At 47.5% G+C, this 72,089-nt stretch overlaps 1 protein-coding gene across 1 annotated transcript; it reads right to left on the bottom strand.

Annotated features, from left to right (window-relative positions):
* Nucleotides 1-29,350: 29,350 nt before the first annotated feature.
* Nucleotides 29,351-70,370, bottom strand: LOC311310180 (piwi-like protein 1; the record flags this gene model as incomplete). Its single annotated transcript, XM_084439604.1, has 19 exons — nucleotides 29,351-29,390; nucleotides 29,878-30,064; nucleotides 30,460-30,567; nucleotides 31,713-31,938; nucleotides 47,654-47,801; nucleotides 47,890-48,015; nucleotides 48,338-48,491; nucleotides 48,641-48,711; nucleotides 48,855-48,958; nucleotides 49,516-49,716; nucleotides 49,985-50,057; nucleotides 50,602-50,789; nucleotides 51,091-51,205; nucleotides 51,575-51,578; nucleotides 52,010-52,135; nucleotides 52,534-52,624; nucleotides 58,525-58,691; nucleotides 69,750-69,975; nucleotides 70,287-70,370. 19 exons carry the CDS (start codon nucleotides 70,368-70,370, stop codon nucleotides 29,351-29,353), a joined length of 2,439 nt encoding a protein of 812 aa, XP_084295730.1.
* Between the last annotated feature and the right edge of the window lie 1,719 nt (nucleotides 70,371-72,089).

Below are 72,089 nucleotides of genomic sequence, written 5' to 3'. Positions count from 1 at the left end.
AAAAAAACTCAGAGAAGTTTTATGGCACGTTGCTGAAACTCTACCTGCCCTACCGCTCAGATGCACAGCTGAAGTGTCATGGATTCCAGTCGTATGAATCATTTTATGCCGGTGCTTCTGTGCAACTCCCGGGAACACAGTATACTGAGCGGGTGTGTGTAATTGTCAACAGAAACAGGTGTGAGTATGATAAACACAACACTGCCATTGAGAAAGCCATTGAGGACTTTGAACAACAAGGACCCATTGAGGATGCATGGACAACACTGGCACCTGAAACAGAGTTGGTCAGACTGGAGTGCATTTCAGAACGTGAAGAAGTAAACCCTGATGAACACAACGAACAAGATGATGTCCCTGAATACACGGCTTCCAGCGTGGAAAGAGGAGGTACTGTACCCTTAATTGAGGGACCACAGATAAGCCCTGCAGTTGTGCGCAAGATGTACCAAAGCCTAAATCAGACCCAAGCATCCATTTTCTACACGGTCAGAGACTGGTGCATGAAACGCGTGTATGGTGAGACTCCCGGTCAGTTCTTCTACTTTGTCACCGGTGGCGCTGGTACTGGCAAATCACATCTTATTAAGTGTATCTACACAGACGCCACAAAGATACTGAGCAAACTCCCCCGTGTCTGTGAGGAAAGTGACATGTCAATGCCCACTGTTCTATTGTCTGCATTCACCGGCACTGCTGCCTTCAACATATCAGGCAAAACGCTTCATTCTATCCTCAAACTTCCCAGAAGCCCAAAGCCTCCATACCAAGGGCTCGGAAACACTTTAGATGAAGTGAGGGCAACGCTGTCAAACGCTGAGATACTTGTCATCGATGAAGTATCAATGGTCTCCAAACCCCTCTTCGCTTATGTGAACTGGAGGCTGCAACAGATAAAAGGAAGCAAGAAACCTTTTGGTGGTATGTCAGTTCTAGCTGTCGGAGACTTCTATCAACTGCCACTGCTTGGGAACGCTAAACCTCTGTGTGTGTTTGAGGAGCACGTGCTTGATTTTTGGCAAGACCGTTTCCAAATGATCACGCTCACAGAGATCATGCGACAGAGAGAGGACATTGCCTTTGCTGAGCTGCTAAACAGGATCAGAGTGAAACAGAAAGGAGAGGCCTTATCTCAAGCAGACATATCTTTGCTGGTCCAGGCTGTGAGTGACCCAGTGAGTTTGCCTATTGAAGTGCTGCATATATTCTCTACCAACAAAGAGGTGGACAAGCACAACACAAACACAATGTCTGTCCTCCATTCTGATTTTGTCAATGTTGATGCAGATGACTACAAGAAGGATCCTTGCACAGGACGGATGGAGAGAGTTAGTATACCGTTTGAAGGGCGCAAGGGAGATCTAGCAGACAGATTGCAAGTGGCCGAGGGTGCTCGTGTGATGCTCACCAAAAACATTGATGTGGAGGATGGACTGGTAAATGGCTCCTCTGGCAATGTCGCCAGAATAGTTACCCACGTTCAGGATGGCAGGACGGTTGTACACATGCTGGGACTTCAGCTTGACAATGTGAGTGCAGGACAGAGACACCGAAACAAGATACCCAACGGGCCTGACAATGTTGTGTACATTGAGAGATTAGAGGAGCCCTTGAGCAGAAAAGGAGTATTTCGCCGCCAATTCCCCATGAAACTGGCCTTCGCATGCACTACTCACAAGGTCCAAGGCATGACAACAGTGTCCGCAGTGGTTTCATTGAAGAGAGTTTTTGAGCCGGGGATGGCGTATGTGGCACTGAGTAGAACTACCTCACTTCATGGATTGCACATCACCGACTTTGATGAAAATAAAATATATGCTATTCCCGAAATCACCACGTCCCTGAGAGACATGAGGAAAGTCACATTAGACAATGCAATGCCGCTCTTCAGAAATGCTCAGACAGTAAACATGACTCCCACACTTTCAGTAATTCATCACAACACGGAGGGACTGTTGTCACATATTGATGATATCAAGACTCATCATGAGTTGTGCCTTGCAGATATTTTGTGTTTCACAGAGACCCACCTGTCAGGCTCCCTGGTTGCAGATAATCCCTAGTTGGAAGGCTACAGCATGTTTAAACGCAACAGGCATGTGTCATACACAAACAACCCTCATCTAGCACAAAGAAGCGGTGGTGGAGTGGCCATATATGTGAGAAACAACCTTCAGGTACGACCCATGCAGTACTTTCAGAACGTGACGGACCTAGAGTTTTTCGTTGTCAAGGTCGAAGCCCCAGTGAATGCATTGATTGCTGCCATTAACAGACCTCCGCTCTACAGTCTTGCACAATTCCTACCAAACCTGTGCAACCTCCTGGACTCATTGGAGATACTAGATCACCATCCCAGCATCATCTGTGGAGACTTCAACGAGGATCTGATGCCCAACAACAAGAGCAAGCCCATCTTTGCGCTCCTTCAGTCACGAGGATACACAAAACTGATCAGAACTGCCACCACTGAGAAAAACACCTCCTCGATCACATTTTCATCTCTCGACCACAGCACTGTCTCCAATCTGGTGTAATTCAGACCTACTACAGCTATCACAACCCTGTGTACTGCGTATTAACCTCCCACATCTCGTAAGTATTACTGTATGAAAGGCTAGTTTCCTCTCTTGAATTTAACTGGTTGAGTAGGTGAAGATACGATGTAATTAGTGCAGTTCCGGTCGCGGGGATGGTGATCCCTACAATCAAAAATAAAGCTTGTATTACAAATATATCTGGATATGCATTTACATGATTAGAATTACTATAATAACACAAGAAATATTACTAAATGAATATCACATACTGTAAGATATGGTACAAAGTAAGAATGTAACCTAGCTCAGCAATGTAGCTCAGAAAACAGAAGCTAAGTAGCTAATTCAGGTAACTGGCAGTAACTAAATTCCACAGATACAGTGCTGCTACCAATACAAAGAATCACAGTGTACAGACATTAACATGGTGAATGATATACTCACATATTACATTTACGCACAACTTGTGAAACAACGAAGGTCCATCGTCAGCTGTCGGCAAACATACTGAGACCAGCTAGAACTAGACGAAACATAACAAACGACATCTAACTCAAAGGTGTACGTCTCCCCCTAGCGGCTAAAAGAGAATACTCTTTTACTCTACATATCACTTAATTTAACAAAAATAAGCCCGACTTGTGAAGCAAGACCTTTTTGAAGCCACATTATTCAAGCAAACATTTGTGGAACCTTTTTGTATTACAGCATAGTTTAGATTAAATTATTTAAGTATTATATTAAAGATTTTACCTGTAGATTAAAGTTTAGATAAGTAGTGTAAGAAAGTATAGATTGAAAGAGCATAGTTTAACAGAACAGTTTGACAGAGCAAAAGTTTAATTTACCATAAATGTACAATACTCTCAATGTAACCAAAGTAGGTGGGTCCTCCGTTGCTGCCCCAGCCTCACAGAGAGTGAAGGAGTTAGAGGCTGGGAGGGTGGGAGGGACGGACGGAGGATCCCACCTCACAGCAGAGGGTGACTTTGAAAGAGGGGGTCCAGACACCCACCTCAGCACAGAGGGGGGCTGCCAAGCCTGTCCCCAACTGCCATGCAAGGTGGAACTAGCCCAGGACAAGTCCCAGTCTGTACCTACAGCCCTCAGACGACCAGTCAAGTTGTTTCAAGGTATGGTGTCAAAATAGAAAATGGTGTTTTATATCATCACATTTTTGTATGTTCTTAGTTGTTGTCCTTGGGATGCACTCTGGAATAATGTGTCTTGTTGCAGGTGGAGTTCATTGATGAGAGCCGACCAGAGGTCGATGCCCAGGTGGAACACAGAGAGAGTGTTGGTGTCTAAGAGGCGCCCTACCTCCATCAGTGCAGCCTGCATCCCCAAGCCTTCCCCAGAGCCCCCTGCAGAGAAGGCCCCTGCAAGAGCCCCCTGTAAAAGGATCCACAACACCACTGCGCTTCTGCCTACCAGCCAGTCTCTTCTACTGCTCTCCTGCTGCAGAGAGGTTACCACACCAGGACCCCATGCTACCCCTCCTCAATCATGGACTCTTGTGACTTGATTCTTGATATATGAACATTGACAAAACAACGAGATTGGAAGCAAAAGGTTACCACACCCCTGCTGCACCTCCTTATATGAACTTTACAAAACATTTAAAACCAACAGTATAATCAGTCTCTGATGCCTAATCAGTTCCTGCATAAGGCGAGTATGGAAGGCTGGTTAGCCAATGACGGGTAAGATCCCACGTACAAACTTTTGGGACAACCTAAGGCAGGCACAGTCACGATTACTCAGCCTAAAAGTGAAACTGGTATCCTGCAATAGGCGAGTATGGAAGGTTGGTTAGCCAATGACGGGTAAGATCCCACGTACAAACTTTTGGGACAACCTAAGGCAGGCACAGTCACGATTACTCAGCCTCAGGATAACCTAAAGCAGGATCACAATTACTCTAGACTGGTGAGACCATCATGATATCACAAGCTTCCAATCAACAACCAATCAGTAAAATGCGATAAATAAAGCCTGAAAAATAAAGCCTGTGGCATTGAACTGTGAACCTGACCTTGTGTAGTATGTGCTGGGGATTGCAATAACTGATGTCTGCTGATATTTATCGATGTTAACAAAAGGAGTGACATTAACAAATCAGAACTTAAATGTAGGCTACATATTCTTGAGCTAGCTGTGACTGCTAAAAAGATGTTGGTGGCTTCAAAAATCTATTCAATATCCTGTTATAGGCATCATAGTTCTGAAATTAACTTGGGCTTATCAGCACCTTCATTAGCCTATGAATTCTAACCCTATTTGTACTGTAACACTAGTTGAATTTTGTAATCCTTCTACTTAGTACCAGTAGTACTAACTGTGGTAGGCTATTTATAGTAGTTTATAATCGTTTTTTAATATTTAGTTATATTTATTATTATTGGTAGTGCTAACAGTTATATTTGTAGTTATAATAGTAATAGCAATAGAGTTTATAGTAGTTATATTTACAATAGTTAGTAGTTATAATAGTACTGGCAGTAGATGTTACATACCCTAACTCTAACAATAAGATTACCGTTAACCCTAATACTACTGTTAACCCTTACACCACTGCAGTGATGATCTGTTAATGTAGGCTAATCCTCTCAACAGGCATCCTTTATATAACAGTAGTAGCACTCACCTCAACTTCCATACCAACACCACAACTACTGTCGTTCCTTATATTCAAATACTTATTCATAATGGCATTCAGGCTGTAAACTAATATTGATACCTTTTATAACTATTTTGAGCTATTGAGCTTATTAAAACTGTACACGTCATGAGTAGGCTTGTAGGCCATTAGTAGTAGTTTAGAGTAGTTTAAAAAATAAATATATATGTATAGTTATATTTAGTATTATTGGTAGTGCTAACAGTTATGACAGAAGATATTAGATATAAGATATTAGTTTGTTAATTATTATTTCAATACTGACAATTCTAAGGTGACAACTTGTGACATTAACATACCAACTAGTAACATTTACATGTTAGCTAACTAGCGGCATTAGCCACCAAAACCACTTTTAACACTTTTAACGCTAAAGTTAGTTAACCTTGCTAGCGAACTGTTTAGCTAGCTAACTTTGCTGTATGCAAAAAATAACTTTCAACATCAGTTGGAACCCCTTTTAGTTGAATAACTCTGCGTGCTTACCTAGTTAACGTTAGCCAACTACAATATGCATAAATGATTCGCTTTGGTTAAAGTTTAAAATGAGTCCACTGGCGCCCATGTTAGCTAAAATAAACCTCAACCGTCACGTGCTGAGGATTCGCCTCAGGATTTGCCTCGTGCTCGAGGTTGAGAAATGTTACATTTGTGAGAATACAAATTTAGAGCGGCCTATATTGATAACATATTATATGTTATATATATATGTTAATATAATACTTAGTTACAGAGACTTCATTTACATCAAATATTACTGTAACGTTAAGTATAAAGTTCATGACTTTTGGCTAAAGTTAGCTATTTCGACACTAATGGCAATTTGACGGTTAGCTAGTAGCTAACCTATTGCTGATAACTTTTTCAAAGTTAAGTTTTTCAGCCACCTGTGTGAATCCTAGAGCTAGATTTAACTTTACACTACTTGTCAAATTGTTTTGGCATTATCATTCTCTTTCCTATAACATTATCTTTAGTTAGTTAGCTACTTACATTCGACTCAAGTTTTTATAACCGATGAACAGCAGTGATGTGAATGAAGTTCTGCCGGTGGAGATTCAGCAGCCTGATGTTAATAGGTCTTGTCACCTCCATATATCATTCCGCAGCGGCACACTTGAGATAGTACCACCTTTTTTCCTCCACGGCCACGAGATAGTGTTATATGAAGAATATCCAATTATTAAGAAAGAGAAAATGAAGAAAGATGCATATTATACACAAAACAACTAATTTTAATGAAATTTGCTTTTGGAAGTGACCTCGTATGCGAGGCAAAGATTGCAAAGACAGCTACAGTATTTATCAAATGCCCACTATATGGCAATAAAGGTTTAAAGATAGATCTAATTAGAGGGCTTGTGTGACTCCTCCATGGCATTCCATAATACACCAGAGGACCCACCAGCAAATAAGACGTCCTCTAAGAGGTCATAGGCAAGGGGGACTCAAAAAATGAATTATATACATTCTTCTTATGTTCTTATCATCCAGATCGCCTGGTTTGTCATTAGATAATTGATAATTTTACTTTGCTATAGGCCTACTGTCTAATAATCTAATTCTGTTAAATATGTAACAAAGCACTGGTGATGCTGATGCTGTTGGAGTTTACGACACTCTGAAGTCTCTCCTTGGTGCCACTCTGTTCTGTCTCATCACCATCGTCTGTTTTGATGTAGCAAAGATCAATGGAAAATGCCGGTTTTGGCGGGGGGCTGACAGACAGTACTAAACAACTATATTTCTGGATCTGAGCACATAATTAGGGCCCGAGCACTGGCGGTGCGAGGCCCTATTGAAACTCGAAGGATTATTATTATTCTCCTTCTCCTTCTTCTCCCCAAACAAATGCCTTTTTGGCGGCCTAAACATCAATGAAAACGGATGAAACTTTGCAGATACGTCAGTCCTGGTGAAAAATTTGATAATTCATGGGTGACGGAAATGGGCGTGGCAAAACGGCTCAAGAGCGCCCCCTGGAAAATTGAAAATGGCGAGCCCCACCTTTCAGTTTGATGTAGGCGAACGAAATTCTGTGGGCATATGTAGTTTATCAATACACACTAAAATGTCTCTTGGAGCTATACCCAACATGCAACAGGAAGTCCGCCATTTTGCTCTTAATGTGCCATTTTGTCCTTGTTTTTACCATTTCCATGCCTCGTACTTTAACTCCTCCTCCTACAGATTTCATCCCATCAACTTCATATTCGGTCAGCTTCATCTTAAGACCTTTGTGATCAAAAGTTATCACCAAACACCCTTGCCGTGGCGCCCCGCCAAAGATTGACATTTCGCCATAAAACACGAAGTCCTCATAACTCCTCCATACATTATCCAATTTGTCTGATATATCTCACACTTCATGATGGTTCTGTCCTAATCACATCTATGTGTCAGTATTGCGTCATACTTATAGCGCCACCTATTGGTGAAACAGGAAGTCCTCATAACTCCTGCATACATTATCCGATTTTCACCAAATTGCTGATGCTTCATGAAGGTCGCATTCTGAACACATCTATGCGTCGGTATTGAGTCACACTTACAGCGCCACCTACTGGTGAAACAGGAAGTACTCATAACTCCTACATACGTTATCCGATTTACTCCAAATTGCTCAAGTTTGATGAAGGTCGCGTCCTGAACACATCTGTAGGTCAGTATTGAGTCATACTTATAGCGCCGCCTACAGGTCAACCAGGAAGTCATCATAACTCCTACATACATTGTCCGATTTACTCAACACTTCTCACGCTTCATCAAGGTACAGCCCTGAACACATCTATGCATCGGTATTGAGTCACGCTTAGAGCACCAACTACTGGTGACTGGAAGTTTCTCTCAGTACTGGACACCGAAATAGCACAGCCCTTAACGGCACCGCACCCCGACACGCATGGGGTGCGAGGGCCCGCTCAATGCTGCTCGCAGCCCTAGTTTGTTTTGGATGTTCAAAGGAAAAGTGATCAAGAGCTATGTGTGATTTGACCCTATTTATAAGATTATATGGTGGTGTGTTGTGTTTGGATGTTTTCAGTTTATGCTAAGCAGAAAAAGTAGTTTATGTAACAGATAAATGTAATGCATATTTTGGAATAAACAGAGTACACTTGTTCTCTCAATGCCAATATATATTTTTGCTTGATAGGCTACCATCTTGAAGTTGTCCTGACTTCATAGGAGCCACGACCCCTGACAGGATTGCATGAACCTAAAATGTCAATAGGCTAAGTATTGGGCTCTAACCCAATTCGACATCCACCATCATTAAGGAAGCCAGACGTGTCCTAAAAGACTGGAAAGGACCGTTTCCTTTCTCTGTGTTCCTGACCTTGTCAAAAGTTGAATGATTCAGATGTTTAAAAATTGAGGGTTTTGTGACAAAGACCCTGTCATACAGGAGGGCCAGACTGGAGGTCACCATTTCTCTCCCCTCCCTCTTCCCCCTCACCCTCCCCTTCATCCTGTAGAAAATAACCTGGCACCTCAGAGGCCATTTTGAGGAAGATGTGCGCGAGTTATTCATGTCTGAGATCTAAGACTGATTAGAGATTCACACCTAAGAGACCAGGCTGAAAGGAAGTCCTCCAGTAACTGTTTACCTGCCAGGGAGAGGGAGAGAGGGAGGGAGAGGAGAGAGGGAGGGGAGAGAGGGAGGGAGAGGAGAGAGGGAGGGAGAAGAGAGAGGGAGGTAGAGGAGAGAGGGAGGGAGAAGAGAGAGGGAGGGAGAGGAGAGAGGGACCAGTCTGAAAGTAAGTGCCCACAGTGCTCAGCTGGATCATGGTGTTATGATGAGCTGGGTTAGTCTCATGGTCTAGACTAGACTGACCACAGTGCTTAGCTGGCTGGGTTAGTCTCATGGTCTAGACTAGACTGCCCACAGTGCTTAGCTGGCTGGGTTAGTCTCATGGTCTAGACTAGACTGCCCACAGTGCTTAGCTGGCTGGGTTAGTCTCATGGTCCTAGACTGACCACAGCGCTTTGCTGGCTGGGTTGGTCTCATGGTCTAGACTAGACTACCCACAGTGCTTAGCTGACTGGGTTAGTCTCATGGTCTAGACTAGACTGACCACAGTGCTTAGCTGGATCATGGTGTTAGTGAAACGTACACTGCAAAGCTCTATCTGTATCTTATTTTAATGCTTGTTGTTACTGTCTGTGTGAGGACTTAATAAAGCATTTCTTTGTAAACATACCCACACCTTGTATATACAGTATGACAAACCTGAACTAGTCGCTCTCACTGTAGTGTGTTCTGTGCCCATGTATTGTAGTTCGTTTTACTTTGTCTTAATGTTGTTATTGTGATAATTTATCTGTGTTACATTATGGAGAATTTGACTACTGTTTCTATGTCGGGGACTACGGATGGAGTAGTCTAGCCTTGTGCTAAATAGTTTATCCTTAGTTTATCCTTAAATAGTAGTTTAGCCTTGTGCTAAATCCGGCTTTTTGTGTGTTGGCTGTAAGCCGACACACCAAGGAGAGGGAATCCTTTTTGTCCGTGCTTCTTGCGTCTTGCGTCGTGTTGTTGACCTGCAATTCCATTGCTGCTACCACAAGAGGCAGTAGTCTCAGAACATCAAAACCAAAAGACTCCACTAACCCCTACATGCATAGTTTCTCTCTCTATCTGCGTGTGTGCAGGGTGGGGGGGGGGGGGGGTTGGGGGGCATTGGCAGTAATAACAATGTCGGAGAAGACCCTGTGCAAGACCCCACAGTACTGTAAGCCAGCGCACCTAGTATAGCGTTCGTCCGGTCATCACTCCCTCCCTCCCTCCCCTCCGTTACAGCGGACAATGTTGGCCTGCATTTCTCTGTTGGCACCACAAGAGGCAGTAGTCCCAGCACACCAAAATCAAGAAGGACACCAAAATCAACCCGCCGATCTACACTGCACAAGTAGAGTAGTGGTGAGAGCATTGGACTCCCACCCTGGAGACTGGGGTTGAAGACCCGGTGGGGATGACTTTATGGGACTATACCCCAAACCTCCACATGTTCATCCTTTCACTCCAACCTTTACCCCTTGCCTCATAGATCAGATCCTGTCCCAACCCCAACCCATATTCTAACCCCAACCCACACTAGGGACTGGAAGAAGGACACCAAAACCCACCCACCGATCTCCACTGCACAAGTACAGTAGTGGTGAGAGCATTGGACTCCCACCCAGGAGACCGGGGTTCCTGGTGGGGATGACTTTATGTTATCATCAGTGTAACTGCTTTAGCCACTGACCGCTACCATTAATGTTATGGAAGCTGCTGCTAGTTGTTGTGAGCCCATGAGCTAACTGGCTATCCCGCTCTTATTGTGCTGGATTAGCATTGGAAGCATTGGAACTGATGTGTCCAGGTGACAAGACCTATCTTTATTTATCAAACATTACCGTCCTACCAGTCCCGCACAGAAACAAGCCAGCCAACACACATAAGCCAGGCTTGAAAGGCCTGGTTTACACATTGTCGTGTATTGATGTTTTTAATGAATCCATTTCATGTATCTGTGTTCATCAAAATGCATTGTCCCGTCAAAATAAACAAATAAAGTAAAGTAATAACTTATAACTGTGCTCACATCACCGCCTAGAGACGACAAGAACTGCATGTGGTTCGACAGAAAGAATCAGATGCAGTCAAGAGTTTAAATGTAAATAAAAATCAGAACACTGTCAAATCCAACGCAGACATTTTAATGAAATAATAAAAATGTATAAATGAAAAGCCCTTAATATGGGTGGTGGATCCAGCCTCCTGCTCGTTCTTCTCCAGGTCCATCTGAATCCCCTGTCCACTCCTTGAAGATCACTCAGCTGCTTCAATGACACACAATATCCAAGGCCTGCATAGGCTACAATCAAACCACCATGGAAACACAAGGTAAACAAAATTGATTTAGATCGCTCTGATAATTCCACTTAGTAGTGGAGGTCAGAAATGTTATACATACATTTTTTTTCTATTTCAAAATTATTTAATTTTACTCACAAAAAATCCTCCATAATGTCCCTCATGAGAAGGAGCTGGGTACCTTCGCTGGACTGAGGCAGGATGGTATCAATGGCTGTGTCCTTCACCTTCTCCTCCTTCATATCCATGAGAAGCTTCAGCTTCACTAGCCAGCACTTGCCTAGCATAACATGTCAAGTATACTGTACAGTAGTATACAGTAGTGCAGAGTAAGTTCTCTATTGTATAGACAAGGTGTTCAATTGCTCAAGTGTTGTCAGGTGTTGATTCAAGTGATAGTGTACAGTAGTGCAGAATCAGTTGTCTATTGTATAGACGAGGTGTTCAATTGGTTGGTTCGAGTGTTCGAGTGGTGCAGAGTCAGTTGTTTATAGTACTCTGGTTGTACTATACATAGGCCCTCACTCTAATTATAACAATGGCACACATGCCACCCCCTGGACCAACAAGTGAACACGTGACACCTTGCACCTTGTCTATACAATAGACAACCGACTATGCACCACTGTACACTCGAACACTCGAACCAACACCTGACAACACTTGAGCAATTGAACACCTTGTCTATACAATAGACAACAGACTCTGTACTACTGAATGAACAATATTGTGTTGATAGGCCATTCAGCGGGTGCTCACCTGTCTGCTCTGACCACTCTCTTCCTTATCGAGGGGCGAGCAGAGCTGTTCATAGAGGCAGCCAAGCAGCAGGAGGTCACAGCTGCTATCAGAGGGGTCATCGGTGAGCATCCCTGATTGGTTCATAGAGATGAGTGGGTTTCAGAATGTTCAGTGATGGCACATCTGTGTATGTAACCCAGTTGTATCTATCTATCTATCTATCTATCTATCTATCTATCTATCTATCTATCTATCTATCTATCTATCTATCTATCTATCTATCTGTCTGTCTGTCTGTCTGTCTGTCTGTCTAGCTAGCTAGCTATCTCTCTCTCTCTCTCTCTCTCTCACACACACACACACACACACACACACACTAAACACTGCAGGGCTGCACAAGTATAGAAAGCATTACTCACAAATAAATCGGGCAGATAAATCGACAGAATCAGTTAGAGTTCACCATTCAAATCATCACCTCTGGCATATACACCGAAAGGAACTATTTTTATTTCATGGTACAAACTGAAATGAATGAACCCATTACTGAATAAACTCTGTTTCATCAGTGTTGAACAACTATTGATCTGACTGTAGATAAGATTTAGCTTCTGAGATCTATGCCCATTCAAAACTGCCATGACATGGCTTCCCCTCTATTGTACGACCGTATTTCACCATTCAGACCCAATTGAATGGCGGTCAATTGTCCGGTATTCTCTGTGCTTAAAGCGACAGTAATCAACTCTAAGCTGCTCAGAAGCGGATAGCTAGATTCTGTAGGCCGCTAGCTGGTAGCATTGTAAGCCGCCCCTTGGTATCATGGATCCTGGTATGGGGTTGACCGTAGCACTGGATGGGAGCGTATCCTTCCACCCGGAACTACGCCCGTCAAGAACCACTGATCAAAACAACTTCGCAGGCGACACTGCACATCAGGGTGCTGAGAAATAGAGCCGCCAGATGTCAACTTCATACATCAGCTGGTTCTGGAGATAATCATGGACATAGCCCCGAGACAGAGAGAGACACATAGCCCCGAGACAGAGAGAGACACATAGCCCCGAGACAGAGAGAGACACATAGCCCCGAGACAGAGACACAGACACATAGCCCCAAGACAGAGACAGACACATAGCCCCGAGACAGAGAGACAGACACATAGCCCAGAGACGGAGAGACAGACACATAGCCCAGAGACAGAGAGACACATAGCCCAGAGACAGACAGAGAGACAGACATGGTCCGTGCCATTTAAAATAGTCCATTCTACTCAGGGGTCCTTCTACTTTTCAAATCCACAGAATTGAGATGTTGAGGAGCTTCGTTGCTTGTCTGGTCCTTGTTCTATGTGTTAGGATTCTCATAGGTTGCGCTGCACTGTAACTTTTATTCCTGTATTTTATTTTTCCTGCATTTTGTTTTAAATGTCCTTTTTTGCATTTATGAAGTCTCCGACGCAAATTCAGCCGAGGCACGTACGTCACGGCCGGGGGTCAGCAGAGGTTAATCAGTCACGCATGACGCAGCACCAGCTGACTGTAGCTGTCATAGCATTGGTCAGCTCACTAGAGCGCATGTATTTAAGCTGTCAAAACATGTCATTGTTCGCGCTTGCCTTTACTGCTGTCGTACATTGCATGCTCGCTGCTTCCGCGTTCTCTGCTCTGGCGTCCGCTGCCATTCCTGCTATTGCTCGCTGCTCCGCGTCTTGCTCGCGTTCCGTGCTCATATTGTGATTTGGTGCGTTTGCTATCTGCTGCCCGCGGTGTCCTCGCTGCTTCCGCGTTCTCTGCTCTTGCGTTCCTCTCTGCCCGCGTCGTTCGCGGTTCGTTTATAAATGGGAGGTGGCAAATTGCGACTTGCTACTAGGAATAATTAAAATACAACACCGCATGAACTCGCACTTCCTCGTCGCAAATTCGGATATGTTTCTCAGCCCCCAGTTGCTCGAATGCACTGGATATAACTAGGTGACTGTGATATGATGTATATAGCTCGAATGCACACAGGTCGGAGGTAGGTATTTTGCCACTTGCGACTTGCCACCTCCAACCACAAACGAATGCACCATAAATCCTCCCCTCGCGGCTCGTTCGTGGATTCGCTGGCCGCATGACAGGCTATACTGCTCGTTGCTAACTAGCTGGCGTTCGTCAAGGTTCCCGTATTGCACGTCGGGGCGTCATTATGTTGGATTGCTAATACTAGCTCGTGATTCTATTACTGGCTCATGATTCTAATACTAGCTCATGATTCTATTACTGGCTCATGATTCTGATACTAGCTCATGATTCTGATACTAGCTCCTGATTCTAATACTAGCTCATTATTCTGATACTAGCTCGTGATTCTAATACTAGCTCATGATTCTAATACTAGCTCATGATTCTGATACTAGCTCATTATTCTGATACTAGCTCATGATTCTGATACTAGCTCGTGATTCTAATACTAGCTCGTGATTCTGATACTAGCTCATTATTCTGATACTAGCTCATGATTCTGATACTAGCTCATGATTCTGATACTAGCTCATGATTCTGATACTAGCTCATGATTCTGATACTAGCTCATGATTCTGATACTAGCTCATGATTCTAATACTAGCTCATTATTCTGATACTAGCTCATGATTCTGATACTAGCTCTTGATTCTAATACTAGCTCATGATTCTGATACTAGCTCATGGTTCTAATACTAGCTCGTTATTCTGATACTAGCTCATGATTCTGATACTAGCTCATGATTCTAATACTAGCTCATGATTCTAATACTAGCTCTTGATTCTAATACTAGCTCATGATTCTAATACTAGCTCATTATTCTAATACTAGCTCGTGTTTCTCGCGTTCAATCGTTGCAGCCTGAGGGTTCCGGCCGAACTGCTCTCTACTCGCTAGCACCCATGATTGCGAGTGCCTCCACGCAGCTAGCGTTAGCCGTTCGGTGTGGCTAATGCTAGCTGTGTCCCCATCAATCAATCTAAGCTTGTTTGATAGCGCATTTCATGCCCTGAGGCGGCTCAGTGCGCTTTCCTGAGGACGTGGTGGGTATACGTCCCACCCCTACATATTTTGGTAGGGACTTGACGTTCATGATCGCATCGGAATTGCTTCCGGAGATGCAAACCATGTAAAGATAAATGAGGAATAAATTGATGACTGTAAGTAATGAGATGGAACGATAAATATTATGATACTATTAAGGCTGTCTCGCCTGTCTGGTAGGCCTGGCTTGTGTGGCCGATTGCTTCGGCATGTCCAAACCTCGTTCGGGGACAACGACGGCGATGATGCCTTACCAATTATTGCAGTTTATTGGCTTTATAATTAGTTCGGGTCAGTAGCATCGGGCTACTGCATGGTTCTTAGGGCAACGTACTGTAACCTGTGCATTGTCATCAATTGTTTCAAGCCATTATGCTCTGCAATCTGCTGCGTGTGCGCGACTGTCCTGGCTGTTCGGTTTAACGCGGTGCTTATTCTTCCACCATTTACGTTCGTCGCCTGCTCCTCCGCGGTGTTTGGGGGCAGTGTTTACGGGCTTTTATTTCTAAATGTAAAAGGGATGTATGCTGCGCTGGTCACGTTTCAATGTCGGATGTGTCATTTTACGCTGCATTGGGATCCTGCATTGCTCTTCGCATTTAGCCCTCTGCGTTATTTCACAGACTAATCATCTGATTATAATGCTGCGTGCATGACATGATCGGTTTGTCGACTGGACGATGGATAGGGTGTTATGCGCGACGTGCAGTTTCTCTATCGTCGCTAATATTTTGCGGGGCCCCTCAGTGGTCTAGGAAACGCTTCTCTTCTGCATAACGGTGCACCGTGTATTTCTCAACTATGTTCGTTCGTACATTCCGTTCGTCAATAATTCGTGCGCTGTCGCATGGCTGTCCGGGCAGGGGGAAAATCTTTTCCACGCATCCTCGTCCCCGGTTCAACGATCGAATCGCAGACTCGCTTCCCTTTTTGATTTACAGAGTTCTGCAGACTGTGCCCGGCTGCGGGCGGCCCTGTCCGGCCTGGTCTGCCTCTTCAGCAGATGGTTCTGGACCAAGCGATGCCTCGTGCCCTGCTGTATCCGCTGCCCGATGCATGAGAGCTGGTCTGGCCCGGACCGCATTGACCAATGCGACTGCATGGTCTCTTTTCGCTGCGTTCTGCTCCACATTTGATGAATTTCGTGCCCGCTAGCGTTTCGGTTTCTCAGCGTTTATTGTCCATCGTGTTGGATCCTGACGGCTGCAGCCTCGATCGGTCAACGTGTCGTAGCAGGCGTACAAATTCGCATGCGCTGCCTGGACCCCTTCATCGGCATACGAACGCTACCTGGGGCCCGGCGTCCACTACGCTCTGCTCCATATCAATGTAAACGTCATGCCTGTGGATGTTCAATACTATCAGCATTCATAGTTCATTGTGTCGTGTCTAGGCGGCTGCGGCCTCAGTCGGGTAAGAGTATTGTTGCAGGTGTTCATTCCACATGCGATGCCTGGACCCCTCCACCGTTTCTCTGCTGGGGAACCGATCCGTCCAGCTCCTCCTTAATGGCATCACGAAGAGCATCCCCAAGGCATGGATATACGTCTTCCCTTCACTCCTTCGCTCGTTCATCGGTTAATCGCACGGTTGAGGCAGGGGTGTTTTGGTGGTCACTCGTATTTAATGTTAGAAACAGTCATTCTCACAGCTTTCTATGGGTTCCTTAAGGTCGGTGAATATTCTACACGCACATTGTCATTCAACCCCGCGCACGACCTCACTCGGGCAGATGTCACGTTGCACGCGCTCTATTCATCCTGCACCTGAAGCATTCAAAGGCGGACAGAGCTGGTGCCGGCGTGACCGTTTATTTATCAGGCAATAACACCTTGTTTTGTCCTCTGTCCTCCATGAGCTCCTACCTGACGAGCAGACCCCAGGCCGGTGAGGAGGAGCCCCTCTTCATAAGAGAGGCAAAGCCCATGACCGGAGCCTGGTTTGCCGCCAGACTCCGCGCCCTCTGCCAGGCGTGTGGGCTCCCACCGGTCCGGTACACTGCACACTCCCTCCGTATAGGAGCGGCAACCACCGCCGCCGCCATCGCCCCGGTGTCTACCCTGAAGTCCATGGGCCGATGGTCCTCGTCTGCTTATGGACGCTACCTACGGCCCGGAGTCCAGGACATTCTGGATGCCCAGAGAGCTATGAGTGGACTGTGACATTGGGTTGGGGGGTACTGCGTATTCAGGCGGTCATGTGGCTGGTGCACTATTAAATGTCTGGCTCATCAGTCAGAGCGCTCTCCGTCAACCTTCTGCGCATGCGGGCCGCGGAGTTGCTGGTGTGTTCTTGGGGGGTAGTTTGCAGGTATTCCACCAGCGTCGGCCGGTGGATGCCAGAGTAGCCGCAAGCTTGTCTCTGTGGCTTTCCGTGGCGGCGCCATGGAAGCAGAGACACGAGGCTGTATCTCCCGCGGAACCCACGGGCGTCGGCCCGTGGGGACCAGGGACTATAATGTACAGCAGTCCTCCTGTGGCACTCTTTGACGGTCTTAGTGGGCTGAGTTACCTCCGAGCGTCTTCCCGATCGCGGCCCACTCTGATCGTCATTGAGGCAGGATGCCGTTCCCCCTTCATGGCTCTCTGGGCCAAGGGCTTGGCCCAGAGGGGGGGAACACCAGATTGCCTCCCCCTGCTAACGCGCTCCACGCCGGTGGAAGGCAGGGGGCCCCCCGGACAGAGCACACCGCCAAAAAATTCATATGCATGTATTATGCCGCTTGTATAATAAATGTTCAAATTTGACAAAAGTGATCTCGTCTGAAATGAAGTCTCCGACGCAAATTCAGCCGAGGCACGTACGTCACGGCCGGGGGTCAGCAGAGGTTAATCAGTCACGCATGACGCAGCACCAGCTGACTGTAGCTGTCATAGCATTGGTCAGCTCACTAGAGCGCATGTATTTAAGCTGTCAAAAAATGTCATTGTTCGCGCTTGCCTTTACTGCTGTCGTACATTGCATGCTCGCCCCACCTCCTCCCCTGCTCCTCCTGCGTATGTCGATGTCCTCTGTTGTCATCGTTTCTCTCTGTCCGGGGTAGTTTGCAGGTATTCCACCAGCGTCGGCCGGTGGATGCCAGAGTAGCCGCAAGCTTGTCTCTGTGGCTTTCCGTGGCGGCGCCATGGAAGCAGAGACACGAGGCTGTATCTCCCGCGGAACCCACGGGCGTCGGCCCGTGGGGACCAGGGACTATAATGTACAGCAGTCCTCCTGTGGCACTCTTTGACGGTCTTAGTGGGCTGAGTTACCTCCGAGCGTCTTCCCGATCGCGGCCCACTCTGATCGTCATTGAGGCAGGATGCCGTTCCCCCTTCATGGCTCTCTGGGCCAAGGGCTTGGCCCAGAGGGGGGGAACACCAGATTGCCTCCCCCTGCTAACGCGCTCCACGCCGGTGGAAGGCAGGGGGCCCCCCGGACAGAGCACACCGCCAAAAAATTCATATGCATGTATTATGCCGCTTGTATAATAAATGTTCAAATTTGACAAAAGTGATCTCGTCTGAAATGACCTTTTATGTGTTGCACTTTGTCTTGATGCTTTTAATGTCTCATGTGAAGCACTTTGAATTGCCTTGTTGCTGAAATGTGCTACACAAATAAACTTGCCTTGCCTAGGTTAGTGTAGAGGTTAGGTGCATTGTGGGTACAGTTATTAGTTATAGTTGTTGTATTTCACAGGATGTTGTTTAAGTAGTTTGATAATGTTAGATAGATTAGACCACTATGTCAACTCACACTTGCGTCCATTGTGTGTGTATTGCTTGTGTATGTGTGATTACAAGTGGCTTGTTAGTCGAAACATTCATTAACCTCCTCACATCTTCTGCATTGATGTTCTCCATTCAGGTTTGAGTGGAGTTTACAATATCATGGACCACTACCAGCATGAACAGATGCGAGCCGTTGAGTACGTCTCCACGATGCACAAAGCCATGAATGGAGTGGAGAACTTTCCTTACTACTCACCCACACACATACTGAAGAACTTAGACGAGGAACACCTGAGAAAGTAAGAAGATGCCGCAGTGACAACAACGAAAATATCAATGAATGTTTAGTTTTCTGCATGTGTGTATATTTGTGTACAGGATATGCTGTTGATGTGTACAGGATATGCTGTATAAAGCGCTGCATTGGTATTTTAAAGTATAAATAAGAGAACTTCCTCTGATGTTCTGGAAAAAAAACATTGTCAAGCAGAACTTTTTAGCTCCGCCCCCGCGACAGTGCAGGAGCGGTCCACGGGCCCCGCCCACACACGGCTGGCCATTCACAGCCATTCATTTTTTGGACCAGGATTACGCAACAACAACCTGACCAATTTTCATTAAACTCAGAGGAGGGGTGCAGTATGAGCCAATTTAGAACCCATTCAATTATGGAAGAGATCCGAATGACGGGATAGGTCCACAAGCCGCCCAAACACGGCCATTCACCTCCATTCGTTTTTTGGACATTCATTATCAATGAGGGGAATTGAAATGGCCATATCTTGACCTGGGAAGGTCACAGAGACAGAGGGTTTGGACTGGCATAAAAATCTCGACCTACTAAATGCAGCAATACCAAACGTGCAGACAGAGCCATGAAAAGCATTCATGAGCAGAGGCCTGTGCTCTCTGAACGTTCTAGTTGAACCTTATAATATATGACAATATTCCTTCTCATATGTGGAAAAACATTGTCAATCAGAACGTTTTGAGTGAACTTGTTTGCTTAATGACAGTGTTCCTCCTCATGTGTGTCCAATCTTACAGAGTGCCGCCATTTTGCTTGCTCCACGGAACCAACGACATCATCGTCCCCGTGGCGTCCTCCATCAGGTTCTCAGAACTGCTCACCTCCCTCCATATTAAGGTGTCGCTCTACCTCCTGTCTAAAATGGACCAGACCGAGATCGTGACCGACCTCATGGCTCCGGACCGCCACTTCTACCACTCTGTGTACAGCAGTATCAAACAGGAGTACAGCAAACTCTCTGGGACCTGCTGAACTTTCACCAACTCTACCACACTCAAACATTCAATATTATTTCATGGCGTACAACACAATTCTTTGTTTACATCCTCTCTTCTCATACAACAAACTTCCACTTGATTTTATCCCAACTGATATTGACTTACATCCGTTTTAATCCAGTTATGATTCCTCTATTGTGCGTTTCCTCATGGGCCATGATTATAAATGACTACGTTGCTGGATGCAGCTGAATGAAATCTGGACTGTAAGAGGCCGTTTGTTTTTTAACCAAGAGGCCTATGGAATCACCTACAGGGCCTGAAATTCAACATTCAACCTTGTTAGTTGATGTGTTGAAGACATAATGCAACACAGTTGTTGGACAGTATTATGTAAGATTTTTTACAGTATTTTAAGGAGACAAAGAACTGGTGGTAGATCTTTCTTTTTTTTATTGGTACAGTATTTGTTGCATGCATTGTGGTCAGCTGATGGCACAGGTTAATAGTTTGTGACATGTTTGCTAATGTACATCCTAATTTATTTGAATCTGCTCCTATAGCCATTTATTAATTCATTGAAAGTAATCAATTGAAATGAATTGAAATGTTTTATTTGCATACATATACCATATTTAAACTGTTATGTAATTGACAAGAAAATATTGCCCCCACTCCTATGAAATCGGTAGTGATTGATCGACCCGTGTACAGTTTGTGCGTGCATGCTTTCGTCCGTCACACATATACCAGAGATCACCACCAGGGGGTGCTGGTCACAGTTCATTTCCCCCATTACCAAGTACTTTCCTCTGTAGGCCTACATAAGGTTGGCGTTTCAGTAAAAGTAGCCTTCTACTTAGGAGCCCGTCTGCTTTCTAAATCCAAAGAATCCGGCTAGAAACGAAACAGCCCCGCCTTGACTGGGCTCATTAGTGTAGCCTACATCTCGCCAGATCAAGATCAGGATGGTCTTACGAGGCAAACCTGCAACTAGGCAAGACAAGGCAAGTTTATTGGTTGTATAGCACATTTCAGCAACAAGGCAATTCAAAGTGCTTTTACATGAGACATCAAAAGCATCATGACAAAGTGCAACACATAAAAGGTCATATAGAATGAAATGCAAAAAAGGACATTTAAAACAAAATGCAGGAAAAAAAAACAGGAATAAAAGTTACAGTGCAGTGTATGGATGAATAATTATTTGATTTAATAAAAAGCAGCAGCAAAAAGAAAAGTCTTCAGTCTTGATTTAAAAGAACTGAGAGTTGCAGCAGACCTGCAGTTTTCTGGAAGTTTGTTCCAGATATGTGGAGCATAAAAACTGATCGCTGCTTCTCCATGTTTTGTTTTAACTCTGGGGACAGAAAGCAGGCCTGTGCCAGATGACCTGAGAGGTCTGGATGGTTCATAGCGTAGCAGCGTTTGTTTAAAAATATGTAGGCTATGGTTATAATTTACATCGATTTCTGTTGCTCTAAATCATATGATTGCCCAATTAAAAGCAGTATGACATTTATTACCCATTTCGGTGCAGTGTTCTTTGAATTGAGATCTCCAACATGAATATGGAAAGAGTTGTGAGGTGCAGGAATGTGTATTATCATTCTTAAGTAAATACTTTTGGATTCATCACAAACAAGAATCACAGGCAGTAATGTAGTTCGCATATCACCACAAAATGAAATGATTTCAACAAGTTGAACAGACATGTTTTGAGGGTAACAGAGTTCTGATAATGTAAAGAGGATTTGACTCAGCCCAAAATTAATTTACACGAAGGCCTACAAGAAAAACATGTAAAAATGAAAAATTGATTTAAAAAAAAAAAGAAGCCCCACACCCACAATAGTAAGAAATATGTTTTCACGTCAACATAATGTGATGTCGCAAGTGCTGTCCCATTCCTTTTTATACCAATTCAAGCCCTTGCAGCCTCTCGCACTCAACCACTTTACCAGGTGACGTCAATAAGTCTGTGAGGGCTCAGGGCTTGAGGGTTTAGGGGGGACATTGGGACTGGACCACAATAGCGTGGAGCAAAGGCAAGACAATTACGTATATGGAAAAACGCGGAAAGAAGATCAACTTTTCGGAGACGGATGTGCATGTGCTTGTTGGTGAGGTCCACGCGAGGAAAAAAAATCATCTTCGGAAGGTATTTGTACTAGACTACCTTTGTCTGATTGCTCCTACAGTTTAGGTAGCCTACTGTACGTTTCGTGCATCCTGTATTTGGCGTAGGCTACACGGACATGCTGTATTATGTGGCTGTGAGGAAAGCAAACATTCCACACATTCTGTGGGAGGCTATGATTGATTTAGGACCAAAAACAGGGAACGATAACACAGATGATCACTTCATAATGTTAGACCACATTAAACATTTTCCCCTCTGGGAAATTAAGACTCTCATCTTAACCACCCGGTAAATCACACTTATGCATTTATTTGGCTGCCAACAGAAAAACATATCAATTGAATATGGCTACACAATGAAATGTTTAATGCATAATCAAGTTCACAGACAAACTCAAAGAAAATGACTGAAATTGTTTCTCCAGACTCTGACGTGGGGTGGGACTCAGAGGAGGGGGAGTCTGCAGTGGTCCTTGACCTGACGGTCGTGCCCCCGCCGGTTGTAGCCTCCACCTCCAGCGCCACGACCTCCAGTGCCTCCACCTCCAGCGCGCCAGCCTCCACCTCCAGTGCCATCTCCAGCGCCTCCGTCTCTGTCTCCACCGCCCACGCCTCCACCTCCGGCTGCCAGCGTCCCTGCCTCAAGGGTCCCTGGGGGCTGGGCTTCCTCTCAGACACTTTGCTGGAGGCTCATGACCCTAGATGTTAGGGTTTTGATGGAGGACCCAAGAGCAGACACGATTGGGGTGAAAGCCCGTAGGCACGTTTATTGAGATCCGGGGAGAGGCAGGCAGTAACGTGGTCCGTAGACAGGCGTGGGTCAGGCGGGGACGTGGTAGTCGTACAGGCGATGGTCAGGCAGGAGCGTGGTAGTCGTACAGGCGATGGTCAGGCAGGAGCGGGGTTGTCGTACAGGCGTGGGTCAGGCAGGAGCAGGGTTGTCGTACAGGCGTGGGTTAGGCAGGAGCGGGGTTGTCGTACAGGCGTGGGTCAGGCAGGAGCGGGGTAGTCGTACAGGCGTGGGTCAGGCAGGAGCGGGGTAATCGTACAGGCGTGGGTCAGGCAGGAGCGGGGTAATCGTACAGGCGTGGGTCAGGCAGGAGCGGGGTAATCGTACAGGCGTGGGTCAGGCAGGAGCAGGGTACTCGTACAGGCGTGGGTCAGGCAGGAACTGGATACTGGGAAGACAGGGAGAACAGGGTAAGGCAAGGTTCAAAAGACAGACGAGGCAGGGAGCTAGAGACGTGTACCCACTAGGTTGGTTGGTCAACGATCTGGCACAGAGGGCTGTGTGGACAGGCTTCTTATCCTGCTGGCGATTGGCTGATCAGGACCAGGTGCGTTGATTGGCTGATCAGGACCAGGTGCGTTGAGGTGTGGAGGAGAGGCAATCAAGGTGACGCACGGCAGGTGTGGATCGGGGGCGTGTCTGGCTTGTGACCGCAGACGTGCCCGCAGTTCCCGCTGCAGGCTCTGGGAGGTGCTGGGGGAAACGGAGTCCGGCACTGGAGAGACAGGGACAGGCTGGGGACCAGCGTCAGAACCGGGGCTCGGGCCGGGGTCAGGGGGCTGAGGAGGTGGACGAGGCTGACGCGGTGGTGCCGTGACATATCAGTCCTCTATGTATAGTGACTAGTCTATCAGTCCTCTATGTACTAGTGACTAGTCTACCAGTCCTCTATGTATAGTGACTAGTCTATCAGTCCTCTATGTACTAGTGACTAGTCTATCAGTCCTCTATGTGTAGTGACTAGTCTATCAGTCCTCTATGTATAGTGACTAGTCTATCAGTCCTCTATTTATAGTGACTAGTCTATCAGTCCTCTATGTGTAGTGACTAGTCTATCAGTCCTCTATGTATAGTGACTAGTCTACCAGTCCTCTATGTATAGTGACTAGTCTATCAGTCCTCTATGTGTAGTGACTAGTCTACCAGTCCTCTATGTGTAGTGACTAGTCTATCAGTCTGTATGGGCACATCCATAAATGCAATGCTTTCTTACTAACTAAACCCAATAATAAACAATTATATATATATATATATATATATATATATATATATATATATATATATATATATAATATATATATATATATATATATATATATATATATATAAATATATATATATACCTGTATACATATACATATATATAATGGCACTCTCCACCGACTAGGGGTGGTCTCAGCCAAAAATGTTGTGCACATAACACACAAGGTTGCACAAAATGCTGTCAAAGCTCTCTTTTATAATTACCTCCATAATTCTGTTTGGTCAAATATTGAAGGGAATTTGCAGTGGAATTTTTACTTGACTACTAATACTATTAATGACCGTCTCTCACTTGCCACAATGAACCCAACACAGTCTGATTCTCCCAGTCCTTCATGCTTTCACCGAGTCTGAAAATGTATTCTGCATTTGCTGGTAGAGGACAGGAGACTGCCTGGAAAATGTGGAAGTCCTCCAGAGGTGAATGGTGCTTTCAATGAACTCCTATGGAGCTGGAAGTGAAGTCAGTGAAGGACCAATGTGTCACTGCTGGAGAGATGACTAGTTCTGATGCGAGACCCGGCCCACAGTAGCACAAATGTGAATGATGCCAGCAAACAGCTCTCCACACAGAAGTCTGGGAGTACATACCTCAAACCCAGGAACCAGGAGAACAGCTCTTCACACTAGAGAACATTCCTCCAAACCAGGTAGCCCTCAAGCAGAACACCAAGAGCACTGTGACATAATTTAACCTTGAAAGAGGTAGATGACTTCCGTCCACACCTGGAAGTAAACCTTATAGTACTGTACTATAGAAACGTCATGCGCAATTGTGATGATGTCTGAGGGTCAGTGTCCTGGTCTCAGTGTTTTTTTGCTGCAAATATTGAATAATCTGCAAGAGGAAAGAGAAAAGAGGAGAGGAAAGACAGGAGTCTGAATCAGTGACAGCGTCATTACAAACAGATTCACATGACCTCATATCCACGGTATTGTTAGTCACTGGTTGTGCTTTTTTCAAGTACTGTAAAGAAAACGGGTGATGCTAAAGGTATAGTGTGTGCCTAATACACAATTCTCTCTTTCTCTCTCTCTCTCTCACCTTTACACTTTCCAGGCACTTTTTTTTTTTATCTCTTGTATACGGGCATAATTCTCCAGTATCTTTAAATTGTCTCTCTTCTCTCTTTCTTCACTTTTCTCTTTCTTCTCTGCCTTCTTCTGCTGCTTTTTCTTTTCCTTCTCTGTCTTCTTTCTATCTTTCTCCTCTCTCCGTTTCAGTTTCTCCTCCTCTTTCATGGCAGGGCTGTACGTTAACTTTTTTAGCTCCTAGCACTGGTGCTACAGAGGTAAAAAATTTGTAGCACAGGCCAAAATCTTTTAGCACAGGCCAAAAGTTTGTAGCACAGGCCAAATTTTTTTTGCACAATTTTAAAATGTCCGTTATCACCTCTAAAAACAATAAGTAATGCATTTCATCACTTATACACACTAGCAAAGGATATTTGGGGTAGTGAGTGACTTTGTGGTTGCCTCAAAGGGTGGGTGAAGGTTGAGAGAAGGTTGTGGGTTCGAATCCCGCTTGTCTCAGGTCCTTTCTGTGTGGAGTTGCATGTTCTCCCTGTGCTTGCGTGGGTTTCCTCCGGGTGCTCCGGTTTCCACCCAACACCAAAGACATGCATGTTAGGATATTCCTGTCAGTGTCCCTGACCAAAGGCACTTGCAAAAACATCTGGAGTTGGTCTGATTGTGAGGAGTTGCGACCCACAGCCATAACATTACATAGTAAAGCTAGTCTGTGGACAACTTAAACCATACGAATGCATACAAAGCACACCCAAACAACCTTGCGTTTTCAGAGAAAAACATTTATTTGCTCCCATTTAAGTGTATATATATCTTTTACATAAATGTGCAAAATGTACATAAAAACCATTAAACACATAAATTGCTTATGAAACTGTGTGAAACATGTCACAGCTCTACAGTGTCTCATGTCTCTGTGTGAGCTCTACAGTGTCTCATGTCTCTGTGTGAGCTCTACAGTGTCTCATGTCTCTGTGTGAGCTCTACAGTGTCTCTGTGTGAGCTCTACAGTGTCTCTGTGTGAGCTCTACAGTGTCTATGTGTGAGCTCTACAGTGTCTCTGTGTGAGCTCTACAGTGTCTCATGTCTCTGTGTGAGCTCTACAGTGTCTCTGTGTGAGCTCTACAGTGTCTCTGTGTGAGCTCTACAGTGTCTCTGTGTGAGCTCTACAGTGTCTCTGTGTGAGCTCTACAGTGTCTCTGTGTGAGCTCTACAGTGTCTCTGTGTGAGCTCTACAGTGTCTCTGTGTGAGCTCTACAGTGTCTCTGTGTGAGCTCTACAGTGTCTCTGTGTGAGCTCTACAGTGTCTCTGTGTGAGCTCTACAGTGTCTCTGTGTGAGCTCAGTGTCTCTGTGTGAGCTCTACAGTGTCTATGTGTGAGCTCTACAGTGTCTCTGTGTGAGCTCTACAGTGTCTATGTGTGAGCTCTACAGTATCTATGTGTGAGCTCTACAGTGTCTCTGTGTGAGCTCAGTGTCTCTGTGTGAGCTCTACAGTGTCTCTGTGTGAGCTCTACAGTGTCTCTGTGTGAGCTCTACAGTGTCTCTGTGTGAGCTCTACAGTGTCTATGTGTGAGCTCTACAGTGTCTCTGTGTGAGCTCAGTGTCTCTGTGTGAGCTCTACAGTGTCTCTGTGTGAGCTCTACAGTGTCTCTGTGTGAGCTCTACAGTGTCTCTGTGTGAGCTCTACAGTGTCTATGTGTGAGCTCTACAGTGTCTCTGTGTGAGCTCAGTGTCTCTGTGTGAGCTCTACAGTGTCTCTGTGTGAGCTCTACAGTGTCTCTGTGTGAGCTCTACAGTGTCTCTGTGTGAAACATGTCACAGCTCTAGAATGTCTGCTGGCCACTGCTTGGATAGTGGCCTCCTGGTCCTCTTAGAAGAGGACAACCATTTTGCTGCTACCTGACTAGGGTTGAATTCCTCCAATGGGCAGCCTTCTGTGCTGATACGGATCAAGTGCTCAGTAGTGGAGACATGGAGGCTGCTGCGGGTTGTGTTCTTGATGCGGTTTTGTGCTGAGAATCCCCGCTCACACTGAGCGGAGGAGATGGGCAGCACAAGCAGGATTTCAGCCAGGTGTAGAAAGTTCTGAAATAAAAGAAGTAACCTTAAATTATTTATTCATGAGAGTAGACTTGACTTTGTACATTTTGAAAATGTTGCCCACACACCGCAAAGTCTGAACGATATGGCTCCTTGGTGAGGAGTGTCTGCCACAGCCCTAGGTAGGACTTGTCAGCAAAGCTGTTCATGATGAGGGGCTTCAGCAGCTCCCATTCCTGATGGACCTTGTCTAACTGACATCCAGCACTTTGTCGATAGAGATACAGGGAGAGACATAGGGAGGGAATAATGGGAACATTTTAGACATAAGAAATATGTGGAAAATGTTTTAATTAATTAATTAAAATAGGCTACATCTAATCCTGGTGTCTATTCTTAATCCATACTAAAATGACTTAAAAATCTGCTCACTTTCTGAGGAGGTTGCCATAATGCTGGAGGAGAGACTCAACCTCTACCCTGCCATAGTCCAGTAGTGCACCCTGACTCTCTGGCCATGCGTCATGGTTGAATATTCTGAAGCAGTTGACTACATCTTCCCCTGACTGTGTCAGAAAGCAGCTGAAGCGTGATCTCATCTCTGTTACTGCAATGTCAACAGCTGCTGCCACGTGTGGGTTACTGAAAACACCGTCAGTCAAAGGAACTTGCCCTTTCAGCTCCATGGCCTGAAAAGCATGGCAACACCAAATAATACCAACAACTGAACTGAAAAATGTATTGAAAATAGTTTCTCTTATCTGCTATAGGGAGCAGAAGTATGACATCACTTTGTAGGCAGAAAATGATCACAAAATGGCTTCCCCATTCAAATATCTCATTGACTTTTGGAAAAATGCTTCAAATAAGGTGTGTGTTTTACTGAGATGCGCGAGAGTGGAGATGTTCTGTTCTAAAAGTTGTATGCTACTCACACAAGTTATTTTGGTGGAGTTTGGAGTGGAAACTCCACTCCAAACTCCACCAAAAGAACTCATGTGAGTAGCAGACAACTTCTAGAACAGAACATCTCCACTCTCGTGCATCTCAGTAAAACACACACCTTATTTGAAGCATTTTTCCAAAAGTGAAGTCAATGAGATATTTGAATGGGGAAATAGAACTACACCACAGCAGCCATTTTGTGATTGTTTTCTGCCTACAAAGTGATGTCATCACTTCTGCTCCCTATTGTAACGCACCTGAAAGGTAACACTCTCTCCCTCAGGCTGTATGCTCAGAAACTTCTCTAACTTCCCTCCTGGCTTCGACCTCAACTTCATCCCTTCCAGTTCAGACACTGTTCTCTGGAGCTCAGCACAAGCCTTGGGTAGGATCAAGTCATTTGCCTGTAGGGTCCTGCTAAGGCTCCCTAGTACTCCAAAAACATCAGCCATGAAATGGCAGAATGCACAGAACTCTGCACGCTCCATCTCACACTTGACCTAAAAATAATTCAGAGATTGCAGCAAATTAAATAACTGGGGAATTTTCATGCTTTTTTCAGTTGTTTATTTGGATTATATGTGTGTAGGCCTTTTTAAAATCACTGTCAGTAGTCGTTTCCTATATATGGGGAATTACAGGCGCAAAACGTAAGAGAAAAGAGTCCAGTGATGTCATTGAGCTCTTTTCTCTTTGAAGTTTTGCAACTGTAATTCCCTATATATAGGAAAAGGCTACACCGACGGTGATTAAAAAAAAACCTGCACACATAATTTAAGCATCTAATCCAAATAAGCACAACTGAAAAAAGCATGAAAGTTCTTCTTTAAAACAATGTGGTTAATAAAGGACTAAGCAACCATTTCTGTTGAAATGTAATTACCTTCTTGGCCCTTCCTTTCACATCAGGAGAGGGAGAGACGACAGACAGGTGGTTCATGTGCTGAAGAGTTGCAGCATACTGGCCGCTGTCCTGTTCACCCGATCCAGCTTGTTTGAGAAGTGCATTCAATGCACGCTCAACATGAGGAATCCAGCGTGTGCCTTTGAATAAATGAAAATGTAATCTTGATTCTGAACAAAGCAGCAACAAACCAAAGAAATTACAACTAATAAACAACATCAACTTAAAGGTGTACAGTCGTGCTTTTTTCAGTTGTGCTTATTTGGATTAGATGCTTAAAGTATGTGTGTAGACCTTTTTAAAATCACTGTCAGTATAGCCGGTTCCATATGTGGAATTGCAGGTGCAAAACATTCAAGGAGAAAATGAGTCCTTTGATGTCATTGGTCTCTTCTCTTTGGTCTATTTGGTACAGTGCAGTGGTGGTTCTAGACCTTTTTGACTGGGGTGGCACAAGGGGGGCACAGAGATATGCCAGGGTGGCACTTCAGATTGTTTTTCACGCTTGTATTTGGGGTTCAGTTCAGGCTGGGGTGGATTAAACCATTTTGTACATTTTGCTAAGGGGTGTGTAGGCTCAACTATGACTTATCTCAACCTAGCCCTTCACTACTCACTGAGAGATTAATAATCACCTTTGACACTTGAAGGATTGCTGATGTTGACTCCCAGCATTTCGCCCACTGCCTGGAGCTCCCTCTGTGATTTGGGGCTAAAGTGGTAGGTTTTCCACAGTAGGTGTAGGAGATCATAAACTTTAGCTACCATGGGCTCCTTCTTTTGGACAGTCAGCATGGCCAATTCCAATCTAAAATTAATGACATCGTGAAATTAGATTTGATTATAAAAATCTAAATTAACTCCTTTCTTGATTTTATGTATATTAGATCAAATTCAGTGTATTTCTAAACAGCATTAAAAATATTTACCGATGAGGCATGCAGTGGAAGGGAATGACATGCTCCCCGATCTCTTCTTTCAGCAGGGCAATGACACCTCCACGATGACCCATATTGACCGCTGCTCCATCTGCTCCGAAGCCCACTAGCTTCTTCATCCACCCAGTCTCCTCCGGTCCCAGCTTCTCAAAAGCAGTCTTGGTGCCTTGTAGTACTCCTTGAATGAGATGGATGAACATGTATCAGAAATAACATAACTTGCATTCAGTGTCCAAAATTAACTTTTTGCACAGCCAAATGGCTAGTGTGTGTTCAAATGCTATGCAATAGATAACTATTGTTGTTGCTGTATTCTTTTTGGGGGATGGTGAGCAGAAAATCTAACAGCTAGAATGTCACACCTGACACAGCACATGCGCGCACACACACACACACACTCCCACCCATTACATTACAGCCCCCCCCCCCCCCCCCCCACACACACACACACACACATACATACAGGCAAGCACACACACTTGCTTTTGTCTGGCGACTGGCGCTAATTCTGGACCCTTAGCCTTATTGTCGCCGTCTCATAATAAAAAATATATATATAGTGGGGCTACTCACCTACTGCATGGCCGTGTTCTAGCTCCTGCTGTCCGACCAGCATATTGGCTGGTTTTCCGTTTTGGATGAGACGCACGTACACCATCTCACACTCCTTGTTAGAGGCATCTGTGTCACCGTCGATCATGACAGAGACATAGTGGTTTTGTTTGATTTCCTCAGCCAGGTTGGACTTCATTTGTTCTGCTATGGTCTGAACCATCTCTCCACAACGAACATGGTTGTCATAGGATGGCGTGATATCTGCTCCATTCTTTTTGCATAGTGAAATTAAAGGCCTAAACTTTGTAAAAGGAAGTTCTTCTTTTGCGATGCAATAAGCAACATTCATCTTCATCTTTACTTCACGGAGAGCAGCCTCGTCTGCTCTGGTGAGCCCAGCATTGAGTAGTTTAGAGACAGTACCAGCCCGGTTCGGTTTTTGTTTAGCATTGAATGCATCTCTGGCCAAAAGATGACGGTGAGAAGTGTTGTGTTTGCTAACGTTATCTCGTTTAAAAATGTTATTGCCTACAACATAAGGACTGTTGTCGCTCTTTTTCGAAGTTTCCTTACAGTACGAACAAAACAATAGCCCTTTCGCTTCGTCGAAGATTAGCCAAGGGAAGTCTTTTTTCCACTCTGGGTTGTACTTGTATGTTTTCTCTTTAGTGGTAACGTCTTTTTCTGTTTCAGCTGGAACAGTTATGATGCTGGGTTCTTCTCTTCCATCCCTTTCTTCCTGGCGAGCTCGTTTGCCATCTTTCTCGAGCGGCAGAAAAAAGCGCTTCATCTTTGAGCCTAGCTCACCTGCTCAACTTAAAGCGTTCCTTAAGCGGAAGTTGTGAAATGGACCCACTGCATTGTGGGAAATGGTGTTTGGTGAACAGGCAATTCTATGGTGAGGGAAGGACAAAAGGACTACAACTGAAAAACAAATGGCAACAAAACAGCCGGTAGCACGTGTGCTAGTATGCAAAATAAGTCATAGCACTGCCCATTTTTCCACTAGCACGTGCGACATATATGTCGCACTGTACAGCCCTGCATGGCCTTCCTCTCCTCCTCCTCTTCTATCCTTGCTTTCCGCTCCTCCTCAGCTTGCCTCCGATACTCCTCTGCAGCTGACTTCTTCCACTGCTCTCTCTTCACCTTCTCTTCCTGTTTTTACTTTTCCTTCTCTGCCTTCTTTCTGGCTTTCTCCTCCTGTCTCATCTTATTGGTTTCTGTCATCTTTTTCCGTGCGCTAAAGATGCTACCAGATACCTTCTCACCCTCATGCCTGTCAGAGGGGGCCTGGTGGTCTTGGGCCTCCTCATCTCCATCCCACTCAAAGAGGCCCCGGGTAGACCCGACATCCTGGCTTTGAGATGAGGCCTCCTGGTCATCCTGGGACTCATATTCATCTGAAATGTATTCAAAGATGGACTCCTCATCTGTATCCAAGTCAAAGAGGGCCTGTTCTACCTGGCTGTTGTTAGACAAGGCCTCCTGGTGTTGCTGGGCCAGAGAGTCAGAGAGGGCTTTCTCCACCTTCTCTTCCTCTTTTCCTTCTCTGTCTTCTTTCTATCTTCCTCCTCTATCTGTTTCTCCTCCTCTTTCCTGCCCTCCCTCTCCTCCTCTTCGTTCTGTTGTTGGGCCTTGTCTACCTGGATGTTATTAGATGAGGCCTTCTGGTGTTCCTGGTCCTCTTCAACTGAAACTTTATCCCAGGAATCAACTGAATCGAGGTCAGAGGAGGCCTTGTCCTCTTCATTTGATTCTACATCCCAGGGATCAAGTGTATAGCGTATCTGTACTCTGCAGCCAGTCTGCAGGTCAGCTCGCTTGGGGCCATGGACCCAAGTAGGGTGCCGGCCCAAGCAATTAATCGTTGATAATCCATCTCGGTGGGGAGCTGGCCGTTGCGCCATTGCCCACTTAACCTTCTCTTTCTGTTCTCTCTTTTCCCTCTCCACCTTCTCTTTCTGGGCCTCCTCGTCTTCATGTTCATCGCAGTCAGATTGACCGCGCTCCGGGGGCGATACGGGCCCGTTCCACAAGAGGGCGACCATCCCTGCGGAGCCTGTGAGCGTTGTACGTTGGGGGCGTTGCCGTTCCTGTGGCAGCCGAACTGAAACTTTATCCCAGGAATCAACTGAATCGAGGTCAGAGGAGGCCTTGTCCTCTTCATTTGATTCTACATCCCAGGGATCAAGTGTATCGCTGTTAGGGAGGGCCTTGTGTCTACCTGGATGTTATTAGATGGGGCCTTTTGGAGTGATTGGGCCTCCTCGTCTGAATCAGAGAGGGCTTTCTCCACCTTCTCTTCCTCTTTTCTCTTTTCCCTCTCTGTCTTCTCTCTATCTTCCTCCTCTTTCAGTTTCTCCTCCTCTTTCCTGGCCTCCCTCTCCTCCTCCTCTTGGTATTGGGGCCTCCTCCTCTTCCTCCCTCCTCCTCCCCTCATCCTCCTCCCTCAACTCCCTCCTCAACTCGGCCATCTCCTTTCTCCACGCCTGGCTCGCGCGGGCGCCCCCCGTCGGCGGCCTGGACCGACGCCCGGCGGCCCTCCGAACGGACCCCCGTGCGTACGGGTTTTACCGCGCTCCGGGGGCGATACGGGCCCGTTCCACAAGAGGGCGACCATCCCTGCGGAGCCTGTGAGCGTTGTACGTTGGGGGCGTTGCGGTTCCTGTGGCAGCCGAACTGAAACTTTATCCCAGGAATCAACTGAATCGAGGTCAGAGGAGGCCTTGTCCTCTTCATTTGATTCTACATCCCAGGGATCAAGTGTATCGCTGTTAGGGAGGGCCTTGTGTCTACCTGGATGTTATTAGATGGGGCCTTTTGGAGTGATTGGGCCTCCTCGTCTGAATCAGAGAGGGCTTTCTCCACCTTCTCTTCCTCTTTACTCTTTTCCCTCTCTGTCTTCTCTCTATCTTCCTCCTCTTTCAGTTTCTCCTCCTCTTTCCTGGCCTCCCTCTCCTCCTCCTCTTGGTATTGGGGCCTCCTCCTCTTCCTCCCTCCTCCTCCGCTCATCCTCCTCCCTCAACTCCCTCCTCAACTCGGCCATCTCCTTTCTCCACGCCTGGCTCGCGCGGGCGCCCCCCGTCGGCGGCCTGGACCGACGCCCGGCGGCCCTCCGAACGGACCCCCGTGCGTACGGGTTTTACGTTGGGGGCGTTGCCGTTCCTGTGGCAGCCGAACTGAAACTTTATCCCAGGAATCAACTGAATCGAGGTCAGAGGAGGCCTTGTCCTCTTCATTTGATTCTACATCCCAGGGATCAAGTGTATCGCTGTTAGGGAGGGCCTTGTGTCTACCTGGATGTTATTAGATGGGGCCTTTTGGAGTGATTGGGCCTCCTCGTCTGAATCAGAGAGGGCTTTCTCCACCTTCTCTTCCTCTTTTCTCTTTTCCCTCTCTGTCTTCTCTCTATCTTCCTCCTCTTTCAGTTTCTCCTCCTCTTTCCTGGCCTCCGGATGTTATTAGATGGGGCCTTTTGGAGTGATTGGGCCTCCTCGTCTGAATCAGAGAGGGCTTTCTCCACCTTCTCTTCCTCTTTTCTCTTTTCCCTCTCTGTCTTCTCTCTATCTTCCTCCTCTTTCAGTTTCTCCTCCTCTTTCCTGGCCTCCCTCTCCTCCTCCTCTTGGTATTGGGGCCTCCTCCTCTTCCTCCCTCCTCCTCCCCTCATCCTCCTCCCTCAACTCCCTCCTCAACTCGGCCATCTCCTTTCTCCACGCCTGGCTCGCGCGGGCGCCCCCCGTCGGCGGCCTGGACCGACGCCCGGCGGCCCTCCGAACGGACCCCCGTGCGTACGGGTTTTACGTTGGGGGCGTTGCCGTTCCTGTGGCAGCCGAACTGAAACTTTATCCCAGGAATCAACTGAATCGAGGTCAGAGGAGGCCTTGTCCTCTTCATTTGATTCTACATCCCAGGGATCAAGTGTATCGCTGTTAGGGAGGGCCTTGTGTCTACCTGGATGTTATTAGATGGGGCCTTTTGGAGTGATTGGGCCTCCTCGTCTGAATCAGAGAGGGCTTTCTCCACCTTCTCTTCCTCTTTTCTCTTTTCCCTCTCTGTCTTCTCTTTATCTTCCTCCTCTTTCAGTTTCTCCTCCTCTTTCCTGGCCTCCCTCTCCTCCTCCTCTTGGTATTGGGGCCTCCTCCTCTTCCTCCCTCCTCCTCCCCTCATCCTCCTCCCTCAACTCCCTCCTCAACTCGGCCATCTCCTTTCTCCACGCCTGGCTCGCGCGGGCGCCCCCCGTCGGCGGCCTGGACCGACGCCCGGCGGCCCTCCGAACGGACCCCCGTGCGTACGGGTTTTACCGCGCTCCGGGGGCGATACGGGCCCGTTCCACAAGAGGGCGACCATCCCTGCGGAGCCTGTGAGCGTTGTACGTTGGGGGCGTTGCCGTTCCTGTGGCAGCCGAACTGAAACTTTATCCCAGGAATCAACTGAATCGAGGTCAGAGGAGGCCTTGTCCTCTTCATTTGATTCTACATCCCAGGGATCAAGTGTATCGCTGTTAGGGAGGGCCTTGTGTCTACCTGGATGTTATTAGATGGGGCCTTTTGGAGTGATTGGGCCTCCTCGTCTGAATCAGAGAGGGCTTTCTCCACCTTCTCTTCCTCTTTTCCCTCTCTGTCTTCTCTCTATCTTCCTCCTCTTTCAGTTTCTCCTCCTCTTTCCTGGCCTCCCTCTCCTCCTCCTCTTGGTATTGGGGCCTCCTCCTCTTCCTCCCTCCTCCTCCCCTCATCCTCCTCCCTCAACTCCCTCCTCAACTCGGCCATCTCCTTTCTCCACGCCTCTCTCTCCTTCACCTGTTAAAAAACTGTGGCGGCTGTACACTTTTCGAGGGCTGTATACTCCACTTCCGTGGGCCACTGGGGCCCGCCAAAAATAGGCGGCCGGTCTCTAAAAAGCCGCCCGGGTCCATGGCTCGCGCGGGCGCCCCCCGTCGGCGGCCTGGACCGACGCCCGGCGGCCCTCCGAACGGACCCCCGTGCGTACGGGTTTTACCGCGCTCCGGGGGCGATACGGGCCCGTTCCACAAGAGGGCGACCATCCCTGCGGAGCCTGTGAGCGTTGTACGTTGGGGGCGTTGCCGTTCCTGTGGCAGCCGAACTGAAACTTTATCCCAGGAATCAACTGAATCGAGGTCAGAGGAGGCCTTGTCCTCTTCATTTGATTCTACATCCCAGGGATCAAGTGTATCGCTGTTAGGGAGGGCCTTGTGTCTACCTGGATGTTATTAGATGGGGCCTTTTGGAGTGATTGGGCCTCCTCGTCTGAATCAGAGAGGGCTTTCTCCACCTTCTCTTCCTCTTTTCTCTTTTCCCTCTCTGTCTTCTCTCTATCTTCCTCCTCTTTCAGTTTCTCCTCCTCTTTCCTGGCCTCCCTCTCCTCCTCCTCTTGGTATTGGGGCCTCCTCCTCTTCCTCCCTCCTCCTCCCCTCATCCTCCTCCCTCAACTCCCTCCTCAACTCGGCCATCTCCTTTCTCCACGCCTGGCTCGCGCGGGCGCCCCCCGTCGGCGGCCTGGACCGACGCCCGGCGGCCCTCCGAACGGACCCCCGTGCGTACGGGTTTTACCGCGCTCCGGGGGCGATACGGGCCCGTTCCACAAGAGGGCGACCATCCCTGCGGAGCCTGTGAGCGTTGTACGTTGGGGGCGTTGCCGTTCCTGTGGCAGCCGAACTGAAACTTTATCCCAGGAATCAACTGAATCGAGGTCAGAGGAGGCCTTGTCCTCTTCATTTGATTCTACATCCCAGGGATCAAGTGTATCGCTGTTAGGGAGGGCCTTGTGTCTACCTGGATGTTATTAGATGGGGCCTTTTGGAGTGATTGGGCCTCCTCGTCTGAATCAGAGAGGGCTTTCTCCACCTTCTCTTCCTCTTTTCCCTCTCTGTCTTCTCTCTATCTTCCTCCTCTTTCAGTTTCTCCTCCTCTTTCCTGGCCTCCCTCTCCTCCTCCTCTTGGTATTGGGGCCTCCTCCTCTTCCTCCCTCCTCCTCCCCTCATCCTCCTCCCTCAACTCCCTCCTCAACTCGGCCATCTCCTTTCTCCACGCCTCTCTCTCCTTCACCTGTTAAAAAACTGTGGCGGCTGTACACTTTTCGAGGGCTGTACACTCCACTTCCGCGGGCCACTGGGGCCCGCCAAAAATAGGCGGCCGGTCTCTAAAAAGCCGCCCGGGTCCATGGCTCGCGCGGGCGCCCCCCGTCGGCGGCCTGGACCGACGCCCGGCGGCCCTCCGAACGGACCCCCGTGCGTACGGGTTTTACCGCGCTCCGGGGGCGATACGGGCCCGTTCCACAAGAGGGCGACCATCCCTGCGGAGCCTGTGAGCGTTGTACGTTGGGGGCGTTGCCGTTCATGTGGCAGCCGAACTGAAACTTTATCCCAGGAATCAACTGAATCGAGGTCAGAGGAGGCCTTGTCCTCTTCATTTGATTCTACATCCCAGGGATCAAGTGTATCGCTGTTAGGGAGGGCCCTGTGTCTGCCTGGATGTTATTAGATGGGGCCTTTTGGAGTGATTGGGCCTCCTCGTCTGAATCAGAGAGGGCTTTCTCCACCTTCTCTTCCTCTTTTCTCTTTTCCCTCTCTGTCTTCTCTCTATCTTCCTCCTCTTTCAGTTTCTCCTCCTCTTTCCTGGCCTCCCTCTCCTCCTCCTCTTGGTATTGGGGCCTCCTCCTCTTCCTCCCTCCTCCTCCCCTCATCCTCCTCCCTCAACTCCCTCCTCAACTCGGCCATCTCCTTTCTCCACGCCTGGCTCGCGCGGGCGCCCCCCGTCGGCGGCCTGGACCGACGCCCGGCGGCCCTCCGAACGGACCCCCGTGCGTACGGGTTTTACCGCGCTCCGGGGGCGATACGGGCCCGTTCCACAAGAGGGCGACCATCCCTGCGGAGCCTGTGAGCGTTGTACGTTGGGGGCGTTGCCGTTCCTGTGGCAGCCGAACTGAAACTTTATCCCAGGAATCAACTGAATCGAGGTCAGAGGAGGCCTTGTCCTCTTCATTTGATTCTACATCCCAGGGATCAAGTGTATCGCTGTTAGGGAGGGCCCTGTGTCTGCCTGGATGTTATTAGATGGGGCCTTTTGGAGTGATTGGGCCTCCTCGTCTGAATCAGAGAGGGCTTTCTCCACCTTCTCTTCCTCTTTTCTCTTTTCCCTCTCTGTCTTCTCTCTATCTTCCTCCTCTTTCAGTTTCTCCTCCTCTTTCCTGGCCTCCCTCTCCTCCTCCTCTTGGTATTGGGGCCTCCTCCTCTTCCTCCCTCCTCCTCCCCTCATCCTCCTCCCTCAACTCCCTCCTCAACTCGGCCATCTCCTTTCTCCACGCCTGGCTCGCGCGGGCGCCCCCCGTCGGCGGCCTGGACCGACGCCCGGCGGCCCTCCGAACGGACCCCCGTGCGTACGGGTTTTACCGCGCTCCGGGGGCGATACGGGCCCGTTCCACAAGAGGGCGACCATCCCTGCGGAGCCTGTGAGCGTTGTACGTTGGGGGCGTTGCCGTTCCTGTGGCAGCCGAACTGAAACTTTATCCCAGGAATCAACTGAATCGAGGTCAGAGGAGGCCTTGTCCTCTTCATTTGATTCTACATCCCAGGGATCAAGTGTATCGCTGTTAGGGAGGGCCTTGTGTCTACCTGGATGTTATTAGATGGGGCCTTTTGGAGTGATTGGGCCTCCTCGTCTGAATCAGAGAGGGCTTTCTCCACCTTCTCTTCCTCTTTTCCCTCTCTGTCTTCTCTCTATCTTCCTCCTCTTTCAGTTTCTCCTCCTCTTTCCTGGCCTCCCTCTCCTCCTCCTCTTGGTATTGGGGCCTCCTCCTCTTCCTCCCTCCTCCTCCCCTCATCCTCCTCCCTCAACTCCCTCCTCAACTCGGCCATCTCCTTTCTCCACGCCTCTCTCTCCTTCACCTGTTAAAAAACTGTGGCGGCTGTACACTTTTCGAGGGCTGTATACTCCACTTCCGTGGGCCACTGGGGCCCGCCAAAAATAGGCGGCCGGTCTCTAAAAAGCCGCCCGGGTCCATGGCTCGCGCGGGCGCCCCCCGTCGGCGGCCTGGACCGACGCCCGGCGGCCCTCCGAACGGACCCCCGTGCGTACGGGTTTTACCGCGCTCCGGGGGCGATACGGGCCCGTTCCACAAGAGGGCGACCATCCCTGCGGAGCCTGTGAGCGTTGTACGTTGGGGGCGTTGCCGTTCCTGTGGCAGCCGAACTGAAACTTTAACCCAGGAATCAACTGAATCGAGGTCAGAGGAGGCCTTGTCCTCTTCATTTGATTCTACATCTCAGGGATCAAGTGTATCGCTGTTAGGGAGGGCCTTGTGTCTACCTGGATGTTATTAGATGGGGCCTTTTGGAGTGATTGGGCCTCCTCGTCTGAATCAGAGAGGGCTTTCTCCACCTTCTCTTCCTCTTTTCTCTTTTCCCTCTCTGTCTTCTCTCTATCTTCCTCCTCTTTCAGTTTCTCCTCCTCTTTCCTGGCCTCCCTCTCCTCCTCCTCTTGGTATTGGGGCCTCCTCCTCTTCCTCCCTCCTCCTCCCCTCATCCTCCTCCCTCAACTCCCTCCTCAACTCGGCCATCTCCTTTCTCCACGCCTGGCTCGCGCGGGCGCCCCCCGTCGGCGGCCTGGACCGACGCCCGGCGGCCCTCCGAACGGACCCCCGTGCGTACGGGTTTTACCGCGCTCCGGGGGCGATACGGGCCCGTTCCACAAGAGGGCGACCATCCCTGCGGAGCCTGTGAGCGTTGTACGTTGGGGGCGTTGCCGTTCCTGTGGCAGCCGAACTGAAACTTTATCCCAGGAATCAACTGAATCGAGGTCAGAGGAGGCCTTGTCCTCTTCATTTGATTCTACATCCCAGGGATCAAGTGTATCGCTGTTAGGGAGGGCCTTGTGTCTACCTGGATGTTATTAGATGGGGCCTTTTGGAGTGATTGGGCCTCCTCGTCTGAATCAGAGAGGGCTTTCTCCACCTTCTCTTCCTCTTTTCCCTCTCTGTCTTCTCTCTATCTTCCTCCTCTTTCAGTTTCTCCTCCTCTTTCCTGGCCTCCCTCTCCTCCTCCTCTTGGTATTGGGGCCTCCTCCTCTTCCTCCCTCCTCCTCCCCTCATCCTCCTCCCTCAACTCCCTCCTCAACTCGGCCATCTCCTTTCTCCACGCCTCTCTCTCCTTCACCTGTTAAAAAACTGTGGCGGCTGTACACTTTTCGAGGGCTGTATACTCCACTTCCGCGGGCCACTGGGGCCCGCCAAAAATAGGCGGCCGGTCTCTAAAAAGCCGCCCGGGTCCATGGCTCGCGCGGGCGCCCCCCGTCGGCGGCCTGGACCGACGCCCGGCGGCCCTCCGAACGGACCCCCGTGCGTACGGGTTTTACCGCGCTCCGGGGGCGATACGGGCCCGTTCCACAAGAGGGCGACCATCCCTGCGGAGCCTGTGAGCGTTGTACGTTGGGGGCGTTGCCGTTCATGTGGCAGCCGAACTGAAACTTTATCCCAGGAATCAACTGAATCGAGGTCAGAGGAGGCCTTGTCCTCTTCATTTGATTCTACATCCCAGGGATCAAGTGTATCGCTGTTAGGGAGGGCCCTGTGTCTGCCTGGATGTTATTAGATGGGGCCTTTTGGAGTGATTGGGCCTCCTCGTCTGAATCAGAGAGGGCTTTCTCCACCTTCTCTTCCTCTTTTCTCTTTTCCCTCTCTGTCTTCTCTCTATCTTCCTCCTCTTTCAGTTTCTCCTCCTCTTTCCTGGCCTCCCTCTCCTCCTCCTCTTGGTATTGGGGCCTCCTCCTCTTCCTCCCTCCTCCTCCCCTCATCCTCCTCCCTCAACTCCCTCCTCAACTCGGCCATCTCCTTTCTCCACGCCTGGCTCGCGCGGGCGCCCCCCGTCGGCGGCCTGGACCGACGCCCGGCGGCCCTCCGAACGGACCCCCGTGCGTACGGGTTTTACCGCGCTCCGGGGGCGATACGGGCCCGTTCCACAAGAGGGCGACCATCCCTGCGGAGCCTGTGAGCGTTGTACGTTGGGGGCGTTGCCGTTCCTGTGGCAGCCGAACTGAAACTTTATCCCAGGAATCAACTGAATCGAGGTCAGAGGAGGCCTTGTCCTCTTCATTTGATTCTACATCCCAGGGATCAAGTGTATCGCTGTTAGGGAGGGCCCTGTGTCTGCCTGGATGTTATTAGATGGGGCCTTTTGGAGTGATTGGGCCTCCTCGTCTGAATCAGAGAGGGCTTTCTCCACCTTCTCTTCCTCTTTTCTCTTTTCCCTCTCTGTCTTCTCTCTATCTTCCTCCTCTTTCAGTTTCTCCTCCTCTTTCCTGGCCTCCCTCTCCTCCTCCTCTTGGTATTGGGGCCTCCTCCTCTTCCTCCCTCCTCCTCCCCTCATCCTCCTCCCTCAACTCCCTCCTCAACTCGGCCATCTCCTTTCTCCACGCCTGGCTCGCGCGGGCGCCCCCCGTCGGCGGCCTGGACCGACGCCCGGCGGCCCTCCGAACGGACCCCCGTGCGTACGGGTTTTACCGCGCTCCGGGGGCGATACGGGCCCGTTCCACAAGAGGGCGACCATCCCTGCGGAGCCTGTGAGCGTTGTACGTTGGGGGCGTTGCCGTTCCTGTGGCAGCCGAACTGAAACTTTATCCCAGGAATCAACTGAATCGAGGTCAGAGGAGGCCTTGTCCTCTTCATTTGATTCTACATCCCAGGGATCAAGTGTATCGCTGTTAGGGAGGGCCTTGTGTCTACCTGGATGTTATTAGATGGGGCCTTTTGGAGTGATTGGGCCTCCTCGTCTGAATCAGAGAGGGCTTTCTCCACCTTCTCTTCCTCTTTTCTCTTTTCCCTCTCTGTCTTCTCTTTATCTTCCTCCTCTTTCAGTTTCTCCTCCTCTTTCCTGGCCTCCCTCTCCTCCTCCTCTTGGTATTGGGGCCTCCTCCTCTTCCTCCCTCCTCCTCCCCTCATCCTCCTCCCTCAACTCCCTCCTCAACTCGGCCATCTCCTTTCTCCACGCCTCTCTCTCCACCTGTTAAAAAACTGTGGCGGCTGTACACTTTTCGAGGGCTGTATACTCCACTTCCGCGGGCCACTGGGGCCCGCCAAAAATAGGCAAAAATAGGCGGCCGGTCTTACAGCCCTGGTCCTGAATGTTTCAGAGGGCAGATGATAACCTCCTTCTAATCAAGGAGCAGGTGTTCATAACTCTGCATCACTACACTGGTGACATTTTGGTTGTACCGTCTGATCACAACACTAAGAGTTCTAATCTAATTTTTTAACCTATCTGTCTACATGTCTGTCTGTCCATCTCTATCTTTCATTGTCTGCCCGTTTTATTATTGTATCTGAGGCTTCACGTTTGGTGATGGGACCTCAGTGGGTGAGAACAGACATGCTGAATAGACATAAAGATCTAGGCATGGGCAGCATCTTTCCATCCATTTAAAAATAAATATGTATTATTTTATGCCATCCTACATTCAGTCTAGCCCTAACCCTAACCTCAGAGTGCAGGAAGTGTCGGCCAGCTGTGTCGTGTGTCTCCATTCTCAGCGTCAGTACATCCAGTTTGATGGTTCACCTGGGCCAGTAGACTAAGCAGAGCCTCGACCCAAACAAGGTGTCCTGAATGGTCTCCCAGGTCCGCCTTGTACAACTGAACTGTCAGCCCAGTGTTTCAGTGTGGTCTACAAGCTATTCAATAAAACCTGGAGAAAATGATCTGTATCTTGTCTTTACACTTACAGCACACATGCTGCACAAATGGTAACCTTAATTGTATGACACTTGTTTTGTCAAATGCACAAGGGTATCTCTGACTTGGCTAGACTGTGGATGTGGTGACTAGTCCAGGCCAGTCAGCATGGTATAAGCTGCATACAGGTGAGCGGAAGCTGAAACGCTTGTTCCTTGGCTAGGCTCAAGGCAGCTTGCCAGCAGGGTCAGGCCTACGCCGGGAGGTCAGTACATTAGAACCCCCTTAGGCGGGCTGTATGTATCCTAGGTTCTCAAACTTATATTTGTGGTATAGAAAGGTAGAACTTGCTTGGTTGATTATGTAAGTGTGTGTGTGTGGGGTGCTGTTGATTTTCCTCCACACAGCTCTCAGCCATATGTTTCCCCTATGTGGATCTGAAAACAGTGATGGGGATTAAATTAGGTTGCTAAGAGAACTGCTAGTCACCAGAAGCATTCAAGAACATAACCCGTGCTGGAATACTAGTGTATGAACAAATCAATACAGGTAGAGCACATCTACTGACAGGCTGGCTGAATGACTAGAAGACTGACTTGGGACCTCCACTGAGGACATCCCAGTCCTGGCTATGGATCAGTAGTGATGCTCCCCTGCCCCTGTAGTCCAGGCATTTTATGACATAACCTTGAACAAATTGCAACAGAAATTATTTCAACTGTTGTAGTGTCATACATATGTTCTTTATAACATATCAGTTAGTCCCCCAAAATCCCAGTGGTGGAAAGTAATGAAAAATGCAGATGGAAGGTATGTGACAAATATACAAATTTTCGCCTATGTAAAAGAAAAAGGTTTATGCATGTTTTCTTGTCTGATGTCCACACAACACTGTCCCCAATCAACCAGAAACTATATAGGATGCATCACAGTGCATATACAGAAATATATTTTTAATTCTATTGGCATTTGGTGAAGAGAAAAGGGGTGAATGTCACACATATTGCAACAGAAAATCTGACGTGTATTAATCAAATAGCTCAAGAGTCTAGAACCCTGGAGAGGACAGTCTACAACCCTGGAGAACAGTCTACAGCCCTGTAGAGAACAGTAGAACCCTGGAGAACAGTCTACAGCCCTGTAGAGAACAGTAGAACCCTGGAGAACAGTCTACAGCCCTGTAGAGAACAGTAGAACCCTGGAGAGGACAGTCTGAGACGTAGAACCGTCCATAGCAGAGCAGCCAGGTGCTAGAGGGTCCACTTCAGATACCTGTGGGAGAAAATCACACGCGCGCGCACACACACACACGATTAGAGGGTCCACTTCAGGACAGAAGAGAACATGAGCAGGATGATAATAATAATAATAATAATAACTTGCATTCATCATCATCTTCATCATCACATGCCGCCTGATGTGAATTGACAGCTGCTACATGCAACAGAACACTCAAGGCCATGTTTCTTGCATGTGCACCTCAGGCTGCTGCAGTCTGTCTTGCAGGTGCATCTGAAGACCTTAAGAAGTTCTTGTGGAGCTGGTGGTAAGTCCGTCTGGACAGGGACAAGCCTCCCATCATTCTCTTTCCACCCCCATTCTGGTGGCAGGAGTTCATCTACAGGTCCCTTCCACTGTTGCACCTGGTAGTACACACGGAGACTCTGGTACTTTGCTGCTGTTGGTGGTAGACTCTGTGGCTGTACATGAGAAGTGCTGGTAGCCACCTTCTCACAAAAGCGCTTGTATCTTAGACTGTCAAGTCCCTCCCCAGGCTTCCCATTGTACAGGCACAGCCAAGCATTCTCTCCTGCTGACACAATCTCTGCTCTAGAAGCTGACTATGAGTCAAACACTGTAGCTTGCTGATAGAACTCGCTGCTGGCTCTGAACTTCTTGAGGGGAGCTCCTTTCCCAATGCCATAAAGGCAGGACGTAGTGTCACACCCAGCTATAGCATGAATGAAGAGAATGTGAGTGCACACACTGGGACCTAGCTGCTGCTTGACGGACTTGATGTTCCAGATGCGTGGCTTCATGCTTTTCTTGGACTCGTTTGAAGAAGAGGTCATGGGAGTTGAGGTTGGGGTGGTACCTGAGGAGGACGAGCAGATCTGTATCTGTATGTATGTCACCAGAATGGGGGTGGAAAGAGAATGATGGGAGGTTTGTCCCTGTCCAGACAGGCTTACCACCAGCTCCACAAGAACTTCTTGAGATCATCAGATGCACCTGCAAGACTGACTGCAGCAGCCTGAGGTGCACATGCAAGAAACATGGCCTTGAGTGTTCTGTTGCATGTAGCAGCTGTAAAGGATCAGGGTGTGCAAATTCACATCAGGCGGCATGTGATGATGAAGATGATGATGAATGCAAGTTATTATTATTATTATTATTATTATTATCATCCTGCTCATGTTCTCTTCTCTCCTGAAGTGGACCCTCTAATCGTGTGTGTGTGTGCGCGCGCACGTGCGTGTGATTTTCTCCCACAGGTATCTGAAGTGGATCCTCTAGCACCTGGCTGCTCTGCTATGGACGGTTCTACGTCTCAGACTGTCCTCTCCAGGGTTCTACTGTTCTCTACAGGGCTGTAGACTGTTCTCCATGGTTGTAGACTGTCCTCTCCAGGGTTCTAGACTCTTGAGATATTTGATTAATACGTATGTCAGATTGTCTGTTGCAATATGTGTGACATTCACCCCTTTTCTCTTCACCAAATGCCAATAGAATTAAAAATATATTTCTGTATATGCACTGTGATGCATCCTATATAGTTTCTGGTTGATTGGGGACAGTGTTGTGGGGACATCAGACAAGAAAACATGCATAAACCTTTTTCTTTTACATAGGCAAAAATTGGAAAATTGGTATACTTTATCTGCATTTTTCATTACTTTCCACCACTGGGATTTTGGGGGACTTTTGATATGTTATAAAGAACATATGTATGACACTAAAACAGTTGAAATAATTTCTGTTGCAATTTTTTCCATATTGACCCCTTTTGTCTCATAAAATGCCTGGACTACTGGGCTAGTGTAGGCCATTGCTAGCCTCTACCCACAAGCCTCCATTACATTGATCATAAGCCTACTAAGAGAATACCAAGGGGAGTCTTGGTAAGGCTTTTATCATCATGATTTATTAAGTCTTTCAAGATACATGATTTGCATTAAAAATATAATCTCTCTCACACACAGTCATGTAATCCAGTAAATCTAACTCCATAAGAAATTGCATTAGGCCTACGTAACTAGCAAGCTAACTATAGCAAACGAAGTCAATGTAGATAGCTAGCTACGTTATCAATTAGCTTAGCTAGCTACGTAACTAGCAAATGTAAATAGCTAGCGAACTAGCTATAGCGTCATTTCCACCACGCCCTTAGAGAAAGGCGATTCGCCAAATAGAAAGTGATTGACAACCGTTTCAGGCGAAATTAGTTTTTGATTGACAAGACGATTGTCAGCCTGTAATTGGCCAAAGTAAAAATTGATTGACAGTTGACCCGCCCCCTCGAAGTCTCCGGCCTGCAGAGATACACACTTGGAGAATTCAGCAGCCTGATGTTAATAGGTCTTGTCAACTCCATATATCATTCCGCAGCGGCACACTTGAGATAGTACCACCTTTTTTCCTCCACGGCCACGAGATAGTGTTATATGAAGAATATCCAATTATTTAGAAAGAGAAAATAAAGAAAGATGCATATTATACACAAAACAAATAATTTTAATGAAATTCGCTTTTGGAAGTGACCTCGTATGCGAGGCAAAGATTGCAGACAGCTACAGTATTTATCAAATGCTCACTAGATGGCGATAAAGGTTTAAGGATAGATCTAATTAGAGGGCTTGTGTGACTCCTCCATGGCGTTCCATAGTACACCAGAGGACCCACCAGCAAATAAGACGTCCTCTAAGAGGTCATAGGCAAGGGGGACTCAAAAAATGAATTATATACATTCTTCTTATGTTCTTATCATCCAGATCGCCTGGTTTGTCATTAGATAATTTATAATTTTACTTTGCTATAGGCCTACTGTCTAATAATCTAATTCTGTTAAATATGTAACAAAGCACCGGTGATGCTGATGCTGTTGGAGTTTACGACACTCTGAAGTCTCTCCTTGGTGAGGGAGGGAGAGGAGAGAGGGAGGGAGAGAAGAGAGGGAGAGAAGAGAGGGAGGGAGAGAGGGACCAGTCTGAAAGTAAGTGCCCACAGTGCTCAGCTGGATCATGGTGTTATGATGAGCTATTAATGTTGTTATTGTGATAATTTATCTGTGTTACATTATGGAGAATTTGACTACTGTTTCTATGTCGAGGACTACGGATGGAGTAGTCTAGCCTTGTGCTAAATAGTTTATCCTTAGTTTATCTTTAAATAGTAGTTGAGCCTTGTGCTAAATCCGTCTTTTTGTGTGTTGGCTGTAAGCCGACACACCAAGGAGAGGGAATCCTTTTTGTCCGTGCCTCTTGCGTCGTGTTGTTGACCTGCAATTCCATTGCTGCTACCACAAGAGGCAGTAGTCCCAGAACATCAAAACCAAAAGACTCCACTGACCCCTACATGCATAGTTTCTCTCCCTATCTGCGTGTGTACGGGGTGTGCAGGGGGGGGGGGGGGTTGGGGGCATTGGCAGTAATAACAATGTCAGAGAAGACCCTGTGCAAGACCCCACGGTATGCTACTGCAGTATAGACAGACAGTCCTCATTACAATAGGAGTAGGACACTTCAAATCCTATAGTAATTCATTTTTGTATAGGATGTGATGCACCAGTCGCTCTACGCCTATGTGGTTTATTTTCAGTGATTAGACTGACTGTTGACTGGCACAGCTTCAGATGGTGATGGAGAAATGAGCTTAATGTATTGATGCTTTTTTGTGCGTGACTGTAAGCCAGCGCACCTAGTATAGCGTTCGTCCGGTCATCACTCCCTCCCTCCCTCCCTCCCTCCCCTCTGTTACAGCGGACAATGTTGGCCTGCATTTCTCTGTTGGCACCACAAGAGGCAGTAGTCCCAGCACACCAAAATCAAGAAGGACACCAAAATCAACCCGCCGATCTACACTGCACAAGTAGAGTAGTGGTGAGAGCATTGGACTCCCACCCTGGAGACTGGGGTTGAAGACCCGGTGGGGATGACTTTATGGGACATTACCCCAAACCTCCACATGTTCATCCTTTCACTCCAACCTTTACCCCTTGCCTCATAGATCAGATCCTGTCCCAACCCCAACCCATATTCTAACCCCAACCCACACTAGGGACTGGAAGAAGGACACCAAAACCCACCCACCGATCTCCACGGCACAAGTAGAGTAGTGGTGAGAGCATTGGACTCCCACCCAGGAGACCGGGGTTCCTGGTGGGGATGACTTTATGTTATCATCAGTGTAACTGCTTTAGCCACTAACCGCTACCATTAATGTTATGGAAGCTGCTGCTAGTTGTTGTGAGCCCATGAGCTAACTGGCTATCCCGCTCTTATTGTGCTGGATTAGCATTAGCACCCGGCCTACCTGCCAGTTGTAGTACATGTGGCAGAGTTTGTAGGTCAGCCACTGCATGTGGTAGGGATTGAGGCCGCTGTTGTCGTACACCACGTTGTAGTGGGTCGGAGAGACGCTGCCCATGCGGACCGCCTGGCTCACGATGAAGAAGTCGTACCTGCGAACGGAGGGTAGTCAGTCTGGAGTCAGACCAGGGCGGACATGTTTGATTGGATTGACCGGAGTGATTAGCGGGGTCGGCGTACCACTCGGGGCGGGTGACCTCGGTGTCCACAACGGTCCCGGGGGAAGGGTTGGCCAGCTTGCCGTCGATACGGGCGAAGAACCTGGAGCTGATACGCTTCTTCACCACCACCACGGTCAGCTTGGGCCTGGGGGCGACAATGGAGGAGAGGACAGGATCAATGGGGGCGCCCCCCGGTGGCTCCTCGGTTAAGGCGCGAACCGCGTTAAGGCTAGTCCTTATCGCAGCGGCCCAGGTTCGAATCCGTCTAGGCCCTTTGCTGCGTATCCTCCCCTCTCTCTCTCCCACTTTCCCCATCACTCTACACTGTCTTATAGCCTATAAAAGCACAAATACCCCCCCAAATATCTTTAAAATATCTTAAAAAGAACAGTATCAATGATGGGAGACGAGCAGGTTGAAATGGCACAGCAGCCAGTGTTACTCTACGCCTCCAAGCTGGCTCTTACGCGTAGTCCTGGCCGATGGACTTGATGGACTCCATGATCTGGGGCACCTCGTAGTTGACCACGCTCTGCAGCATGCCGTCCCCCACGCCGTCACGGTAGATGATGATGCGCGATGGCAGGCAGTTGTTGTACTTCAGCCAGGACTTCAGCGCACCTGGGCGAGAGTGAAGATACGGACCATAAGCGAGGGTGATTACTTCCATCTTATTCATTCAGCCCAAGTCGACTTAGGGACGAGGGTCAGATGGGTGTTGAAAATGGAGCCTGTCCACTGTGGATGGTTTTTATATCGACTGAACTCACCCTTCAGCCGCTCCTTCAGTCCGTCCATGATCTCTTGGCCGCGGTCTTGGAGCACGCACTTGGAGTACCATCTGGAAAACCGCTCTGTTCATTAGCGAGCATCCTATAGCACGGCTAGTGCGGTCACTGAGCTACAGAATGTGCAAGGGGAAAATTGCAAACTGACGAGCAACGTCGCCAAAATGGCGGCTGGGTGGTTAATGTCAGCCCCTACCTGGACATGCCCTGGTTGAGACTGGCCACCAGGGCACCGATGGACCTCTTCCCAGCAGAAGTGTCGTGGTAACAGTCAATACCGATCACCATCAGCTGCTTGAGCTGTGGAGCACGAGAGAGATGCCAGACTGGTACAACTACAACAGTTTATGAGTGGAATCAGGGATGTTAACAGTTAATCGACTATCGATTAATTGGCGCTAAGAATTTACTCGAGTAAGATTTGGTTACTTGATTAATTGCTTGTTAATGGAACAGATTTTTTATTTTTTTTAAACAAACGTTATCAACGGGAGTTGCGTGAAATGTAATCCTGATGGTCTGACTGCACATGAGGGCGCCACGCCACGTAGTCAAGGCTAAATTGGGATGCCGGGAAATTTCAAAGATACAGCGGAAGACGACAAAAGTGAAGCGAGCAAAGTGCAGTCCGGCGTGGGACGTTCTTATCAATGAATCGACTATAGTTTGTTAAGGTTAACAGTTATCGATTAATGAAATTCCTTGAAATTTGAAACCCTAAGTGGAATGTCAGATTTTCAATACATACCGATAATTCAGCTCATGAATTGAAGTTAAGGGTCTAATTAGGCAGGGTCTAATTAGGGTCCAACTGCTGTCCTAGAACTGAGGTGAGGGTGGGGGGGTGTGACACTCACTGGGATCTCCACACTCCACAGCTCTCCTCCCATCTTGCAGTTCATCTGCAGGGCGATCTTGGTGGCCACGGTCATGAGCGCCCCGGGCCGGCCGAGGGTGCGGGACAGCACACACTGGCTGGGCGTGGGGCAGTCCACACACAGGTACTTCTTCACACTGTCATACTTGTCCTTCCTGTTGCTGGGCAGGACCACCACCACCTGAAGAAGAGAAGAAGCAGTTTCTGAGTTACAATCCCGAACCCCTCACCCAAACAACACCAGTTACACTCCGGTGCTGATTGACAGCTGCTAAAACAAATATTGATTGAATGAAAGAGAGAGAGAAAGAGAGAGAGAAAGAAAGAGAGAAAGAAAGAGAGAAAAAGAAATAGAGAGAGAAAGAAAGAGTAAGAAAGAAAGAGAGAGAGAAAGAAAGAAAGAGAGAGAGAGAGAGAGAGAGAGAGAAAGAAAGAGAATGGAGACGGACCATCTGGGTGCCCTCTCTGACGTTCTGCTGCAGGGCCTTGAGGAGAGACTCCTGCCGATCTTCGTACTGAATCCTGGATACAGGACAACCACTGATTCACCATCTCAGAATGTCATGTAATACCTTCCTAAAGCTGCATAGTTATTATGCTTGCTGTAGCATAGCCATACAGGTGTAGAGCTGAGTCACTTATCCCTCTCCATTTATCATAGCAATACTAAAATCTGATGAAAATCTTACATACTGCATCTTTAATTGGGAACATTCACAGCAGGGCTCATTACCGGGTTCATAAAGACATTACTAAATGAAATGCATGGACTTAAGTACTTCAAGCATTATTTTTTCGTTTTCAACGACCTCACTCATTGATTGCAGCTAAAAAAAATAATCAGGTCACTGATAAAAATCTGTGGCACTGTCCATGGTGCTGAAATGTCTTTTTAAGCACTTTGTTATAAAAAGGGCTATTTTCAATGTATTCCAGTACTTGATTTCCCCCTCAAAATTCAAACACCTTGTGCAAACCCTGTCATTGTTATAAGCGCTGCTTGTTGACACTCCACTAGATGGTGCCGTTGCCTTGTCCGATAACATCCCAGTGTGAGAGAACTTACATGACGGCCCTCTGCATGCGGACGCCCAGCGGCTGTGCCACCTTGTGGAGGGTCTGGAGGAGCGTCTGGGCCTCGTCCGCGTTGCGGCTCGTGTGAAACATGATCCAGTTCTCCAGGGGGCGGCTGCTGATCAGAGGTATCCCTCTCATCTCCTTGGACCAGTCGGCCGCCCAGGGGTTGTACTCGTACTGGGAGAAGCACACACTTTGATTAGTAGCAGTCTCGCATCGCCAGACCCATCTCCATATTTCACCTTCAGTCTCTACGGCCCAAAACTCTGGAACAAGTTGCCTGATGACCTGAGACATTCCACAATGTCTCAGTGTTGCATGTGTACAATGTTTTTTTGTTTCCCTCTGGAATATGTAGAGAGTGGGTCATATGCCCACCTCCCTTGTTCTCTGTAAAGCGCATTGTGTTGCCTCTGGGTATGAAATGCGCTATACAAATAAAGTTTTGATTGATTGATCTGTATTGGTGGAGTCGCACCGTTCTGGGCCCCTGGACCATCCTCTCAGCAGGGAGGACTCTGCCTGTGAGGCTCAGCAGTTTGTTGTCAAAGTTGAGGCCCCAGGTGTTCATCTCCCTCTGGGCTTCGGTGTTCCTGAGAAACAGAGGAGGTCCATTACACTGTGTCCTAACTGCTTCCGACGTGAGCAACAGAACGCGACATCGCATGTTTGCTGTCCTAACTGAAACCGTTAAATGTCCTGTTCCGTTACGTCATTTGTCTATATTCCCAACTGAAGACAGACGCCTGTCAACGCGAGCGACAGGAGGAAAATAGGAACAGGGCTAGCGTCAAAAGGGCAGTTAAAACGTCTCTTCGCGCTGCGTCGCTCTCGTCCAGTTAGGACATAACAATAGAAAACAAAGCAATGGAACGCATCTTGTCACCAACGCTCGCTTGCGTCGCGTGTAGTTAGGACACAGTGTTAGAAGTTGTGATACATCCAGGCTATGCTGTTCGTACCAAGCTGGGAGGGAGTCACAAGCCATAGAAGATAGATCACGTTTAGTGTTAATAAAACCATGCTATAAATAGGCTCTTTGCACAAGCTGCACAACTTCCTGAAATTCTACAGGCATATTTATTTCCTGTCCTATACCATTGGATGGAAGTGATAAATCAGGTGTGCGGCAGACCCAGCGCACACCTGATTAATCACTTAATCCAATCATATTGGACAGGAAATAAAGATGCCAAGTGACTTTCAGGAAGTAGTGAAGCTGGTGCACAGAGCCTATCTGATAACGTTACGACAGTGCACTTACCCGCAGAGCCTGTAGGGGTGCAGTTCCGAGAAAACGCTATGTATTGCTTTAATATAGGGTGGTAACCTTGGCTCATCTTCCAAACTACACGCACACACATTTGTCTTGATCACAGCTGTAAATGAACACATACCAGTCTTTGACTTCACATGTTCTATAGCCTGCCGGGTGTTGATTCCTGCATCATGAAAATCACGGCGGCTTCGACCTCGCTCTCCAAGTTTCACTTGCTGAAATCCTGCCGATATCTTTAGAACAGCTATGGAGGCCAAACATGAGAAGGGGAATAAGGCAATTGATCAGAACAATACCAATCTTATTTGGTTAGTCATGGGGTAGATTAATCATTGAGGTTTAATCAATGTATTGTTGCCCAATTGGGAAAGCATTATGTATTATTTTAACATTCTGTCAAATAAAATCAGTTAATCAGTATAACATTAATATTTCTTTAGATATCATTATTTTATTAGTGTCATAGGTTAGATGTATCATGTGTTATATATAAGCAGAGGTGCAAACCGATCACAGGTGACAAAGGTGACAAACATACAAACTCATACATAAACTGATCAAACAAATGACCTATTTTGGATTAAAAACGGCTATTTTCACCTAAAGGTGACAAGTCTGCACCCCTGTATAAGAACATGGTACCTTCAGAAGCCACCGCTCCTGGAGCCGTCCTCTGTCGACCTCGTCCAACCAGCTCGCTCTCGGACGGAGGGGGGATCGCCTGAGCCACTTCCTGAGAGGGGGTCTTCAGAAAAGCACAGAATCAATAGGGCTGGGTTTAAATCAAATGATTCAGAATCGATTCATGAATCCCAAAATCGATCTTTTATTTAATGAATGAATAAATGAAGTAGGGCTGGGTTTAAAAAAACATTTGATTCTGAATCGATTCTGAATCAAATGATTCTGAATCGATTCATGAATCCCAAAATCGATATTTTATTTAATGAATGAATAAATGAAGGAATGAATAGTTCATTAATTCATTCAATGATGCATTCATTTTTGGAAATGGGTATCGATACCCAGCTGTAGTATTGATGTGTTGCATAACTTGGCAGTCATATAATTAAGGTTACAGCTTAAAAAAAAAAAGGTATTAGTAACACTTACCTAATCGATATTGAATCGAATCGTGATAATCGATTTTGAACCTTGTGAATCGGAATCGAATAAATTCTTGAAATTTTAATCGATACCCAGCCCTAAGAATCACATATGGCCAACACTTAACACGAGTTAGTTCATAGTAAATGAGTACAATCCACAATTATGACAATAAAGGGGGTTGTGAGAAATCCCGTAATGTGGATCCATCCCCTTCCTCCTATTTGCTTTGCACTTGTGGTTTCCGGCCTATGAGGATACTGTCCAAAAACAGGCCTACCCATAAACCTAGGATACAATAAGGCAAGGCTACTCCGTTTTGTATGTCCATGTTTTAAAAAAAATAAAGTTAATTCGTAGCGACTGGCGAGACTAGGCTGCTCGATTCGGCATTTGTCTGACAGATAATGGCGGGTTCTACTCCGGAAACTAAGCAAATAGAAAATGGCCGCGAGGCCACTCCGCGCTCAGACTAACGATACTCACCCCAGATACTCACCCCAGATACTCACCCCAGATACTCACCCCAGGACCCTCGAGACCTTGCTCTGGCTCTACCTGGCATTTTCTGTTGCTGCAAGATATTAGTTTGTTAATTATTATTTCAATACTGACAATTCTAAGGTGACAACTTGTGACATTAACATACCAACTAGTAACATTTACATGTTAGCTAACTAGCGGCATTAGCCACCAAAACCACTTTTAACACTTAGCTAAAGTTAGTTAACCTTGCTAGCGAACTGTTTAGCTAGCTAACTTTGCTGTATGCAAAAAATAACTTTCAAGATCAGTTGGAACCCCTTTTAGTTGAATAACTCTGCGTGCTTACCTAGTTAACGTTAGCCAACTACAATATGCATACATGATTCCCTTTGGTTAAAGTTTAAATGAGTCCACTGGCGCCCATGTTAGCTAAAATAAACCTCAACCGTCACGTGCTCAGGATTCCCTCAGGATTCGCCTCGTGCTCGAGGTTGAGAAATGTTACATTTGTGAGAATACAAATTTAGAGCGGCCTATATTGAGAACATATTATATGTTATATATATGTTAATATAATACTTAGTTACAGAGACTTCATTTACATCAAATATTACTGTAAAGTTAAGTATAAAGTTCATGACTTTTGGCTAAAGTTAGCTATTCGACACTAATGGCAATTTGACGGTTAGCTAGTAGCTAACCTATTGCTGATAACATTTTCAAAGTTAAGTTTTTCAGCCACCTGTGTGAATCCTAGAGCTAGATTTACCTTTACACTACTTGTCAAATTGTTTTGGCATTATCATTCTCTTTCTTATAACATTATCTTTAGTTAGTTAGCTACTTACATTCGACTCAAGTTTTTATAATGACCAGCAGTGATGTGAATGAAGTTCTGCCGGTGGAGATTCAGCAGCCTGATGTTAATAGGTCTTGTCACCTCCATATATCATTCCGCAGCGGCACACTTGAGATAGTACCACCTTTTTTCCTCCACGGCCACGAGATAGTGTTATATGAAGAATATCCAATTATTTAGAAAGAGAAAATGAAGAAAGATGCATATTATACACAAAACAACTAATTTTAATTTGCTTTTGGAAGTGACCTCGTATGCGAGGCAAAGATTGCAAAGACAGCTACAGTATTTATCAAATGCCCACTAGATGGCGATAAAGGTTTAAGGATAGATCTAATTAGAGGGCTTGTGTGACTCCTCCATGGCATTCCATAATACACCAGAGGACCCACCAGCAAATAAGACGTCCTCTAAGAGGTCATAGGCAAGGGGGACTCAAAAAATGAATTATATACATTCTTCTTATGTTCTTATCATCCAGATCGCCTGGTTTGTCATTAGATAATTTATAATTTTACTTTGCTATAGGCCTACTGTCTAATAATCTAATTCTGTTAAATATGTAACAAAGCACTGGTGATGCTGATGCTGTTGGAGTTTACGACACTCTGAAGTCTCTCCTTGGTGCCACTCTGTTCTGTCTCATCACCAGCGTCTGTTTTGATGTAGCAAAGATCAATGGAAAATGCCGGTTTTGGCGGGGGGCTGACAGACAGTACTAAACAACTATATTTCTGGATCTGAGCACATAATTTGTTTTGGAAGTTCAAAGGGAAAGTGATCAAGAGCTATGTGTGATTTGACCCTATTTATAAGATTATATGGTGGTGTGTTGTGTTTGGATGTTTTCAGTTTATGCTAAGCAGAATAAGTAGTTGTAATAAGTAGATGTAACAGATAAATGTAATGCATATTTTGGGATAAACAGAGTACACTTGTTCTCTCAATGCCAATATATATTTTTGCTTGATAGGCTACCATCTTAAAGTTGTCCTGACTTCATAGGAGCCACGACCCCTGACAGGATTGCATGAACCTAAAATGTCAATAGGCTAAGTATTGGGCTCTAACCCAATTCGACATCCACCATCATTAAGGAAGCCAGACGTGTCCTAAAAGACTGGAAAGGATCGTTTCCTTTCTCTGTGTTCCTGACCTTGTCAAAAGTTGAATGATTCAGATGTTTAAGAATTGAGGGTTTTGTGACAAAGACCCTGTCATACAGGAGGGCCAGACTGGAGGTCACCATTTCTCTCCCCTCCCTCTTCCCCCTCACCCTCCCCTTCATCCTGTAGAAAAGAACCTGGCACCTCAGAGGCCATTTTGAGGAAGATGTGTGCGAGTCTTTCATGTCTGAGATCTAAGACTGATTAGAGATTCAGACCTAAGAGACCAGGCTGAAAGGAAGTTCTCCAGTCACTGTTTACCTGCCAGGGAGAGGGAGAGAGGGAGGGAGAGGAGAGAGGGAGGGAGAGGAGAGAGGGAGGGGAGAGAGGGAGGGAGAGGAGAGAGGGAGAGGAGAGAGGGAGAGGAGAGAGGGAGGGAGAAGAGAGAGGGAGGGAGAAGGAGAGAGGGAGGGAGAGGAGAGAGGGAGGGGAGAGAGGGAGGGAGAGGAAAGAGGGAGGGAGAGGAGAGAGGGAGGGGAGAGAGGGAGGTAGAGGAGAGAGGGAGGGAGAGGAGAGAGGGAGGGGAGAGAGGGAGGGAGAGGAGAGAGGGAGAAGAGAGAGGGTGAGGAGAGAGGAAGGGAGAAGAGAGAGGGAGGGAGAGGAGAGAGGTCGTCTTAGCTGGCTGGGTTAGTCTCATGGTCTAGACTAGACTGCCCACAGTGCTTAGCTGGCTGGGTTAGTCTCATGGTCTAGACTAGACTGCCCACAGTGCTTAGCTGGCTGGGTTAGTCTCATGGTCTAGACTAGACTGACCACAGTGCTTAGCTGGATCATGGTGTTAGTGAAACGTACACTGCAAAGCTCTATCTGTATCTTATTTTAATGCTTGTTGTTACTGTCTGTGTGAGGACTTAATAAAGCATTTCTTTGTAAACATACCCACACCTTGTATATACAGTATGACAAACCTGAACTAGTCGCTCTCACTGTAGTGTGTTCTGTGCCCATGTATTGTAGTTCGTTTTACTTTGTCTTAATGTTGTTATTGTGATAATTTATCTGCGTTACATTATGGAGAATTTGACTACTGTTTCTATGTCGGGGACTACGGATGGAGTAGTCTAGCCTTGTGCTAAATAGTTTATCCTTAGTTTATCCTTAAATAGTAGTTTAGCCTTGTGCTAAATCCGGCTTTTTGTGTGTTGGCTGTAAGCCGACACACCAAGGAGAGGGAATCCTTTTTGTCCGTGCTTCTTGCGTCTTGCGTCGTGTTGTTGACCTGCAATTCCATTGCTGCTACCACAAGAGGCAGTAGTCCCAGAACATCAAAACCAAAAGACTCCACTGACCCCTACATGTATAGTTTCTCTCCCTATCTGCGTGTGTGTACGGGGTGTGCAGGGGGGGGGGGGGTTGGGGGGCATTGGCAGTAATAACAATGTCGGAGAAGACCCTGTGCAAGACCCCATGGTACGCTACTGCATTATAGACAGACAGTCCTCATTACAATAGGAGTAGAACACTTCAAATCCTATAGTAATTAATTTTTGTATAGGATGTGATGCACCAGTCGCTCTACGCCTATGTGGTTTATTTTCAGTGATTAGACTGACTGTTGACTGGCACAGCTTTAGGTGGTGATGGAGAAATGAGCTTAATGTATTGATGCTTTTTTGTGCGTGACTGTAAGCCAGGGCACCTAGTATAGCGTTCGTCCGGTCATCACTCCCTCCCTCCCTCCCCTCCTCCAGAGGACAATGTTGGCCTGCATTTCTCTGTTGGCACCACAAGAGGCAGTAGTCCCAGCACACCAAAATCAAGAAGGACACCAAAATCAACCCGCCAATCTACACTGCACAAGTAGAGTAGTGGTGAGAGCATTGGACTCCCACCCTGGAGACTGGGGTTGAAGACCCGGTGGGGATGACTTTATGGGACTATACCCCAAACCTCCACATATTCATCCTTTCACTCCAACCTTTACCCCTTGCCTCATAGATCAGATCCTGTCCCTAACCCCAACCCATATTCTATCCCCAACCCACACTAGGGACTGGAAGAAGGACACCAAAACCCACCCACCGATCTCCACTGCACAAGTAGAGTAGTGGTGAGAGCATTGGACTCGCACCCAGGAGACCGGGGTTCCTGGTGAGGATGACTTTATGTTATCATCAGTGTAACTGCTTTAGCCACTGACCGCTACCATTAATGTTATGGAAGCTGCTTCTAGTTGTAGTGAGCCCATGAGCTAACTGGCTATCCTGCTCTTATTGTGCTGTATTAGCATTGGAAGCATTGGAACTGATGTGTCCAGGTGACAAGACCTATCTTTATTTATCAAACATTACCGTCCTACCAGAAACAAGCCAGCCAACACACATAAGCCAGGCTGGACCTGGCCTGGTTTACACATTGTCGTGTATTGATGTTTTTAATGAATCCATTTCATGTATCTGTGTTCATCAAAATGCATTGTCCCGTCAAAATAAACAAATAAAGTAAAGTAATAACTTATAACTGTGCTCACATCACCGCCTAGAGACGACAGGAACTGCATGTGGTTCGACAGAAAGAATCAGATGCAGTCAAGAGTTTAAATGTAAATAAAAATCAGAACACTGTCAAATCCAACGCAGACATTTTAATGAAATAATAAAAATGTATAAATGAAATGCCCTTAATATGGGTGGTGGATCCAGCCTCCTGCTCGTTCTTCTCCAGGTCCATCTGAATCCCCTGTTCACTCCTTGGAGATCACTCAGCTGCTTCAATGACACACAATATCCAAGGCCTGCATAGGCTACAATCAAACCACCATGGAAACACAAGGTAAACAAAATAGATTTAGATCGCTCTGATAATTCCACTTAGCAGTGGAGGTCAGAAATGTTATATAATTTTTTTTTCTATTTCAAAATTATTTATTTTATTCACAAAAAATCCTCCATAATGTCCCTCATGAGAAGGAGCTGGGTACCTTCGCTGGACTGAGGCAGGATGGTATCAAGGGCTGTGTCCTTCACCTTCTCCTCCTTCATATCCATGAGAAGCTTCAGCTTCACTAGCCAGCACTTGCCTGGTATCAGCAGATAGCTCCTGGCTCTCCTGGAGCAGCATGTTGTCATCCACAGGTGTCTGGAGCTCCTCGCTAGTCTTCAGCAGGCTGGCTCCATAGACGGCCACTAGTTTCAGGTCAGCGTTGGGCAGGATCACAGCAGCGTCGTCCAGAGCTGCCTCACCTGGTTGGAGCAGGCTGGAAGCAAGAGGATCCACCAGTGGCGCCCACTCATCATAGATGGATACTTTAATGATTCTTCTAGGGGGAAATTTGGCATTTCAGCAGTGGAAAAATCACAGCAAATTTGGAAAATAAACTAAATAAAGAGGAGTAAGCATAACAAAGAGGACAAACAGGGACTATATGCATCTATATGTAAAGCATGTGTATAGTCTAGAATTATTTTGTTTAAGTACATACACACATCCAGCCTGTATAAATAGATATATATGTTTAGGAGCACACATATCCATACATACAAACAGGCTGTCTAGTAATACACATACAGTACATACATACATGCACACACACACACACACACACACACACACACACACACACACCTCCATAACACTCAGAAAGCTATGGCACTGTTAGACTTACAGTCTGATGGCTGCTGGCACAAAGGAACATCAGTCTGGGTTGAACTCAGCCCAGACCTGATGCATGTCAAGATGTAGGAACATAGCAGTATCTGTTCCCCAGCACAGCCCTGTAACTGTGGGAGATGTAATCGCTGTCCACTCCTTGGAGAGCACTCAGTTGCTTCAATGACACACAATATCCAAGGCCTGCATAGGCTACAATCAAACCACCATGGACACACAAGGTAAACAAAATTGATTTAGATCGCTCTGATAATTCCACGTAGTAGTAGAGGACTGAAATTTAAATAAAGATTATTTTTGCTGCTTCAAAATCCTGCTTCTTATTTTAAATAGATTTTTTTTTTAATCCTCCATAATGTTGTTTATGACAAGTTGCTGAGTGCCTTTGGTGAACTGAAGCAGGATGGTATCAATGGCTGTTTCCTTCACCTTCTCATCCTCCTTCCTATCCATGAGAGGCTTCAGGCCCTCAGTAGCCAGCACTTGTCTGGTATCAGTGGATGCAGGCTTAAGGTCCTGGGTATCCTGGAGCGGTATGTTGCCAGGCTGGATTCATAGACAGCCACTGGTTTTAGGTCAGTGTAAGGCAGGATCACAGCAATGTTATCCAGAGCTGAAGGCTAACCTAGGTGGAGCAGGCTAGAAGCACTGAGCGTAGCACCATGGAAACGCAAGGTAAACTGAATTGATTTACATAGCTCTGATAGTTCCACTCAATAGTGGAGGACTGACACTTTAACTTTAAAATAATTATCAAATTTTACTCACAAGATAAATTAAGCTTCAGTCCTCAGGGCCATAGGTACCTCAAGGGGCGGTAACCCTCGGACACTGTGGTGGACACCGGTGGTCAGGGAAGCCGTCCGACTGAAGAAGGAGGCCTTCCGGGATATGTTAGCCCGGGAGACCCCAGAAGCAGTTGCAGGGTATCGACGGGCCCGGAGGGCTGCGGCTTCAGCCGTGACCAAGGCAAAGCAGAGGGTGTGGGAGGAGTTCGGAGAAACCATGGAGAAGGACTTTCGGTCGGCACCAAAGTGTTTCTGGAAGACCATCAGACACCTCAGGAAGGGAAAGCGGGGGACCATCCAAGCTGTATACAGCAAGGAGGGGACACTGCTGACCTCAACTGAGGAGGTTGTTGAGCGTTGGAAGGAGCACTTTGAGGAACTCCTGAACCCGACTAATCCACCCTCTACGATCGAAGCAGAGCCGGAAGATGATGGGGGGTCGTCAATTTCCTTGGAGGAGGTCACTGAGGTAGTCAAACAACTCCACAGTGGCAAAGCCCCAGGGACTGATGAGATCCGTCCAGAAGTGCTGAAGGCGCTGGATGTTGAGGGGCTGTCTTGGTTGACACGCCTCTTTAACACTGCGTGGAAGTCTGGGTCAGTGCCAAAGGAGTGGCAGACTGGGGTGGTGTCCCAATATTCAAAAAAGGGGACCAGAGGGTGTGTGCCAATTATAGAGGCATCACATTACTCAGCCTCCCAGGGAAAGTGTACTCCAAGGTGCTGGAAAGGACGGTCCGGCCGATAGACGAACCTCAGATCGAAGAGGAACAATGCGGATTTCGTCCTGGTCGTGGAACCACCGACCAGCTCTTCACTCTCGCAAGGATTTTGGAGGGGGCTTGGGAGTTTTCCCAACCTGTCTACATGTGTTTTGTGGACTTGGAGAAGGCTTACGACCGGGTCCCTCGAGAGGTCTTGTGGAGGGTTATGCGGGAGTATGGGGTGAGGGGGTCCCTACTTAGGGCCATCCAATCCCTGTACACCCAGAGCGAGAGCTGTGTCCGGGTCCTCGGCAGTAAGTCGTCTTCCTTTCCGGTGGGGGTAGGCCTCCGCCAGGGCTGCGCTTTGTCACCAATCCTGTTTGTGATTTTCATGGACAGGATATCGAGGCGTAGCCATGGGGAGGTGGGTTTGCAGTTCGGTGAGCTGGGGATCACGTCGCTGCTTTTTGCAGATGATGTGGTCCTGATGGCATCATCTGCCTGCGACCTCCAGCACTCTCTGGATAGGTTCGCAACTGAGTGTGAAGCAGCTGGGATGAGAATCAGCACTTCTAAATCTGAGGCCATGGTTCTCAGCAGGAAACCGGTGGCCTGTCCGCTCCGAGTAGGAAATGAGTCCTTACCCCAAGTGAAGGAGTTAAAGTATCTGGGGGTCTTGTTCATGAGTGAGGGAACCATGGAGAGGGAGTTTGGCCGGAGAATCGGAGCAGCTGGTGCGGTTCTGCAGTCGCTTTACCACACTGTTGTGACGAAAAGAGAGCTGAGCCAAAAGGCAAAGCTCTCGATCTACCGGTCTATCTTCGTCCCCACCCTCACCTATGGTCATGAAGGATGGGTCATGACCGAAAGAACGAGATCACGGATACAAGCGGCCGAAATGAGTTTTCTCCGGAGGGTGGCTGGGGTCTCCCTGAGAGATTGGGTGAGAAGTTCATTCATCCGGGAGAGACTCGGATTAGAGCCGCTGCTCCTTTGCGTCGAAAGCAGCCAATTGAGGTGGTTCGGGCATCTAGTGAGGATGCCTCCTGGGCGCCTCCCTAGGGAGGTGTTCCAGGCGTGTCCGGCTGGGAGGAGGCCGCGGAGTAGACCCAGGACTAGGTGGCGGGACTACATCTCCGCACTGGTCTGTGAGCGGCTAAAGATTCCCCAGGCAGAGCTGGTTGATGCTGCTAGGGAAAGGGATGTCTGGGGCCCCCTGCTGGAGCTGCTGCCTCTGAGACCCGACCCCGGATAAGCGGATGAAGATGGATGGATGGATGGATATCTTAGGACAGCCCTATTCTGCTCCACCATGAAGTTAATCATAAAAGCCTGAAGAGTCTGGTCTGATGAGTCAACTCTCTCATCTGTGCAGCGAACTCCGTTCAGTCCAGGGTGTCCTGGAGTCACGACATTCAATACTTTGACACACAACACTGACGTAACGTGTCTGACGAGCTGACATGTTGTCATTGGCCTTCCAGGTGAGGGGCTAGATTTGACAGTGACCGTCAAGTAGCTAACTTCGCTGAAGGTGGATAAAGGCTCTCCAACTGAAGTGGAGGGTCCAGTGTTGATGTTATCCTCAGATCTAAGAGAAATTATATAACAAGAAAAACACAGCAGTGAAGTTATCTAAGCACCAGAACCGCTACAGAGAGCTATTCCTATGATAAAATAGGCCTAGGCAAGTGCAAATATAAACTACTCCTAAAAACATACTCACGCACACATCATCGGCGGTCAGTCGGGGTGGAGTGTGACTGTCCTCCTTCTTGGTCCCTGTGGGTCTTCAGGTGGCCGAAGAGGCCGATCCTGGAGCCACATACTTTGGTGCAGTGTGGGCAGGGTGAGGGTGGTGGTCCTGGGTCTAGTTTGGTGCAGTGTGGGCAGGGTGAGGGTGGTGGTCCTGGGTCTAGTTTGGTGCAGTGTGGGTAGGGGTGAGTGGTGGTGGTCCTGGGTCTAGTTTGGTGCAGTGTGGGCAGGGTGAGGGTGGTGGTCCTGGGTCTAGTTTGGTGCAGTGTGGGCAGGGTGAGGGTGGTGGTCCTGGGTCTAGTTTGGTGCAGTGTGGGCAGGGTGAGGGTGGTGGTCCTGGGTCTAGTTTGGTGCAGTGTGGGTAGGGGTGAGTGGTGGTGGTTGTGGGTTTAGTTTGGTGCAGTGTGGGTAAGGTGAGGGGTGGTGATTGTGGGTTTAATTTGGTGCAGTATGGGCAGGGGTGAGGGTGGTGGTCTGAGACGATCTGATTGACTGATTGATTGATTGATAGGTAGATTGATTGATTGAATGGGAGGACTCTGTTAGCCAAAAACCAAGCAAGACTTTTCTCAGTTGTGGACAGGAGGGAAATGCCACGGTAATTTCAGTTGCCATGTCTCCCTTCTTAAAGATAGAAACAAATAGGGCGTCCCTAAGTTATGGGGTGGTGTGGAGAGAACAGCAGGCTGTGGCTGGGGTGGTGTGGAGAGACCAGCACAGGGGAGAGCAGGCCATGGCTGGGGTGGTGTGGAGAGACCAGCAGCAGGAGAGCAGACCATGGCTGGGGTGGTGTGGAGAGAACAGCAGGGGGAGAGCAGACCATGGCTGCGGTGGTGTGGAGAGACCAGCACAGTGGAGGGCAGGCCATGGCGGTGTAAGGAGAGACCAGCACAGGGGAGAGCAGGCCATGGCTGGGGTGGTGTGGAGAGACCAGCAAAGGGGAGAGCATGCCGTGGCTGGGTGGTGTCGAGAGACCAGCACAGGGGAGGGGTAGTGTGGAGAGATCAGCAGGTGGGAGAGCAGGCTGTGGCTGGGGTGGTGTGGAGAGACCAGCACAGGGGAGAGCAGGCCGTGGCTGGGGTGGTATGGAGAGACCAGCAGATGGAGAACAGGCCATGGCTGGGAGGTGTGGAGAGACTAGCAGGTGGAGAACAGGCTTTGGCTGGGTGGTGTGAAGATACCAGCACAGAGGAGAGCAGGCTTTGGCTGGGCTGCTGTGGAGAGACCAGCACGTGGAGAACAGGCCATGGCTGGGTGAAGAGACCAGCAGGTGGAGAACAGGCTTTGGCTGGGTGGTGTGGAGAGACCAGCAGGGGAAAGCAGGCCATGGCTGGGTGGTGTGGAGAGACCAGCACATCGGAGAGCAGGCTTTGGCTGGGGTGGTGTGGAGAGACCAGCAGGGGAGAGCAGGCTATGGCTGGGTGGTGTGGAGAGACCAGCAGGTGGAGAGTAGGCCATGACTGGGGTGGTGTGGAGAGACCAGCAGATGGAGAACAGGCCATGGCTGGGTGGTGTGGAGAGACCAGCAGGTGGAGAACAGGGTTTGGCTGGGGTGGTGTGGAGAGACCAGCAGGTGGAGAACAGGCCATGTCTGGGTGGTGTGGAGATAGCAGCACAGAGGAGAGTAGACCATGGCTGGGTGGTGTGAAGAGACCAGCAGGTGGAGAACAGGCTATGGCTGGGGTGGTGTGGAGAGACCAGCAGGTGGAGAACAGGCCATGGCTGGGTGGTGTGGAGAGACCAGCAGGTGGAGAACAGGCTTTGGCTGGGTGGTGCGGAGATACCAGCACAGAGGAGAGTAGGCCATGGATGGGTGGTGTGGAGACACCAGCACATCAGAGAGCAGGCTTTGGCTGGGCTGCTGTGGAGAGACCAGCAGGTGGAGAGCAGGCTTTGGCTGGGTGGTGTGGAGAGACCAGCACAGAGTAGAGCAAGCTTTGGCTTGGTGGTGTGGAGATACCAGCACAGAGGAGAGTAGGCCATGGCTGGGTGGTGTGGAGAGACCAGCAGGTGGAGAACAGGCCATGGTTGGGGTGGTGTGGAGAGACCAGCACAGAGGAGAGCAGGCCATGGTTTGGTGGTGTGGAGAGACCAGCAGGGGAGAGCAGGCCATGGCTGGGTGGTGTGGAGAGACCAGCAGGTGAACAGACCATGGCTGGGTGGTGTGAAGAGACCAGCAGGTGGAGAACAGGCCATGGCTGGGTGGTGTGGAGAGACCAGCAGGTGGAGAACAGGCTTTGGCTGGGGTGGTGTGGAGAGACCAGCACATCGGAGAGCAGGCTTTGGCTGGGTTGTGTGGAGAGACCAGCAGGTGGAGAACAGGCCATGGCTGGGTTGTGTGGAGAGACCAGCAGGTGGAGAACAGGCTTTGGCTGGGGTGGTGTGGAGAGACCAGCACATCGGAGAGCAGGCTTTGGCTGGGTGGTGTGGAGAGACCAGCACATCGGAGAGCAGGCCATGGTTTGGTGGTGTGGAGAGACCAGCAGGGGAGAGCAGGCCATGGCTGGGTGGTGTGGAGAGACCAGCAGGTGAACAGACCATGGCTGGGTTGTGTGGAGAGACCAGCAGGTGTGGAACAGGCCATGGCTGGGTGGTGTGGAGAGACCAGCAGGTGGAGAACAGGCTTTGGCTGGGGTGGTGTGGAGAGACCAGCACATCGGTGAGCACACTTTAGCTGGGTGGTGTGGATATACCAACACAGAGGAGAGACCAGCAGTACATCGGAGAGCTTGCTTTGGCTGGGTGGTGTGCAGAGACCAGCAGGGGAGAACAGGCCGTGGCTGGGTGTTGTGGAGAGACCAGCAGGTGGAGAACAGACTTTGGCTGGGTGGTGTGGAGCGACCAGCAGATGGAGAAGAGGCCATGGCTGGGTGGTGTGGAGAGACCAGCACATCGGAGAGCAGGCTTTGGCTAGGTTGTGTGGAGAGACCAGCAGGTAGAGAACAGGCCGTGGCTGGGTGGTGTGGAGAGACCAGCAGGTGGAGAACAGGCTTTGGCTGGGGTGGTGTGGAGAGACCAGCAGGTGGAGAACAGGCTTTGGCTGGGTGGTGTGGAGAGACCAGCACATCGGAGAGCAGGCTTTGGCTGGGTGGTGTGGAGAGACCAGCAGGTGGAGAGCAGGCTTTGGCTGGGTGGTGTGGAGAGACCAGCACATTGGAGAGTAGGCCATGGCTGGGTGGTGTGGAGAGACCAGCAGGTGGAGAACAGGCCATGGCTGGGGTGGTGTGGAGATACCAGCACAGAGGAGAGTAGGCCATGGTTGGGTGATGTGGAGTGACCAGCAGATGGAGAGTAGGCCATGGCTGGGTGGTGTGGAGAGACCAGCAGGGCAGAGAGCAGGCCGTGGCTGGGTGGTGTGGAGAGACCAGCAGGGGGAGAGCAGGCTGTCGGGATGGGAGCGATCTCTGCTGATGCTGAAAGTTTTTTTGGGCTTGCAGAGCTGAGTACCGGTCCAACAACTGTGCACTGACTACAGCATGACATTTCTAGTTAGCATAGCCTATAGCATCATTTTTCAGATGTGGAAGGAAGTCATTTGGCCTCAAACACACTTAATTTTTTTTGGTAGAAAAACATTTAAGGTGTCATTTCCAACCAAATTGGGGATGCCCAATTTAGTGATACTTTTGAGACTGCCAGAACTCAAGGACCTGCATTTACAAGGTCAAGTTACGTAGCAAGTGCTCTAATATTCTGCTTGAGTATTACCTCGGTTGTAGGAAGGTTCTCTAGTTCTAGACCTCTGTGTGGAGAGACGTTTACCTGATTCCTGGTCTGGAGGAATGTTCTTTAGTTCCAGACTTCTGTGGAGAGCTGTTAGCTGGTATCATTCATGCCTGTGCCACTCTAGGTTGGGACGTATATCTGCACCAGTAATCTCTCTAGCAGTAAGACTGATCCTTCACTGACCTCACTGGGCTGCATAGAAGTTAACTGAAAGCATGATTCACCTCTGAAGAAGACCTCCATATCTCCCCATCATCTGCCCTCTACCCACCAATGCAGAAGACTGTCACACCCGGCAGGGCCGGCCTAGGCTGCTCAAATTAATTAACAACACATCTCTTTGAAAACAATGTTTATTAAAGTGACTGACTAGTAGTCATAATAACCAGGTAGACCATCTGTCAGCAGTTGTCATAGTCAAATTTATTCAGATATTATTTATATAGCACATGTTCATACAAGCAAATGTATCACAGTCATGGTAACCAGGTAGACGTTCTCACGGCAGTAGTCATGAGCTGTTCGAAATCGTTCCCTCGTTTACTAACTCCTTATTCCCTATGTAGTGTTCCCTATATAGTGAACTACATAGGAAACGATTAAAAGGTTTCAGACACAACATGGAACGTCATTGCGTCGGATATTCCTATGTCCATGTTTAGTTTTGAATGTTAAATCCCAAATAAATTGTTAAAATTCTAATGATGTGCAAGTGTGGTTTTGTAAACTATGGTGATGTCTGCTAATAGCAAGCTGTAAAGTTGCAAGACTGTGATAGCCAGTTAGCTCATGACGTACAGCAGCTTCCATAACATTAACGGTAGCTGTCGGTGGCTAAAGCTGTTAGCTAATATTACTATGATTCCTGTCATCATTTTGATGCTGTTGGTTCAACTTATGTTTCTGGGCATAAACGGAGGCAAACTCAAACTCGCATTAGCAGCAAAACAGCTAGAGGAATCATCGTAATGTTCTAACTGCTTTAGCCACTGATAGCTGCTGTCTTCTTCTTCACGTCTTCTCCTTCGGTAAAACATGACAGCGTTGCATTGTGGTATATGTGAGAAACTGTAGAATATATCTTCTGTTCACTAGAAATCAATGTGAATTGTGAGTATTTTGTAGTGGACTATATAGTGAATTAAATTAACCGTTGAGAACTCGAACACTACAAAAAAATGGCGGACGCACTATATAGTGCACTATATAGGGAGGGAATAGGGAACGGTTTCGAACACAGCTATGGAAACCAGGTAGACGTTCTCTCATCAGACGTAGTCAGGTGACATGTCTTGGTGGGTAATAACGCCGCTGAAACGATAAGACATTAGATCAGTATGAGTTATTAAATAAAGGCTGATCAAGACATTACACAGGTGTGTTATATGCATCGCCAGGCCTGTTTATTAAACACACAAAAGGCCCTATGGTTCGTTAGTCTGGAACTATTTGGGGCAACTTCGCTTAATATGTTGTATTATTATGCAGTCCTACTCATGCTAGCAAGCAGAAAGACATAAAGCTTGTTCTAAGAAAAAAGTTTCCGCAAAAAAGAATAATATGTTCATTACAATCTATCCAGCAGCTTAAAATTATTGTGGCTATGTTCAGTTTAATTCGGTCTGAATCAAAATACAAGTTTAGTGTCGCAAGAAAACATGCTAGCTAGCTAGCTAACAAGCAAAGCCTTATAAACAAGGAGGCTAACTATCTTTTTTGAGCTCTAAGCCACTCTCCTTATTCATCATCAGTACTAGCCCTCCATAGACACATTAACATAACTAATGTACTAAATCATATCACCATACTAATCTAACTAACCTAAATTATATTGTAACTGGTCTAAACAGCAAAAAAAAGCTGGTTTTGAACTATCTTTTTAAATAATTCTGAATGTTTATTTTCACTCAGATTATTATGGATGCTTAATGAGACACCACAGTTTGATATCACATAATAATAATAATAATAATAATAATGATAATAATAATAATAATAATAATTTTTATTTATAAGGCGCCTTTCAGGTCATCATTTTAATAAATAAATGAAATTACATACCTGGCTACAGCACTCTTCTGTTCTTGTTTTCCTTTTTCTACTACAGTAGAAAACTGAACTATTACAGTGTTTATGCCAGCGGCCAGCCCTGAAAGCATGAAGGAGTGGGAGAGTCCGGCCTAGTTTACACCACAACCACAACGGTCCCTGTATAAAACGACAAACTTTTGTTGCTGACTAGGGGTGGTCTCAGACAAAAATGTTGTGCACATAACACACAAGGTTGCACAAAATGCTGTCAAAACTTTCTTTTATAATTACCTCCATAATTCTGTTTGGTCAAATATTGAAGGGAATTTGCAGTGGAATTTTTACTTGACTACTAATACTATTAATGACCGTCTCTCACTTGCCACAATGAACCCAACACAGTCTGATTCTCCCAGTCCTTCATGCTTTCACCGAGTCTGAAAATGTATTCTGCATTTGCTGGTAGAGGACAGGAGACTGCCTGGAAAATGTGGAAGTCCTCCAGAGGTGAATGGTGCTTTCAATGAACTCCTATGGAGCTGGAAGTGAAGTCAGTGAAGGACCAGTGTGTCACTGCTGGAGAGATGACTAGTTCTGATGCGAGACCCGGCCCACAGTAGCACAAACGTGAATGATGCCAGCAAACAGCTCTCCACACAGAAGTCTGGAAGTAGAGTACATACCTCAAACACAGGAACCAGGAGAACAGCTCTTCACACTAGAGAACATTCCTCCAACACAGGTACCCCTCAAGCAGAACACCAAGAGCACTGTGACATAATTTAACCTTGAAAGAGGTAGATGACTTCCGTCCACACCTGGAAGTAAACCTTATAGTACTGTACTATAGAAACGTCATGCGCAATTGTGATGATGTCTGAGGGTCAGTGTCCTGGTCTCAGTGTTTTTCTGCTGCAAATATTGAATAATCTGCAAGAGGAAAGAGAAAAGAGGAGAGGAAAGACAGGAGTCTGAATCAGTGACAGCGTCATTACAAACAGATTCACATGACCTCATATCCACGGTATTGTTAGTCACTGGTTGTGCTTTTTTCAAGTACTGTAAAGAAAACAGGTGATGCTAAAGGTATAGTGTGTGCCTAATACACAATTCTCTCTTTCTCTCTCTCTCTCTCTCTCTCTCTCACCTTTACACTTTCCAGGCACTTTTTTTTTATCTCTTGTAAACGGGCATAATTCTCCCATATCTTGTGTATATAATTCTTATATAATATCTTTTTAATAAAAAACATGATTCTCCCAATCTCTCTTCTTTCTCTCTCTCTTCTCTCTTTCTTCACTTTTCTCTTTCTTCTCTGCCTTCTTCTGCTGCTTTTTCTTTTCCTTCTCTGTCTTCTTTCTATCTTTCTCCTCTCTCCGTTTCCGTTTCTCCTCCTCTTTCATGGCCTTCCTCTCCTCCTCCTCTTCTATCCTTGCTTTCCGCTCCTCCTCAGCTTGCCTCCGATACTCCTCTGAAGCTGACTTGTTCCACTGCTCTCTCTTCACCTTCTCTTCCTGTTTTTCCTTTTCCTTCTCTGCCTTCTTTCTGGCTTTCTCCTCCTGTCTCATCTTATTGGTTTCTGTCATCTTTTTCCGTGCGCTAAAGATGCTACCAGATACCTTCTCACCCTCATGCCTGTCAGAGGGGGCCTGGTGGTCTTGGGCCTCCTCATCTCCATCCCAATCAAAGAGGCCCCGGGTAGACCCGACATCCTGGCTTTGAGATGAGGCCTCCTGGTCATCCTGGGACTCATATTCATCTGAAATGTATTCAAAGATGGACTCCTCATCTGTATCCAATTCAAAGAGGGCCTGTTCTACCTGGCTGTTGTTAGACAAGGCCTCCTGGTGTTGCTGGGCCAGAGAGTCAGAGAGGGCTTTCTCCACCTTCTCTTCCTCTTTTCTCTTTTCCTTCTCTATCGGTTTCTCCTCCTCTTTCCTGGCCTCCCTCTCCTCCTCCTCTTCTATCCTTGCTTTCCGCTCCTCCTCAGCTTGCCTCCGATACTCCTCTGCAGCTGACTTGTTCCACTGCTCTCTCTTCACCTTCTCTTCCTGTTTTTCCTTTTCCTTCTCTGCCTTCTTTCTGGCTTTCTCCTCCTGTCTCATCTTATTGGTTTCTGTCATCTTTTTCCGTGCGCTAAAGATGCTACCAGATACCTTCTCACCCTCATGCCTGTCAGAGGGGGCCTGGTGGTCTTGGGCCTCCTCATCTCCATCCCAATCAAAGAGGGCCCGGGTAGACCCGACATCCTGGTTTTGAGATGAGGCCTCCTGATAATCCATCTCTGTGGGGAGCTGGTCGTTGCGCCATTGAATTGACATGGAATAATCCATTGCCGTATATCTGTATTCAAAGAACAATATGTGTTAAATTAAAAATAGTACCATTTGATATCTTAAAAGGACCTGGCCATGGTGACACTCACATTACACAGAGTGAGTGTACATAGCACACATTGATTGATTGATTGATTGATTGATTGATTGATTGATTGATTGATTGATTGATTGATTGATTGATTGATTGATTGATTGATTGATACATAGCACACACGCAACTTAAGGGGTCGCAGGTGGCAATTGGGGGGGGCGGGAGCTTATAATAGGAATCTCTCAATCTATATAAAAAAAATTCACTTGAATGAAATATTTCTTATTTCCTTTGTCATATACATGTTGCGGGTCCAGAAAGTGTAGTGTGTTGTCTTCTTTGTGTGTCTCTTGTTTTGTCCGGAGGCCTGATTGAATCTATTCATGAGTTTCAAATGTAGTCCTAGACCTGCCATGTTGGGGACCAACACAGGTGTTTCAAATGAGTTAATGAGTTCTACTGCAGTAGAGCCAATCAGATAAATTGAAACACCTGTGTTGGTCCCCAATATGGCAGGTCTAGGACTACATTTGAAACCCATGAATTGGGTAGCCTATATGCCTAGACTTTATCGGTGTTCACACGTGTTCTAGGCCTCGCCTGTCACTTTTAACGAGGGGGTATCCTGGGCTTAGCCTACGTAGTGACGTTACTTGGCCCGCCGGTGTTTTTGTGAACGGTGGCGCGTGAATGTCACCGAGAAGAAGAGAAGAAGAGATGAAGAGATGAAGAGAAGAAAAGCTGCATATTCGCTCCGAGTGAAAAGTGACAGAGAGTCCAAATATCTACAGCTGCAGCTCATGAGTTCCATGCCTGTGACCGATTCTGTGTTAGATAATAAAGCTGTGTTGGAGAAAACGCCACCGTTGCCCCGGTATTTCCCTCAACTGAGTTATCAGTCACGTTAGATAGTTACGAGCAGTGCTCCTAGTTGGCTTGGAGCTAAAGCCAGCTGAAAGATAACAGACGGTCTGTAGTCTCTGCTTTCTTCAATTTGAGATGTTGTCAAAGAAAGCAATACAGAATACTTGTAGAAAATTACAACTCAAAATGCTGTCCATCCCCATTATGAACTTACGTGTTGTCTCTGTCAGTTTGTCAGATCCGTTATCCAATTCAAACCGCTAGATGATGATCACTGATGAACAAATGCAGAATGCAGATGGACTCAGATCACTGACTATTTAAGTGTCTGCTGCAGTGACGTCTACTAGGTTACCTGACATCATAAAAGCAGTGACGTCTACTAGGCTACATGACATCATAAAAGCAGCGAACACAGATCGTGGGCGGGGCTAATTAATTCATAACCTTTATTTAGCGGGAGTGTGGGGTCAAGTGTAACAGTGTTTACTCTTTTCTAAATGACTTTGAGACTAGTTCAGATAGATTAGTCATGTTTTGCTATACAGTGGGGAGCCCTTGGGGGTAGTAATCATATCCGCGGTATCTCAACGCGCCGACTCCGTCATTCAGCAATACCGCTCGCATGCCCATAGAGGGAGTAGTAATACTCAGGCTGTGTCCGAATGTCCATACTACAAACTATTTAGTACACTACTCCACGAAAACACGTTTAGTACAGGTCCAACGGATG

Source organism: Borostomias antarcticus, assembly GCF_949987555.1.
Source record: "Borostomias antarcticus genome assembly, chromosome: 6".
Classification (NCBI taxonomy): Eukaryota; Metazoa; Chordata; class Actinopteri; order Stomiiformes; family Stomiidae; genus Borostomias; species Borostomias antarcticus.
Note: the sequence above shows the minus strand (reverse complement) of the source record. Positions and strands in the feature narration are given on the sequence as shown.